We start from the raw sequence: 72089 nt of genomic DNA, 5'->3' as shown, positions 1-72089 counted from the left end.
CCAAAAACTCTCAAATTACGCTTTCGATCAAAAACTCTATCAAACCTCGTCTAAATGACCTGAAATTTTGCAAGCACGTTACATTCAATACTACGGAGCTAGACCAACTTCCGGAATCCCATTTCGACCCAATATCAAAATCTCACTATCGAATCGGAAACTTCAAAAATTTAACTTTCGATACTTCAAGGAATGTGACTCTCTATCCTCTTCATATTTTGGATTGGATGAAGGACACAAAAGAGGATATATAGGAATATACCAAGGTTTGAACTTCAAAAATTTTACGTTTTGGTTAAAATCTTTCATATATTTGCATTAACAGATTTGACACCAATTTTAGGTTGATATTCCCGAAGCTGAAATATATGGACTTTGGAAGCAGTGCATGCTGCTTGGAGAAAGCACAAGAGTAAATTGACAAAAGATCACTTTGACGCCTATGACACTGATGAAACTCGAATGCAATAAACTTCAGGTATGTGTACTTCTTTGTACTTCTTCTTCTTCTTGGAGATGATTCCTCCTTCTTCATGGCCACTGATGTTGTCTTTTTCCCTTCTTTATCTGATTCACTGTTGCTGTTTTTTTTTTCTTTTTTCACATTGTTGCTATTGCATATACACTTTGCTCGCAGCTGTTGCTACTTTTAATGACTAGCCAATGACAAATGCAGCTTGTTGGTTTGATAGTATAAAAGTAGCTTGTATCTTTAACTTTCCTCATGGTTCGTTTACGCAACTGGTAATAGTAGATTATCAGTTGTTTCACTCTCAACACATGTTTGGTTTAAATCACATTTCTAGAACTCATCATATTCTTTTTCCATTAAGATATTTTTCACTTGAGAAAAAAAGCAAAGCAAGTTCCTGGGATGCAGGCAAAGTGGGGTTTCTCGATAAACCAAAACTAGTGATCTAGGCTTCTCCAGAAATGAAAGGATTTTTTTAGCATTTTTTTACTTTATTCAAGGAATCCCTAAATCACGTAAAAAAGAACTCACTCCGGAGATAATTCCTTTTCCGATTGAAAGGTGATAGGGGGCGTACCTTAAGGAAGCAAGAAAGGAGGATTTTCTTTACTTTAACGCTAGAACCTTCCTTTCACGAGTGAACCCGGGCACGAGCCTCCCCATTGCATATTGGTACTTACCGAGTATAGAATAAATCTGCTTCTCTCTGTTCCTACGAACAGAATTGTTCCATTGTTACTAACAGAATAGAACACCCTTGTTCGGAAATAATCGACTAAACAAGAGTGGGCACTTAACACTCCAATTATTAGAAATAGACTAGTAAGAAACTCAAATGTAACCTAAAACTAAAATGGGACCCCTAGGAGGGGCAACTTCCACTCTTTTTGTCACTTTTTTCATTCTCGTTAACTTTACGAGCCGCATGTGGGGAGACCCGCACATACGATTTTTAGCGGGATCTGGTCGAAAAATTGGCCGGCGCCCATCCGACTAGAGAGATTGAGAAATTAATTGAGTACAAAACTTAACTTCAAGCTTTACCTTATTCTGATGGTTTTGATTTGGAGAATTCCTCCAAGTCCAAAATGCTTATGTATTAGAAATTGCTATTGAGGGAATACTGTTGATCGGCTCAAGTTAACTTAAATATTTTCAAAACTATAACTAACATGATATTTTAAGCTTGTGATTTTATTCTTCTTGTGTACTACTGATGAAGTAACTTCTCAAGATTTCTGTTGCTGTTAATGTGTCTGGTCCCTTATTTTCACTCTTTCCTTTGGCTTTTCCTTGTCCTGCATCCCTATCTTGAAATCATGTCTCTCCATTCTACCAAATCGAAGCAATGGTATTCTATTATGTCCTATAATTGGGAGCCAATGTCATTGCTTACGTCAAAAAAGTCATTAAGGATGATAGTTTCGTGTAATTGGAAGCGCAGGTCTAAGATAGAGCACAAACATAATGCCTATGCAACTAGTACTTCGCCCCTTGTAATGTTTAAACTTGAATTCCAATAAGATGCATGGAGTAAAATATTAAGAAATATGATTTGTGCTTACCCTGTCTTGTGACCATGAGCGAGCCAAATACAATCGTCCAGTCACTAGTGTTTCCTACTGGTAAATAAGCTAGGGATCTCTTTTTGTTGAGTATTTCATAAACCAGGTCAATGAAATTGAGCCTAAATGCATGGTGCAACGGATTCCATCCCCACTTTCCAGCTTCGTCGCAAACTGGCTTGTTCCACTGTAATAGTGATCTGCTGCAATCTGAACTCATCAAATGCGATGATATGAGGTTATGATTTCATATACATGCTTTATGATCTTTCATAGGTTCAGAGCAAAAGCTACAATATATATAGATATAAATTTTTATTGTGGCTTAACATTGTTTGTTCTTTTTCTTGATTTATCTATCTTAATCAAAGTTTGCGTTTTCATTGTATGAAGATCTGGAAAAAAAATAAAAGAACTGTGATTTCATTCACAAACTGTAAACATGCTCACTATCAAAATAACTTTCAAACATGCTCAAAGCTTACCTGGTCAAATGAATGTATGTTTTGATGATCTAGAAAGTCAAGAATTGTTAAATGAAGTAAGAAGATTACTATAAACCTAAAGAAGAAAACTCAAGAGAATACCATAAAGCTGATAACATGCTACATTAAGGCTTACGTCAGGAAATTTTCAATTTCAGATCCATTTCCTATCTCTTAAACATGAAGGACGTTTTCTCAAAATATGACTGGTCAGAGAAACTGTAACGACCCATTCAGTCGTTTCGAGCTCTAGAATATCGTGGCAGTTAGAAACCATGAGTAGCTTCACTATATGTATTATGACTTGCAAGTGTAGTCGATTTTAATTATCGAGAATTTCGGAGTTGATTTAATAGAATAATTCTTATTTCAGGAGTATTAAGTTGGAAGAGTTGATCAAGGTTTGTCTTTTGAGTGTAAGTTCGGGTTAAGTATCGGGTGGTCCAAGACTGATTTGGCACTTATTATTTGAAGTTTGCATTTTGAATGTTTTGAATTAGCTAAGTTTGACTTAGCGGGGACTTTGGTGTTACCGGACTCCTAGCGGTATTCCGAGCCCTTGGATAGGTTAATTTAGTTGATTGGAACTTGTGTGCGAAGTTTGGTCTAAGCGTGGTTCTGACGCGTTCGGAGAAGTTTGAATGTTTGAAAGATAAAGTTTGAATGTTGAAAGTTAAAAGAAAAATTTGATAGTTGATTCGTGATTTTGATGTTATTCGTGGCATTTCGATCCTTTGGGTGAGTTTGGATAAGATACGGGGACCTATGTGTATGATTGGACGGGGTCCCAAAGGCCTCGGTATGTTTCGGGATGGTTTCAGACCAATTCTCTTTGTTTTGCAGTTGCTGGTTTTTGGTGTGGCAGAGGAACGCATCATAATCGCATAGGATGTATCGCGATCGCAAAGGGTTGTTGGAGCTGGAAAAGAACTAATTCTTCACAATGTAGGAGGGCATCGCGGTCGCATTATGGTTGTTTGGTTGATCTTCGCGTTCGCGTGGTTAGGGTTTCAAACGTGATGTATTAGTGGGATGGCCTAGCTTACAGTGCTGCTCATCTCGATCGCATGCGGGAGTTCATGATCGGAGAAGGTATTTCTTCTGAGGCTGGAAGGTGTGGCCTTCACATCCATGGAGCAAAGCTCGCGCTCGCGTAGGCTGGTCAGGCTGAGTATCGCGATCGCGAGTGGGACCTCGCGTTCGTGAATGAGTTCTAAGGGAGGCTAGTTAGGCCTTCGCGATCGCGTGGGAGCATGTGTGATAATGATTAAGGACGACTATGCATAGTATAAGATTGCAAATCGAGGCCTAGCTCATTTTATCCCATTTCTCTCATTAGATCCGAATTTTGGGCGATTTTGGGGAGGCATTTTTATCAACTATCACGAGTTAAGTGATACCTACTCATTGTGAATTAAATACATAGATTATATATTGATTTGTACATGACAATTTATAGAAATTGTGAAATTTTGGAAGAACATCTAGAAATATTTTTTTTTTGAGTTTTGATCAGGAAAATGGACATGAAATTGGGAATAAATTATGTATTATAGCATGTGATGCCATGGGTAATATTTATCTTGGAGAAACTTCGGAATTCAGGTGTGTGGGCCTGGGGGTTGACCTTGTTGACTTTTCGTGTGCAGTTGGGAATCATTTCTACTTCATCAAATTAAGAGTCTTTGGGTATATTTTTATTGGTTTTATGTTCTTTGACTAATTTCATATCGTTTGGCATTGGTTTGAGGTGTTAGAGAGGCATTGGAGCAGGTTATCAGAATTTGGAGTGAGGTAAGTCTTATGTCTAACTTTGTAATAGGAAATTTACCCCGTAGGTCCTATATTTGTTATGTGCTATGTGCTATGGGAGCTATGCACGTATGAGGTGATGAGTGACCGTAGATATGCTAAAATTCTTTATTATGTCCGGGTAGACTTAGACTCACACGATGTTTTAATTGTATTATCTAAGATATTATTGCCTGCTTAAATGCCTTGATTATTATGATAGCCTGAGACCGTACTTGCATAGAGTATCGAACCTTGCTATTTTAGATACTTTACGAGCTACTTGATTAGTCATGGAAATTACTTTCACGGATTTCTCCCCCATTGTATGTATTTGTCCAAAACTTTTGTGAATTTCATAACTCACACGTATATTTGTGAGTGGGGCTAGTGACCCGTCAAAGTTTCATATTCTTATGGGATCAGGCTGAAAACCTCAACAGTACTCTTATGGAACCGGGTTGTTCGCCTTGACAGTATTATGTAACACACTCTTATGGGAAGAGACTGGACACCTCAACAGTACTCTTATGGGATCGGGTTGTTCCCCTCGGCAGTATTATGTAACACAATCTTATGGGATCGGTTCATTTGCCTCAGCAGTTCTATGAAATACTTTTATGGGATATGGTCTTTCACCTCGGCAGATTCATGTATAATATTCAATAAGGAGTCAGCATACTCATAAGTCTTTCTAACTTGAAATTTGACATTTTATTTGGTATTGATTATTATGTATTCCATTTGAGGTAGTATTGTCACGACCCAAAATCCCAACCCGGTCGTGATGGTGCCTCTCGTGAGGACAAGGCCAGCCAATCAACAAAATAGTACATCTCTTTATAATTACCTAGCAGGAATAAGTCTAAATCATGGGCAATATAATCTTAAATGCGAAATAAACATGATAGAACAAGGAAAACCATCCCAACTCAGCCCGAAATCGGGATGTCACAAGTCATGAGCTACTACAGAGTTTACTAATATTTTACAAAGTCTGGAATTATCATAAATAACAAAGATAAGGGAGAAAACGGGGCTGCGGACGTCAACAGCTACCTCGTTACTCCTAGTCACCGCCTGGCCTGGAAAGAATCAGCGCTCAAGAGCGAACTCAGCTCTGCCTGTATCTGCACACATGGTGCGGGGAGTAATGTGAGTACTCCGACCCAGTGAGTAATAAAAATAAATAACGACTGAAAACATGAAATCTCATAACGACACAATATAGCGCTATTCCAAGCAGTAAAATCAGTTATACAGTAAAACAGTGAGTATCAGATAATTCTTCTTTTAAAATAGTAAAGACAAATAATTTCCACAGTAAGGATAAATCAAAAACTTGCCCCTCGGGCTCAATATGTAAATCTCAGTATAGTATCAGCCCCTCGGGCTCACTCCCAACTCACCAGCACACAACATCAGCCCCTCGGGCTCACTCCCAACTCACCACACACAAGCAACGGCCTCTCGGGCCCACTCCCAACTCACCTGGGTACCATGCGCTCACTGGGGGTGTGTACAGACTCCGGAGGGGCTCCTACAGCCCAAGCGCAATATCAATAGGCCTGAAAGCCTTGACACATCACACATGAGGCCTGAAAGCCTCCTCATATAACACTCGAGTCCTGAAAGCCTCCTCACATCACTCAACATATCCTCACGTATGGCCCTCGACCTCAATCAGTCCAGAAAATAATCATAAGCCTCTTGGGCATCAGTAAAACAATAATGCTCAGCTCAACAACATTATAAATATCATTAAATCTCGAGTTGAGTATAAATGTAGTTGAGTTCACAAAATAATATAATTCAATTGGACTGAGTTCAAATAATATTTCAATTCGTGAGAAAACTAGTGATGTAAATTCACAAAAGATTTCAGATAATTGGCACAAAGCCCAAATATGGCAATAAGCCCAATTATAGTGAAAAATAATAAATCTTTATCAATTACGCGGTAAAAATATCAACTGGGATGGACCAAGTCACAATCCCCAATAGTAAATGACCCCGCGCTCGTCATACAACGCGTGTCTCATCTCAACATAGCAGTATGTTGTGCAATCCGGGGTTTCAAACCCTTAGTGCATCATTTAAAATCATTACTCACCTCGAACCGGTGAAATCTATAGCTTGCGATGCCTTTGCCCCTCAAATCGGCCTCCACGCGCGTCGAATCTAACCAAAATCAGAGCGAATACATCACAATATGCTAAGGGAACAATACCCAATCGAAAATACTCGAAAAACACTAAAAATCACGAAGTTGGCAAAACCCGAGCCCCGAGCTCACTTCTCGAAAAATTAAGAAACTGGATTCCTCGTCTCGCCACGAGTCCGTACATATAAAATTTACCAAAATCGGAGTTCAAATGACCCCTCAAATCTTCAAATCTTATTTTCAAATCCCTAGGTCCAAAATCCCCAATTTACACCTCAAAAACATGTAATCTAGTCGGATTATTCGATGATAATTCAATATTATGGAGTAGAAATAATCACAAGTGACTTACCTCAAGATTTCTCATGATTTCTTGCTCAAAAATCGCCCCAAACCGTGTTATTTCGCAAGAAAATAGGTAAAAAAACGAGCAGAAACGCAGCAGCTTTTAATAAGAAAATCTGGTCGCTAAAGACCCAAATCTGGTCGCTAAAGGTGCTACTCTGGTCGCTAAAAGCGCCACACCAGACGTGATGCACCAGCACTCTTTAATTTCACTAAAAAGGCTCTAACTCCTTCATACGAACTCGGAATTAGACGATTCTTGTTCCTATGAGTCATAAATAATAATATGAACACAACTTTTCAATCGAAACTCAATTTGGAGCTCATTTTCCCAGTGCGATATCCATTTCGCTCGTTAAACAATTACTCATGTTTCGCGTCAAAAACCCAATCGCGACTTGATGAAGTTAGACCAAAATTTCCAGATCAGTCCTATAATTCATTATCAAAATTTTGGAAGTCTCGAAATCAAATTTGGATCTTTAGAACTAAAAATGAACCTTTAGATCATTACATTTATGCTCAAAACGGCAAAAATCTTCCAAAATTTGTCCGAGCCTCATGGGATCCCAACAAAGTATACTAACAAGTCCCATAATATTACACAAACTTAGTTGTTTCTTTGAATCACCAAAAACAACGCAAAAATACTAAATTCACCTCGGATTCAAGCCTAATAACTTTGAAACTTCTAATTTTCACATCCGATGTCGAAACATGTTAAAACTAGTCCGAATAATCTTAAATTTTGCAGACAAGTCCAAAATGACATAAAGAAGCTACAGCAACTCTCGGAATTCCATTCCGAGCCTCGGATCAAAATCTTACCTATCAACCGGAATTCGCCAAAATACTAACTTTGCTGATTGAAGCTTAATTCTACACCGGTCATCACAAAAATATTTCGGATACACTCCTAAGTCCCAAATCACCTAACAAAGTTATTCGAACCATAAAATTCGCATTTTGAGCGCTCTAACACATAAGTCAATATCCGGTTGTCTTTTCCAACTTAAGCTTCCTTAAAAGAGACTAAGTGTCTCAAACCTTACCAAAATCATTCAGGAATGACTTCAAATTTTGTACAAAAGTCACATTCGACATTACGGACTTGCCCCAACTTTCAGAATCGCATTCCGACTCCGATATCAAAATTTCCACTTCCAGTCGAATTTTCTCAAAAACCTTCAATTTTCTATATTTAGCCAAACGACTCCAAAATGACCTACGGACCTCCGAATTCACTTCCGATCGCGTTCCCAAATCCAGAATTATCATACAGAGCCACTCTCAGTCTCGGAATTCCAAACGGACATCAGTAACACTGAAATGCATTTTAATCCAAACTGATGCAATTTCTTCTAAAATGATATCTTCCACAATAGGCGCCAAAACGCTCTCGGGTTATCCAAAACCCGATCAGGGCATACGCCCAATTCCGAAATCATCATACGAACCTACTGGAACCTTCGGATCCCAATTCCGAGGTTGTTTACTCAAAATTCCAATCCTAGTTCATTTCTTCAATTTTAAGCTTTCAAAATGAGAATTTTCATTTAGATTTGACTCCAAACTTCCTGAATTTTAATTATGACCATACACACAAGTCAATATACCTGAGATGAAGCTGTTCATGGCCTAAAACTGCTGAATAACACGCTGGAGCTCAAAACGACCGATCGGGTCATTACAAGTATCCGGTATTTAAGGACTTCGATTAACTCTTTTGTTAAGGATCGTGCTTCACGCATATATATCTGCTTCATTGCTTTTACTTGCTATGCCTCATGCCTATCTTATTTTAATGTAGTTTGATTATTGGACAACTAGTAAGTGTCGATGTCAGCCCCTCATCACTACTTCTTTGAGGATAGAATAAATACGTACGGGGTACGTGTTGATTTACGTACTCAAACTACACTTTTGTAATAATTATGTAGGTACTGAGACATGTACATTTGGTCGTCATCATAGTATATAGGAGCAACTACTAAGGAGACTTTTTGGTGAGTTGCATTCCATGTTACGATCCGCAGCACATGGAGTCCCGCCTTATTCATTTATTATATACTATCTATTTTCTATTCCAGACAAAACTTGTAATAGTATTGTACTTTTTAGTAAATGCTCATGAACTTATGACATCGGGTTTTGGGGATTAATAAGTGTGGATTTTGGCTACTTATTAGCAGCTTTTTGCTTTAGTTTTAGTTCGAAAGTATTGATTTATGTTCCCAAAACTAATGAAAGTGTACAAATTGCAGGAATGTTGGAAGTTTGGGCTCCCATGATGAAATTTGACTCAAAAAAGAGTGTTTCGACTCCAAGGCTAGAAGGGGTACATAACTTAAGAAGTGTAGTCTGAAGAAGGAAGTGTGGTCCGCACATATATGGCCGCAGGACAAGCGAAAGAGCCCAACAGAGTTTTAGCTAATGTGCGGAGCGCACATGAAATTGTGCGGCCGCATTCGTCTTTGTTCCATTCTGAAATTGGTTGGCATAAATAGAATAGTAGGGCTCATTTTACACTTTGCCTACTTTGAACAAAACATTATTGCTCTGCTTAATGTTTCTTGGAGATTTCAAATGTCCACACACATGGCAACCTCAATTAGTCACTCATTGCACTCACTATATCTGGTATGCTTCAATTTCACGTTAATTTTATTGTATTAGTTAAATTTGTAGATTTTTAGTTCTTTTTAAGCCATATATTGTTAGAGTTCAATTGTGTGTCCATGTGGGGTAGATATGAGTTGGGTAAACTTGATACATGCTCTACTTAGGTTAGATTAGTGAAATTTCATGTTTTTACAATGTTCCATGCCTACTTGTGCAAGAAATTTAATAATCTTAGTTTAAAAAATGTTATGCTCATAATTGTTTTAATTATATGGCCGCACTTGAATTATGCGGTCCGCAGATTAAGATTTTCGTAAACTTATGTGAGGAAGGAATATGCGACCGCAAGTCAATTTGTGTGGACCTCAGTTTGTGGCCGTAGATTAGGCTATTCTCTATCATCAGAGAGTCTTCATTTTTGAGACTTAAAAGTGTGGCTGAAAGTCCAATTGTGCGACCCGCAGATTTTGTATTGCAGCCATAGATTGGCCATTTCTCTGTCATCAGAGAGTTAACAAGTTTGGGACTCAGAAGTGCGGCCGAAAGAAAGAATGTGTGGACTGCACTTCCCTTCTTCGGCAACACAATAGAAATTTGTGGACTATGAGTTCCATCCGTGGCTGCACATAAAGAATGTGTGGAACGCAGATCCTTTATCCTGCAGACACGTTTTAGCTTCATAACCCCACTTTGTTCCGATTGTTTTTCCCTTAGTCCCTTATATGCTGAACAACAAATTACAACTAACAATCCTTCCACTTCGATACAGACAATTGTTCGATCTAAAGGCTGAGGTGACACTTCAAAGGGACGAGGTGAATTTTCTCGAGGTCGAGGTCGAGGTAAAAGTACATTGCCTCTTGGCCAGACCAAGACGATAAAAAAGAAAATAAGAGCCGGCAGAGGTAGAGGTGCAAACCTCTCCGAGTCTGGCTCCTATGTCCCATCCAGGGAGGTGTCAGAGGGAAACTTAGTCTCTGTTCAGCAGGAGTAGACGACCACATAGTTGAGGCTGCAAGGGAGATACCAGCTCAAGGACGAGCCGTCTCAATCTCACATCACTTTCGAGCGGTCGGAGAGTGCTAGCCTGGATTCTGAGCCATCATCTACACCTGTCCCTAAGACACTTGTTATACATGACATCCCCGATGATAGAAGAGGGGGAGAGGCTACAACTACAGGGCTTGAGATATCAAAAAAGAAAGAGGTTTCGGAGGATTGAATTGTTAGCTTGGCCGCCTTCATTAGTTTTCGTATGTGATGGCCAGTGAGGTCGCTGACTCTTAAGCGACAGTTTTGGTTCATTTGGAGAAATAAAACCCGGCAATTTTGAGGCAGTTCAAAGAACAAAAGGGTTGGATGTGGTTCACTGATAGAGTGGAGGATGCCAAAGTATACCTCATCCGTGAATTTTATGACAATGTTGCTTATATAAAGAAAGGGATGAAGGTGACCAAACCACGCAACCTCTAGGTGAGGTTTGATCAACATAGCTAAACTCATACTTGGGCTTCGAGGATGTTGAGCCAAATAAGTATATCTAGAGAAATGTGCCATTAAGGATCAAGTCCGACCTTGGTTGGCTGAGACCTTAGCATCAACGGGGCCACTACAAACATGCATCACTACTGGGGTTCCCATCCATCGGAGCACTCTGAGTTTTAAGGTGAACGGGTGGCAAATCTTTATCTACAACAGACTGGATCTGAGCCAGAATGTGACTCACCTTCCTATTCCTTAGGCAGTTCTTGTGGCTTCAATTATGGCCGGGTACCCAATCATTATGGGAGTCGTGATGTCGGCTAACATTTTAGTGATTGCACGGAAGGATAGCTTGGCCTACAACTATCCCAACACTATCACAGAGTACCTCACCAATGCAAAGGTATAGACAAGATATTTTTACACCAAGGTGAAGGCGAAAAAACCCTTCAATTGGTATTCACGATGGATGCGTGCAAGCCAAAGAAGAATCTCCAGTCTTCTACCACTATAGGTGAGTCTAAAGAGCCAATAGTGGTAGCTTATGAGACAACTTATTTTCCATCCACCTCTGCTGAGCCTTCATCTAGTGTCCCAGTTATTCCTCCGCCATCATCCAGAGTCCGTATCACAGCTCCTACCACAGCGCTAACGCTAGCACTCATGCCCACTACCCCACTATCTACGCTGCAAGTCTCCCAGACATTGGCTGGATGTAGACAACTACAGTAAAGCTATCTAACTTGTCCAGTACTATTGCAGCGCAATCCAATTCGGAGGTACCACAAGCTCCTTCTAACATTGATGAGATGCTTAAAAAGATCCCGGAGATCCAGAAGACTGTCATGGATACCTTGGTACAACATGAGTCAGTTATTCAGGAGATGATAAAGAAATCAGTGGATAAGCTCCAGAGGGAGGTGCCTAGACTTGCTACAGTTGGAGATCTTCCTTTTGATATGCTTCTTGACCCATACTTGTCCGTTCCGGATCCTTTAGCACCATCTGCACCGATAGTACTAGCTGCCCTATCTGAGGAGCCAGACCTTACTGCCGACACTGCTGAGGCAGTGCATGCGATATTCCCGAACCCAGCCACACATAGACTTGATGATGATGAGATTCAGTTGGCTGACCCTAAGGGAGAAGACATTGTTGGGGACACTGAGATGTCCAAGGATCCTTAGGGAGTTTTCTTAACTCTCTCTACTTTTAGTCTTATTTTGCTAAGCATTGAGGACAATGCTTACTTTTAATCGAGGAGGTGGAGTTTATTTGATACATTAGTGCATTGTGGATACATTTGGTTTGCAATAAATGATTCTTTCTCTTTCCTTATTTGTATTTATCTACTACATTTCGCGTTTTCGTACGTTTAAAGTTTCGTCGTAGGTTAATCGACGTAGACTCGGGAATGAGATTATTTTCGAGGTTATAAGCATATATACTATTTATAATAAAAGATAAGTAAATCCCATGGAGGTTAGAAAGTAAACAAATCAAAGAAAATGAGTTTCGCTGAAGGTTTCCAATTTGGAATAAAATGCGGTCCAAGCTATAATACCCAGTGTTTATGGACTAGTGCCGTACAAGGTACCACGTGACCATGATAGTAAGGTGTATAAAGTATGTTAAAAGTGAGTAGTATTTTATGTATATTGAGATAATTTTGAATTATATGGATAATTGGGTAATTATTAATTTTTTGTGGGAGATTAATTAAGTAATTAGAATCGTTGGATAAGCTTAATAAACCTCCCAATGTGGCAGCAAATGGGGTCTTAATTAAAGACCATTTAGTGATCCTTAGTTCATATAACTAGGTGGTACATTTAGAGAATTTTATGTCTAAGTCATCACATAAGGGGGCCCACACTAACTATGATAAAAGACCTCTGTAATTCACTTAAGAGATATTCTTGTACCTCTGCAATGTAATGAATGAAAGCTTCAGAAAAAAATTCATAAGAGATTATATTACTTAATAGAAACGGGATTTGCAATTCTAAGGGAGCCCGGTATAACCTTTCTCAAGAATATTTTACGGATTTTTCCTACTTCGATCTCTCCATTACGTGTTTTGTCGCGATTGAAGTGTGTTAGATGGATTGTCAAGAGAATTGGTTCAGGTATGTTAAGGCTATCCTTTCTTTCCTTTTGGCATGATCCATACGATACAAAATAACCGAGTAAATGCACAACTTTCATAAATATCTCTATTCATAGAAGCACTAGGGGTGACTATGTTCTTGATATCCCATGTGTATTATTATATCTTCTATTCATGTGTCTTAGAAGAATACGTAGTTGATAAAGTTTATCCGAAGGCATATTGATCTTATGACATTTCGAGAAATTTTATTAACCTACTTCTTATGCATTTCATTCACTCATACATGCACATTGAACGATGACCAAATGGCGTTATATACACGTATATAATATGTATATGTGATATGGGAAAAGGTTACAACATATATACGCACCACCACCTGATCAGTTGGTCTACGTTGATGATTTCGCCCTTAGAGGCCGAGATGATATGATATGATTCTCTTAGAGGCTTGATGATGTTATGTACACCTATACCTATGCATGATACAACGTTTATACATACATGCATGACATTATAAATGTTTCAGGATTCAAAAAGTTATTTAGGCTTATAGGCGGATTCCTTTACTCTATATTTCTTTTATATCTTTTATGTACTGATTTTCATGCCTTACATACTTAGTAATTTATTCGTTCTAACACCCATATTTCCCGGGGTCTGCGTTTCATGCCCGCAGGTGCAGGTAGATCAGCTGACGGTCCCCTATCTTAGGACCCTTGCTCAGCGAGACTTTATGAGCTCTACATGATACATAGCTATTATTAGTTTTAGCACGCTATATTGGTATGTAGATATGGGTATGACGGGGCCCGGTCCCATTCTTTATACAGTTGTACACTCTAATAGAGGTTTGTAGACAGTCATGTATAATTGGATAGTATGTGGGCTTGTCGTCTTTTAATTTTTGATATATAGTTTCCTATAGCAGCCTTGTCGGCTCGCCCTACCATATTCCGCATGTATATGTATATATGTCTTTTGGACATGTTTTCCCTATTTATGGTATTCACGTGATTTAGTAGTTTATTGACCAATGTTATTCATGACCTAACCTTAATTTATGCTTATATCTCGGAAGCATGCTTAGGGGTGTTTGACAGGTAGGATTCGGGCACTCATCATGGCCCATCGGTTTGGGTCGTGACATTATATATCTTCTCTCTCTCTTCTTATGTTTATTTATTCTATCTTCAGTAGTTATTGCTCATTAGCTTCTCTATTTTTTCATATTAGTTCTTGTTTTGTCAAGTAAGTAGCTTATTTTTATGCTTTAGTAGATAATACGCCTTTGGTTTTCTTAACGCCATGTTTCTTTCCCAATGTAGTTTTTGTGTGACCCGGGTTACTCGTCCCAATGATGGATGGTGTGACAACCTTCTTAAGGGAATGAGTCAGTTTTTTGTGTTTAGGTAATAACAGTAGTGGTAATGAATAAAAAGTCCTAATCAAGTCATTTTCAAAGATTTAATCATGCTTAATTTGGTGTCAACAAACTTAACTACGTGCTTATGATTAGAGACAAGGTTTTTGAAAGAAATAGCTCTAGTTAGTGACTTTGTGACTCTTGAGTTAACTTTGGTGGTCATCGAGTGGTTTATTGGACCATAATAATCTTTATACTTGAATGTGGTCATTGTAGGCTCTCAACTCTATTCTTCTTTACAATCTAGTTGCGTGATGGGTGAGATGAATTTTTGCTAGTCCAAGGCGAATTTTTGCCCCGAATGTGTTTCAAGGCGATATCCTGAGTTTTTCTTGGTTTGAGAGGTGATTGTAAGCTTTCCTTAGACCATTTGAGCTTTCTATTGCCAACTAATGTCGTTATTCATAGACAACCCCTTTGAGCCTCTAGCCTATCTCATTTGATAATCATGTTATACGTCTTTACCCGTTTTGTCATGACCCTCTCTTTGTGCTCGAAAGTTCCATAACCCTATTGTGAAACAAGTGGCTTAAAATATAAGTTTGGGGAGAGATGAGGAATTTGAAAAAGGTATTAAGGCACACAAAGAGAAAAGAAATGATCTATATTAAAAAAGAAGGCAAGAAAAGAAAAGAACAAAAAGAAAAATGCAAAACGTGAATAAGTAGAAAGGTTGATGGATTCAAAAGGAGGTAATGATTCCTAGCACGAGCAATCAAAAAGGGAGAAAAAGAATGAAATGAACAAGAAAGAGTGACGTTAAGTCTCTTTAATCCCCAATAAAAAGAAAAAGTCTCTAAGAATTGGTAATTGTGAGACGAGAAATGAAAAGGTGGAGTGCTTAAGAAAATGTGTAACCACTTATCCATATGGTATACTACTCTATCCCCAAAGCCTTCATTACATCCCGAAAGAAGTCCTACTTAATTGGAACCGAGTGAGCTAACATTAGTGGCGATCTACAAGAAGGACAAGCCTGTGGTACTTGAAGCAGTACTTGTGGTATTCTATTGTGAGAGACGAGTAAACCTTTCATAAATCTTAAGATTGAGTGCTAATTTCTTTAGTGAATTAAGCAAATGGAAAGTCGATGAGGAAGAGTTTGGAATCCACCATGACCTACATAATAGAACAAGATTCCTTGGTGAGTAAAGTCAACTCTTGAAGCTCAAATGTCACATTAGAACTATATGTGCGTGAATATTTGACTTGTCTCCATGTTGATAATACATGAGCGGATAATTATTGGTCCCAACTAATGTGTAAGTGGCTCCCCTTTCACTTGCTGAAATGACCCTTAACTCTAAAGAGGTGGGAACTAATTTATTTGCTTGAGGACAAGAAAAGACTTAAGTTTGGGGGAATTGATAATTGTGGATTTTGACTACTAATTAGCTCCTTTTTGCTTTTGTTTTAGTCCGAAAGTATTCATTTATGATCCCATAACTAATGAAAGTGTGCAGATTGGAAGAATGTTGGAAGTTTGGGATCCCATGATAAAAACTGACTAAAAAGCCGTGTTTCGACTCACAAGCCAAAAAGGGGTGCAGAACTTAAGAAGTGCGGTCCGCAGAAGGAAGTACGGACTGCAGAATTCCATATGCCGCGGCAGGACAAGCGAAAGAGCCCAGCAGGGTTTTAGCTGATGTGAAGACCACACATGATTTGTGCATCCGCAAAACAAGGTATGCACTAAAAAATGATTCAAAGTTCAGAGAGTGTGAAAGTGACCAAGACCTGAGCCTTGCCTGAAGTACGGACCGCACAAGAACTGTGCGACTGCAAAGATGTTTTGCAGCCGCAAACCAAAATTGTGCGGCTGCAGAATCCAAGACCTTTCCAGCCGAAGACATCTACATAACTCACATGGAATTGTACAGCCGCAAAACTGGTTGTCAAACCTCCTTTTTACCACCCGAGAGGGTATATAAGGAGAGTTTTCCAATAAAAGTGATATTATTAGAAATGGGATTAATTAATTTATCAGAGTCACCACTTGAAATGGTTTATTTGGTGTCCCAAGTCACCGGTTTATTTTAAAATCCCAAATCGAGGAAAATTTTATTTTTTAAGGGTATGCAAACCAGAAATTCTAGACAAGGAATTCTGTTAACTCGGGAGAAAGTGTTAAGCATTCCCGGGTTCCGTGGTTCTAGCATGGTCGCTCAACGATTTATACTTGAATTAAGTTGTTTAGCTACTCATTTTAGGACCTATGTGCATTTATCTTTTTTCCGCTTTTAAATCACTTGAATTATGCGTAATTAAAGAATTGAGTTACGTGTACGTATACTCTTTTCTTTTGGCGCATCAAATCATGTCACACGAACGTGTCCATGATTAATAACGTTTTTGTTGATTTATTAAGAATGTTTGGTTGAAGTTGTGCGAACGCATCCCTCAAGTCTTTATAGATTTAAATTTGCAATAATATTATACGAACGTATATATGATCGCAATACTAATCTAAATCGGGCCTAAAGCAAACTACGATGGTTAAAATTAATAAGAGGTTTGCGAGGGCCATGAAAAATTAAATAATGGCACACCTCGATCTTAAAGAGTTATTACTAATTATACGAGGGCTATGGGCTTAGGGGTTTTGTTTATCATGGCACACCTCAAATTCACAAATTTTAATTAAGTTCATGAGGGCCATATGTTGTGGGGTTTTAAAACATGGCACACCTTAAATGATTTTTTAGAAGAGACTTATTAAATTAAGGTCACCTAGGATATCCCTATTTGAAATTACTTAAGCTTAACAAAGGCAACATTGTTATGAAAAAGTTTTAAAATATATAAAAAGCTCTGGACAAAACGAAGGGCCAGCAGTGGCTCTCCACTTGGGCGAATCAGCTGTGAAGGCTGCATTTAGGCTCCTAAATTGGCCCGGAGGAGAAGAAAACTACACGTCTGAATTTCGAGCAAATTACCCACATTGGGCTTATCCAGGCGGGCCTTAGTTAATGACTGGGCTTATCTACCTTTTATTCTTTGAGTCCAATTCACATAACACTTGCTTTACGAAATTGTGACCCAAACTAATCCTAATTAGAGCTTCAGATTTCAAAACCCCAAAATACAACTTCAAGTTCTAAGAAAAAATATTGCATTATATACGATTTGTAAAAAATGTCATACGTTCATGCTAATGGCTCATGGAAAATAACTTGAAATTGAACCAGAATCTATTGGACTCAAGGCTTAGACCCAACGGTCCGGGCCCAGACCTCTCAAGACATATTTCAGTTGGGCCTATCTCTAGGTCTGGTCCAGTGATTTGCTATGTTGTGAAAAGAAATGTGGTAAAAGCTAAATTCATTCTTCAGTTAGTTACTTCAGATATCAATGTATGAAATTGAAACCCAACACTATTACAGTCCTTAATAGTGAAATCTTTTAAACATCAGTACATAAATGTCCTTTTAATATATCAATACTATATGAATAGCTAATCTTTTACAGTTTTATGTAACTAAACATCTTATGAAACTCGACCTCCTTGGATACGATTCATCCATCAAAATGTAGTCCAATGCCTGGACCTGAAAATCGAGCAGGCCTACCAACAGTAAAACTCTAGCCTTTAGCTTTTGAATCTGCAAATTTGACTAACTAGTGGCCAAATCTACATGTTTTAGCTTTAAGTCAGCCCAAACAAAGAGTAAGATAATGAATTTAGGTAAAGAGAAATGCCATCAGATAAAAGAAACAATGACTAAAACATTCATGTTCAGTATTAATAACTAAGAAACTTGACTATAAACTCCAATCTACTTTGTAAAATGAAACCACAGAATACTTATGCATTGACCGAGTTATTTATGCTAAGTTACTAAAGAAAACTCATATAGAAATAGTCAAACAAATGTCATCGCAAGTTTTACACATGATCTGCAAATCATGTCGTATATCATTTCAACAAAGAGTCTTTACATGAGAAAAATAGAACCAATTACCTTGAATAACACAACAACAAAAACTCGGCAAATAAAGGTTCAAACTTGCTGAAACCTTAAATGATAATGAAGCAGCAGCAGACAACAAAACAATAGCCAAATAGGACCCAAGTCTAGCTTTCAAAACCAGAAATTTCGAATAAGAAAAACCAAGAGAAAATCTTCTAATTCAAGTAATCTTTGAGCTTTTCAGAGAATATTAAAGAAGAAAATTTTTTCTAGAATTTCTTAGACCTAAGCTTTTCTTCAGAGAAGGGATGATTTTTTTGTGCAGTAAAATGATGCTGTTAATGTATATCCAAATCTGTCTTTTTTCAGAAAAATAGAGCCTATATGTAGGCTGCCTAAGGGGAGGACATATTTTAGCATATTTCTTATCCTAAGAAATAATAGTACATTCCTTTTTTAACATCCCTTGGTACAGCTATCCCATATTTCAACATATTTTTTAACAACTAGGACAGCTATACACTTTCTAGAAATATCTGATTTTCAGCCCAAGTTAAAATCCCTTTTTAACCCTTAGGTTTCTGCTTATTTCAGGTTCTAGCCTAACTTTTAAATTCAAATAAACCCCTTAATGTTCTGTTAATTTCCAAATCAGGCAAAACAAAACTAGAAAGCATTAGAAAGACCCAATTAATGCTGAAACCAAACATGCTTATTTCATTTTATCTTAAAAACTAACCAATTGACCAATTGCTTATTTAATTAGCCTTAAAGGATATTAAAACCATACTGAACTGAAAACCTAATTAATCTAATCTATGCTTTCATTAATTAGACAAACACATGGAAACATGGAAGAAGAAAAGAAATCAAACAAACAGTTTATAATCCTAATTTTTGCCCTACTATATCTAAAACAACCAGAATTAATTATCATTCTCAGCAAGCTTCGCATGAAATCAATTCATAATAATTCTAGATTAACAGGGAATCAACAAGCTAATTGAGTGATGCATCCATATATGAATGAAAAATGCTAATTACCCTACCAATTCGATTGACTCTAAACTAAACCAAATTAACAAACTAAATTTAACTTCGAACAAATAAACGGAATGATTCTGAGAACAATCTAATGTGCCCTAGGACAAAATTACTAATTAAACAATCCAAAGAACAATCAATTTTTACAGAGCTAGAAATCAAGCTATGAAGAAAAACTGACTCGACCTTTAAAAAAGAAAGAAGGGAAAAGAAAGAAGAAAAGAAAAGGGGAAAGCAAATGATAGAAACTTACCAATGACTGGAAGAGACAATCGTCAAAAAACCCTTGAATTCTGCCTTCGCTTTGACAAATAGGGGTCTTTTCTTTCAAGAGATCCAGCCTTGCATGGCTTTGACTAGATCTTCATGAAAGAAAGGACCTTTTGGAGCCTCAACTTTGAAGGAAAAGAGGAGCAAAGGAACTTTGGGATCAATTTGGGGAAAGCTAGGGTTTTCAAGTTTGATTCTTAGATCTGAAATTCCAACCAGTAAACGAAGATTTTGGAAGACCTGGATGGGAATCTAAGACGAGGAGGGGAATGGGAGTCTTTGGTATTAAAGTGGTGAGTTTTGGAGCAGTTAGGGTTTTCAGTCAGATTTCATTCGAAGATTCGAACCACTCGGGCTTGATACGAAGGAAAGGGAGTGAGTATTTGGAATGGGGAGGTGCAGGGGTGTTCATGGTATCAATTTTGGGCCGATTATACCACCTGAACTACCGTGAGGCGATTTTCGGTGGTGGTTCACGGTGGAGGCAGCGTGGGATTGTGAGGCGGCTAGGGTTTGGGGTGATATTCAGAGAGAGATTGGAGAGTGAGAGGGTTTGGTTTGGGGAGGGGAGGTAGTCTCTCTTCGGATAGTAATATAATAAAAGATCAATCAGTTCCGGGCCGTTGGATGGATAAAATCCAACGGCTGAGATCAAATCGGAATGAAACGAGGTCGTTTTGGGGTCAAATGGGGCTGGACTGGGTTAGCTGGTGTTTGGGCCTGGGTTTTTTGCTGTAATTTTTGGGCTCTTTTTTGGAGATCTAATTTCGAAAATCCCTTTTAATTCCTCTTCTTTTATCTTTCTTTTTACCTTTTTTTCTTCTTTTTTTTAAAAAATTAAAATCCTAGAAATTTAAAAAAAAATCCTAAATTATCCAAAAGTGTGAAATTAAACTAACTAGATAATTATTAAAATTATAAACAACACTTAATTCTAAATTAAAAGAGGAAAATTAATAAACTAAAAATTAAAAGACAAAAAATGTAAAGCTGGGCTATTTTTTTGTGATTTATGAATTTTTATAAAGAAAATAATTACTGATTAATTCTAAAAATAGAAAAACAAATTCTAAATGCAATGCATGACATTTTTGGCATTTTACATGATTTAAATAAATTAGACATGTACAGAAAAATGCAAATAATTCAGAAAATTCTACAGAAATTCCTAAAATGACTAATAATTAACAAAAATCTATTGTTTTCTTGGGATTTTATAGGAGTGTTTTGTATGGGGCAAAAATCACATGCTCACAGCTGCCCCTCTTTGCTCGAAAACAAGTAGGGTTTTCGGGCAAAGATAAAAATGATCAACTTTGAGGGATTTTTGCCCCTTTGAAACTCCATGAGAAACACCTTTTAAAAAGAGTCTGGCCGAACCTTGCTTTAGAGGTTGCCTACATATCCTTGGCTATAAAGGAATCATGTGAGTGTAGTTCTGGAAGTTTTTGTAGCTGAGACTACTGGAAAACTGTGATTTCACTGTCGTTGCTGCTTGTTGATCTCCTTATTACACAAAAAGGAAAAATAAAAAGCTAAACTAGCTAATTCTATTAACTACGAGTTACAAGATTCCTATCTATAAGTCTTCTGAAGCTTGATCTTGAGTCTTGGATGGTTCTTCCTGCAGACTCTGATATGAATCTTGACGCTCGTTAGCTGCACCGTTGGATCAAGTCGGGACATGCGAAGCTTGTGACTTCAATCAAATTTTAAGTAGTTCGCATCTTTTCTCCGCTTCAGCGATTTGAGTACAACTTCTTTTCTTATTTCTTCTTTTCTTTTATTTAGGTTGAGACTTCTTCTTTTGGTCGTCTCAAACCGTGTGCCTCATGGTGAAAACCTGTTAAGGCACCAAAGCAAACAAACAAACAAAAATTTTCTGCCCTAGTTTCCACTAAGAAAATTTTGTGAGTTATTGTAACAACATCTAAACTATAAGGATTGTGTATCCTTGGGAAAAAGAAATTAGGGAGTAGAGCCCTAAATTTGAAAGATTGCCAGGTTATACTGGAAAGATGATCGAGTTATGCCGTAGAAGAAAAATATCTTCGGATTACGTCGGGGAGGTCCACGAGTTATGCCGAGAAAGGTCATCGGGTTATGCCAGAAATGAAACGGTCCTCGGGTTATGCCGGGGAGGTCCAAAGGTTATGCTAGGAAAGTCATCAGGTTATGTCGAAAAAAAGAAAAGGTCCTCGGGTTATGCCGAAAAAGAAAAGGTCCTCGGGTTATGCCGGGGAAGTCCATGGGTTATGCCGGGAAGAAAAGGTTCTTGGGTTATGCCGGGGAGGTCATCGGGTTATGCCGGAAAAGTTCCTCGGGTTATGCCGTGGAGGTCCACGGGTTATACCAGAAAAGGAAAGTTCCTCGGGTTATGCCGAGGAGGTCATCAGGTTATGCCAGTAAAAGAAAATGTCCTCGGGTTGTGCCGGTAAAGTCATCGAGTTATGCCGGAAAAGAAAAGGTCCTCGGGTTATGCCGGGGAAGTCCACAGGTTATGCGGGGAAGAACAGGTCCTCGGGTTATGCCGATGAGGTCATCGGGTTATGCCGGAAAAAGAAAAGGTCCTAGGGTTATGCTGGAAAGGTCATCGGGTTATGCCGAAAAAAGAAAAAGGTCCTCGGGTTATGCCGGAAAAGTCATCGGGTTATGCCGGAAATAAACTAGGGAGTGGAACCCTGTAATGGAAAAGACTACCAGGTTATCCTTGGAGCGATTAGGGAATGCGACCCTATATTGAGAAAATGTAGCTAGAGATTGGAGGCCCTATGCTACCATGGTTTTGAATTTTCTTCTTCTTTCTTTTCGTTTTACTTTTAATACTTTACTCAAGATAATGTATGAAGAGTTGGAAAGGACTTCCCTTTTTTGGGTTAATATCTACTACAAGACCATTCTGGACTCTGCGCACCTTGCTTTTATTGCACCTGCTCCTTGCGAGGTTAACTTAGATTGCACGTGTTTTCAAATCAAAGAACAATTTGTCAGTTTAAAACAGTAGTTCATTTTGTGGCCATGATTGTTTTGATCACTTGATCCCGACCCAACCCTTTTGCTGAAATCTTTTACTGCTTGTTGGCTTTCTGGAAACTGATTTCTCTTCTAAAAACCGGGTAACTTATCTTTTCACACAATTTCACATGATGTTTCACCCGTGTGGGGCTTTGTCCTTTTCATATTATTCTGCCTTTATGGGCACTTGACTTTGGATTTCTTTCATTTTACATGATTTTGATTTCAGAGCATCGACCATCATGGCCAGTTGTGGTCGACTTGATGCACCCGCTGAGGTTGAGTGCTTTTCTTTGGATTTGGCTTTGTTACGCAGAACCCTGTAAAGAAATCTTGCCACCTTTTCTTTGTATTAGTCTCGGAAAAGAATCAGACCGAAAGGGATTCGAAGAAAAGTAAGAGAAGGAAATGAAAGTGAATTTAAAAAGAAGTGTCCCTTTCGGGAAGGATGAGAAGGACTTATCTGGAGTGCATGCAGATTTCAATAGACATGACATGCTTCTTGGACTAGATACCCGATCTGTGCAACCATCCATCTTCTCATAAACCCATGATGAACCGAGTTTTAAAACCGGGAAACCTTGCCACGACTCCTTCAGTGCCCATGGTTGTAAGTGATTCTCTTTTTCTGATCAATGGCGCCCTTTGCGAGTTGTAAGGGATTCTCTCTTGGACTGTAGTGCACTTTTTATGAGTTTTCACTAACAAGACTCTTTCATTTCAATTTCTCTGCTCACAATCGCCTTACGGTGCCCGTGGGTTTTTACCAATAAGACTCTCTAATTTCATTTCTCTCATCTAGTTGCATTGGATCCGAGCAACCGCATTTTCCAATTTTTAACACCTTTTACTGATTGATCGGAAGCACTTGAACAAGGTTTGGGTAAAAAGCGCTTGGATCGAATTACAACTTTGGAACCGCTCAGGCGAAATCATTGCCGATCCATCATAACATCTGCCTCAGTTTCACTTTGGGGGAAATTGGATTTTTGTTTCGGTGTGACTGAACCCCAGAGAGAGGCTCACTACAACAATTATGGTCTAACGCCGCACTAGTTTTAGACAACGCCTGAAAAGTGTGCCCAAAAATATATGTGGGCACACTTTTAAGAGGTGGCCTTTGTATGGAGCTTTTGGATACGGAAAATTTGGCTACGGTTGTAAAATGTGCTCTTTAATTTATTAGTCCACACTTATTAAACGTTGCTAAATTATAAAATAATTGGCAATATTTACTTGAGTATGTGGTACTCTTTTTAAGCATGCTCTTATTATAATTGGAAAAGCAACACTTTATAAATGTGCTCTAAAAGTCCAACAAAATATTTGGCTAAAATATAATATTCCCTCCGATATACTCTAGGTGAAATATTATTTTTTTCAATTTCAAAAGGGCAAAAGACTCTCCTCGCTATACTTTAGCAACACTCTCCTCGCTAAAATCTCTTTGGATTAGGGTTTCTGACTTCAATTGTTGATACTGACGAATCTTCCGGATTAGGTACTGTTAATATCTGCACCTTCTCACCCTACTTTGGGGTAGTGTTTTTGTTTTCGAACTATCATCTCAAAGGAAGAATTCCCATTTCCCCTTTCTCTTAGGTACTGTTTTGCACCTTGTTGCCCTCCTCTTTCCAGATTGAAGAAACTTATAAAGCTAGAGAAATGGGAATTCTTGCAATCTCAGGTTGGTGCTCTTATATGTCAATATTTTACCATCTTGTGGTCTCTAATTGTTGTAGTTGTCTGTCTAATTTGATACTTATTCCAGAAAAGAATAAACTATAAATTAATTATTCCTATTCTAGTCTCCATGGTTAGTAATTTATTTTAAAATCCTAGCAGATTTGTGAACCTAATTCTACAAATCGGCTTTGTTATCTTTGAATTCATTCACCGATGGGACTTCTAAGTTTTGGTTAGACCAAAATCCAATATTTTCCTGGTCATCTGCTTGTTAGATAGAATTTGTTTAGTTTGTGCTAAAGAAATATGCCATTTTCCATGGGGGGGGAATACTGTAGTTTTCTGCTAGATACATATTCCATTCCTTATCGAGGGTATAAGGGCATCCGAAAAGCTTATTAAAATTTTAAGCTATCTCACTTATTGCCTTTATTTTTTTAATTGTATGCTTGGATCCTTTCAATTAGAGTTAGAGCAAGGTCATATGTTCTTATTCCAATGGAAGCAACATGGTTGGTGGTGGGCAAGGTGGAGGATTGTTTTTTTGAGGAATCAAATGTGACGAGTTAGGACCTGCCTCATGGAATTAGTATGCGGTCAAAATTGACCTGTGAGCTCTTTTATATGTGCATAACGAATTAAAGTTGCATCTTTTGGATCAATTTATTGTAAAGTACTTGATTTTATCCTAAAGTGAGAATCATACCGCTTGACCATAACATCCAGTCAATGCAGTTGGATTTAACACAGTTGAAGGTTTGGAACTTACTATAGCATCCAGTAATTTTCTTTCCTCCAAAGTAATTGCTGGAGCGCCTGAAATCTGTTGTTGTTGTCCATTTTTTGTCACTGCCTTGACTTATTTTGCCATAGTTTCAACGTGCTGCTACTGTCCAGGAGGTGAGTATGTTTCTAATTGCTCATCATCCCCTACCTTAGTGCTTGACGTTTGCTTTTGCCCATGCTATTTTGTATCGGGGAAATTGATCAATAGCTCATGATCATCTCCATATTCTCCACAAGATTCTAAATATTGTAAGGCTAGTTCAAAAAAAGAAGTGTTTAATGTAACCAATGGTTGTTTAACCATATTAGTGTTCAGCATCATTTCCTTCTAGGCCTCCTTAATAATTTGCTCAACATGAGTGTTAGAAAAATGTAGTGTAGGAGTAGTAGAGTTGTGTGCTTGCTTGCCCTAGTGTTGTTAAAAGCGACCGCTTCCTCGCTTAAAGCGAGAAGCGATGCGAAGCGATGCATCTGGCGCTTCTCTGATCTGAAGCGTATTAGGTACACAAAATTGATCGCTTTCCCTGAAAAAGCGAGAAGCGATGAAGCGAACAAAAGCGACAGAAGTGAGCGCTTCTCTTTATAGATGCACTAGCAACGTTAATTAATTAAAAAATCTCTCTTTTTTTAACTTCAAGATCATCAAGTCTGGTCCCAAGTATGTGATTTCTTCCTCCTCCCCCTCCTCCTCCTCCTCTTCTTCTTCTTCTTCTTCTTCTTCTCTTCTTCTTCTTCTTCTTCTTCTTCTTCTTCTTCTTTCACGGTTTCAGTGCCCAAACAGTAGTGAATTTTTTTTCCTCTTCAATTCTTCCTTTTCTCATTCTCCTCTTCTTCTTCTTCTTGTTCATTTTCTTACACTATTTCAGTGATAAATTGCAGCGAAATGCTGCCCGTTTTTCGTTTCAGTTATACTGCCATTTTTTGGCATACTTACTGCCATTTTTTTATATCATTTATTCATAGTTGTCTATGTAGTATTTAGTTTTTAAAAAAAATTCCGCTTCACTTCAAAAAACCGAGCGCTTCGCTTCTCGCTTTAAGCGAAAAGGGGCTTGTTGCTTTTCCTTGCTTCACGCTCTTCACAACACTGGCTTGCCCAGATACTCCTCCATCATATTTTTCTTTGAGGCAATTGATTGGATACCCAAATCCTTAGCTAAATTGCCACTATCCTGAGTTTCTTTGTTGTTGTTAAGGCATGGTACTAACTCCTTGGATAAATGAGGTGTAGGCATAGGAACAATGTCCTTTGAAGTACCTAAACACCTACAATGTCCTTTGAAGTACCTAAACAAAGATCAGCAGTCTTGGCAATTTGCTGCTCTTTTACACTGCTCGGAGATCTGGTTTGCCAATATTTTAAACATATGTCACCCTGCACCAATTGCAATATATTCCTAGAATCCTTCTCACTTGCTCATGTACACTAAGCAAAACATCAAAAGAGTTAGAACACTTTAAGATATCAACAGAAACTCATGTGTAATTAATTAGACAAAGATATATTGTGAAGAGTTCAAGGAAGAAAATTAAGTTGTAAAATTTGACAGTCAAATACTTGAATATTTTTGTAGCTATGATATAACTATAAGTTGTATTGCAATATATTCCTAGAATCCTTCTCACCTTGCTCATGTACACTAAGAAAAACATCAAAAGAGTTAGAACACTTTAAGATATCAACAGAAACTCATGTGTAATTAATTAGACAAAGATATATTGTGAAGAGTTCAAGGAAGAAAATTAAGTTGTAAAATTTGACAGTGAAATACTTGAATATTTTTGTAGCTATGATATAACTATAAGTTGTATATATTCTTCTAGTAGCTGCTCGCAATAGATTCTTTCTTCTTTGACTACAAGTATATATGGCTTCAGGGTACTCATAAATTTCATATTTTTCTTGTTCTGCACCTTCCCACCAATCTTATTTTTTTTCTTGGGTATGCACAAATTTCATATTTTTCTTGTTTCTTCATATAGAAAGGTTATAAGTTGATTCTTTTTAGTAGTATCATGAATGATTTTTCTGATGTTCCCTCTTTTAGTAATTAATGGTCTTTCTGTTCCTCTTCATGTCAAATTTTTAAAAGTACAAATACCCAATTTGCAATAGTAATTCATGTTGCAAGCTAAGATCTAGTCTTCTTAGATTCTTTAGATGTTCTTCAATTTAGGTATGTGTAGATACCTTTTTTTGTTGCAAATTGACATGGTCAACAATATATCTTTTTTATTGCTTTAATTTCCTTTGATTTGTTTTGTGGATCCTAATTTTACTTTTTTTATCCAAGAAGATAAGTCACGCTCAGGAAGATTTGCGGTGGACTTAAAGTTGTATTTGGCTTAGCTTAAGTGTCATGACTAGGTAAGAAAGTCCTATTATTTTACAACACATGATTTTACAGATTTATTCTTGACATTTAGGATTTAGTTTTACCATATAATTAATGCTTAAATGATTATATATTTGAAGATCTAATAAATTTTATTTTTAGGAATTCAAATGTTCCATCCAAGGAATGGATGGATTTACCAAGGTATAGCAAAGAGTATATCGAGGGTGTTCAATCTTTATTAGATTTTGCTTACTCTTATGGAGATCCTCAAGGCGAAGAAATTAAATGCCCATGTGCAAAGTGTAGTAATATTCGTTGGACTCGAAGGAATGTAGTGTATGAACATCTAATATGTTATGGGTTTCGTCAAGGTTATACAAGATGGATTAATCATGGGAAATGGAAAATTTCGATTAATGTTAATTGTGACATGGATGATAATGTTTACTCTTACGATGATATTGATGGGTTGTTGAATAATCAATTTAGAAATGTTGCACATGCTGGAGGAGTGTATAAAGGCCCAAATGAAGATGCCAATAAATTTTATAACTTAGTTGATGAGGCAAACCAATAACTATATCCGGGTTGTAAATGATTCTCTAGATTATCTTTTACAATCCGTCTTTATTTGTTGAAGTATGTACATGGATGGAGCATTGCGTCTTTCACTTCTCTTTAAGTGCTATTAAAAGAGGCGATGCCTGACCTGAATATTCCTATATCTTACAATAAAGCCAAATCTTTGGTAAAGGATCTCGTTCTTGATTATGAAAAAATTGATGCATGCCCCAGTGATTGCACGCTTTTTAGGAATGACCATAAGGATGATGAATATTGTCATGTTTGTGGATCATCTCGATATATTAAATATCCTGAAGTAGATAGCGAGCTTGAGGCTTCCAAAAAATGTTATCGTGTTCCAGCAAAAATTTTGAGACACTTTCTATTAATTCCTAGACTTAAAAGGCTATTTATGTGCTCAAAGATAGCAGATACATTGAGGTGGCATGACGAGGAGAGTTCTAAAGATGGAAAGTTAAGGCATCCTGCTGATGGGCAAGCATGGAAAGATTTAATAGCTTGCATTCAGAATTTGCAAGGGATTCTCGCAATTTGAGTCTTGGCTTAGAAAGTGATGGGTTCAATCCATTTCGGACCATGAGCATATCTCATAGCACATGGCCAGTTATTTTAATGGTACATAATTTGCCTCCTTGGATGTGCATGAAGCTAGAGTATTGTACGCTTTCTTTGCTTATACCTGGGCCACGATCACCTGCAAATGACATTGACGTTTATTTATGACTATTAATAGAAGAGTTAAATGTTTTGTGGGAGTCCGGGGTAGAAACATATGATGCTTCAAGAGATCAAACCTTTCAAATGCGAGCAGCTCTTTTATGGAGAATCAATGACTTTAATGCATATGCTATGTTATCCGGTTGAAGTACAAAGGGAAAGTTGGCTTACCCTTGTTGTAATTATGGCACTAATTCTCGTTATCTTAAACATAGTCAAAAAATATGTTATATGGATCATCATATTTTTCTGCCTATGGATCATCCTTGGAGATTTAATAAAAGGTCTTTCAATGGAAAAACTGAATTTAGGCCTCCTCCGTCTTTGTTAAAGGGAACTGATGTGCTTAATAGCTTACGGAATTTTAACAATATATTTGGGAAGAAGCGAAAGAGAACAAATGATGGCCCTTGGAAAAAAAAAAGTCAATTTTTTTTTGAATTACCTTATTGGCAGCACAACTCGTTACGTCATAACCTTGACGTAATGTATATAGAGAAAAATATAGTGGATAATATAATTGGAACTATTTTGGAAATTCCTGGTAAGACAAAGGATCATGCAAATGATCGTTATGATCTGAAAGAGATGGGCATTAGGAAGAACCTTAAACCAAAGGATAAAAAGGATGAAAAAAGAATAAAGTTTGCAAAAGCATGATTCTCAATGACCAATGGTGAGAAATTAGTTTTGTGTGGTGTTTTAAAGACAACAAAGCTACCTGATGGTAGTGCTTCCAACATATCCAGGTGTATGCAGCTAGATGAAAGAAAATTATCTAGTTATAAAACCCATGATGCCCACTTCATGTTACATTACTTGTTGCCAATACCAGTTAAAAGCAAACTTCCTGATCATGTTGCTATCCCTTTGATTCGTCTAAGTTCATTTTTTCTCCGTTTATGTCAAATATTTATCATAATGGAATAGCTAGATTGCTTGAAATTAGAGATTAGAGAAACAATGAATCAATTGAAAAGAATTTTTCCTCCAACTTTTTTTGATATAATGATTCATTTGCCTACTCATTTGGCAAATGAGGTAAGGTTGGGAGGTCCAGTTCAAAATCGATGGATGTATCCTCTTGAAAGGTATATGTGTACATTAAAATCATATGTTCGCAACAGAAATTATCCAGAAGGATCTATTGTTGAGGCATATTTGGTTGAAGAGTGTTTGACTTTATGCTCTAGGTACTTACATGGAGGTGTAAAGACTCGATTTAATCGACGACCCCGAACAATGATGAATATGATTCAATTAATGCACAATCTTCTAGTTTGTTCCCTATTACAGGTTGTCCTTTAGGAGCAAAAAAGAGTGATCCAATTGTTTTAGATGACATGTCACTAAATCAGGCACATGTATACTTATTGAACAATTGGGATGAAGTTCAAGAATATATAAGGTAATTTAATCACTTATAGCATTTATTTATGTAGATTGTTATTAAATTACTTTATTTACCATTTTACTTACAAATAAAAATAATTGTTGTGTAGAGAATATGAGGTTGAAGTTAGTAATCAGAGACGAGGATCTAAATGGAGCAAGGCCAAGAAGTATAGTCAAAACTTCTCTCAATGGTTTGAAACTCGTTCTTTGAAAGAGGATGTGCCCGATCTTATAAAGCAATTACCCTTCGGACCAAATTCAATTGCTAAAAGATATTCTGGGTATCTCATTAATGGATATAGATTCCATGCGAGGCAGCATGATGCGAGACGTAAAACACAAAATAGTGGTGTTACATTAGTCGCCCAAACTACAAGTTTTGCAAGCTCAAAAGATAAAAATTCAGTTGACGCAAATTTAACTTATTATGGTAGAATAGTTGATATAGTTGAGTTAGACTATTGTGGCCATTTTAGGGTTGTCTTATTTAAGTGAGACTGGTATGAGGTTGATGAAGATATTTATGGCCTTACTTATGTCTACTTCAATAAGAAATGTTATCAGAACGAGCCTTTTGTCCTAGCATCTCAAGTACACCAATTCTTCTATGTGCAAGATCCATATGACAAGATAGATATTATGTCATGAAGACTATCCCGAGAGACTTGTTCAACATAAGTGATGAACTTGAATCTAATGCCCCACAGTGTTATGAAAATGAGTCATCTGAATATTTGGCTGGCCCATCTATACCGGAGGATAATGGTGAAGTCGCCTTAGTAAGGAGTGATGTTCCAGCAAGTATTCTTGATGTACCTCCAGAAGGATTTCTAGCACAACAACATGAAATTGAATCGGATGAAGAGTTTGATTTTGAAGACACATCATGAGTTTTTTTTCTAATTCAAATAGAAAATAGCTTTGCCATTTTTTTTATTAATAACTAGAAACACATTAAAGACTGTTGCTTTAGTTTTAAATTGATGTTGTCTATTTCGTCAAGTTCAATATTGAATATTTCTTTCTTATCGATTTCTTTGATGTGCACATATATTTTATTGCTCATGTATTTTTAATGTGTCCCTTTTGATATCACTAGAAATTACTTGATTGGTTATTCAATGTGTCACTTCTAAGAAACCATATTGTAATATATGTGGATCGAGAATTTGTCCTCCAGTTTTGAATATAGAAGTGAACGTGAGTAAGTAGAAATTATGCTTCGGAATTTGTATTGTACTATTACCTGGAGTATTGGAGCAAGTTTTAATGTATATACATATTTATTTTTTATTATTATCAGGTGGTGCACATGCAACTAAAGAAGATATTGGACTAACAAATTTTAAGGAACCAAGAGATATTGAACAGGTATCTTTGCAACTTTGTTTATTTATATATGCTATGGAATTGTTTATCTTTATATATCCTCTGGAACCAAGAGAATTGTTGGGTATGGGCTCTTAGTTGTCTTGTTAGAGTTCATTTCTTTGAGGGAATTCTGATGATTGTTTAAACTTGCACCTCCCTTAAGATTAAGGATGTGGGTTCCTATGGAAGTGCAGGATAATATAATGAGAGAACACTGTTGGGTGGATTGGAAATAACAGATGAAATAAGAGTTGAATATCTCGGTTGATATGCATTGATCTGTTTTCAATGGTCCACTTATTTCCTGATACCTCTCAGCAGTTATATCTCTGGACTTTCAATCCCCATGCCTCGGGTGCATATTCTGTCCAGTTCCCATATTTATTGTTGAAGTAATCATTGTAACTTATTGTGAACACCAACTTGTAATTCTTAAAGTAGGAAAAAAAACAAACATAACTGTTCTGCAGCATCATAAACCATGCTTCAGTTTAGTATAGGTTTCTTGTTTATCCCAGATTATGCATGACGATGACAAAATGCACAATTCCATCCTCCATATTCTGTAATTGTTGGAAACAGTGTTGTTAAAAGCAACTGGTTCCTCGCTTAAAGCGAGAAGCGTTGCGAAGTGAGGCATCTGGCGCTTCTCTGATCTGAAGCGTATCATGTACACAAAAGCGATCGCTTTCCCTGAAAAAGCGAGAAGTGAGGAAGCGAACAAAGCGACAGAAGTGAGCACTTCTCGTTATAGCTGGGTTGCCAACGCTAATTAATTAAAAAAGCTCTTTTTTAACTTCAAGATCATCAAGTTTGGTCCCAGGTATGTGATTTCTTCCTCCTCCCCTCCTCCTTTTCTTTTTCTTTTTCTTTTTCTTTTTCTTTTTCTTTTTCTTTCACTGTTTCAGTGTCCAAATTGCAACGAAATGCAGGTGAATTTTTTTTCCCCTTCAGTTCTTTTTTTTCTCATTCTCCTCTTCTTCTTCTTCATTTTTTTACACTGTTTCAGTGATAAATTGCATCGAAATGCTGCCCATTTTTCGTTTCAATTATATTGCCATTTTTGGCATACTTACTACCATTTTTTCATATCATTTATTCTTAGTCGGGGGATGTATTAGGGCATACTGGCCAGGAAACTTTGTATAAATTAGTTTGCCTCTTGAGAAGCAGTTCGGGTTGCCCTTAACCATTCAAACTTTTAAATTTAGGAAGCATGTGTGGTGTACCTCTAATGGCAATGATGACATGAGAAGTTTCTTTAGGTGTAACAGGTGAAAGAAATTATGAGAAATTTATATGCACCGGAAAACAAACACATAAAAAGTATCTTCTGGTGGTAAAAATTGGGAATTGTATGGTTATACAAAGACATAGGTAGGAGGCAGGAACTGGTGCTGCTGCAGATATTGGTTCTTAGGGTCTTTTCTAATACTGAGATCAATTATAGATTCTGATCCTATGTTCAAAAATTTGTTGATCCTCCACAAAGAGTCGATAAAACAAATGTAGACTAGGGGTTGTTATGTGTCTTATTTCTTAAATATTTACTTTCTCACATACTGTTATATATTCTTACTAATTGTTAGGCTAAAGTAATTTAATTTTTTTTGTATGTAGGATGAATCAAGCTGCAGCTCTTAGGAAAAAAGTTGTGAATCCAAACAAATCTCAAAGTCCAATGAAGAATATAGGTTTCGATTTCCAATACCGATGAAGTGCTGAACTAGCCAAAAAATTTCAGATTAAGAGAGAAAAGCTTGCAAGTGATCGTAACGATAAAGCTACTAAAGAGCATGAATTATTGGAGTTAAAAGGAAGAATTTTATGTCTGCAACATTAGAAGGGAAAAGTAGACAGAAGTTAACTCAATCCGATGTATCAGTTCAAAAGTTGGGAAGGAATAGATTACCGGTGTACGAATCAATCCAATCGTCTTCAAGAGAATATCTGAACACTTCACATAGTATTGCAAGTAAAGGATAAATTAAACAAAGGTCAATTCAATTGGAGGAGCCCATTCAAAAGCAAGGAACGAGTAAATTTTCTGTGCCCACATCCATAATCCAATAATTTGCAAAGGTAGATCCTAACACTTTATATATGCTTAAAAGAACACAAGGTGAAGGATATAAACAACATGATATTCAGAAGCTATAAAAATTGCAAAGTGGTAAAGACAAACTCAGTCCTACGTCGACGACTGTTAATCAATTTCTAAAATAATATGGGATACAAGTCGGTGGTGAAAAACATCCTGATAATCACCCAAAAAATGAAGTCAGATTTATGTCCTCTCCTATTATTGATGAGCATGAAATAGAATTGGATAATTTTGTTGCACAAGATGAAGTTGGTGACGATGAATTTATTGGAGATGAGGAGATGAACATCAATGGTGTTGCAGGTGGTATGTCTTAAACCTTATAATTATTCTACATATTTTGATTTTTTTCTTCTTATGTCTTGCTTGTTATATCAATCTAGGGACATCAGAGAAGAAAAGAGTTCGAGGGCAAATAAAATGTAAGAATATTCATGCAAGAAGTTTTGAAGAAAGAGAGGAGGTGACATTTGATAAAGGACAAGCAGTTCGACCAACTGACAAGAGAGTGTCTGATTTGGCCAACTTTTTAGGAAAAATTGCAAGGAATCCAAGATTTATCCCCTTGGTGCATACCAGTTGGCATGCTGTGTCAAAGGATATTAAGCAACGAATGTGGGAATATGTCAATGTAAGAATAATTAATTTTTCAATTATATATTTTTTGTATTTTTCCTACTAAGAATATATATATATGTATATGTGTATGTGTATGTGTGTGTGTGTGTGTGTGTGTGCAACTCACCTCTAGTAAAACACACATACATATATATACATACATATATATATACATACATACATACATATATATATATATATATATATATATATATATATATATATATATATATATATATGTTTGTGTGTTGTTTTGCAGTCCAAGTTCTTAATTCCAGCTGAAGGAGAGAAGTGGGTAATGACTAGTCTTCGTGATGCTTGAAAGCGACACAAGAGAAATATTAAGAAGAAATATTTTGATAAAAATACTACTATTGACGAAATGCTACAAAATCATCCCAATGAGATACCCTAAGTTTAATTCCGTCAATTGATTGGGTATTGGGATGAAGAAGATGTCCAAGTAATATTAAACCGTGCATTTCTATGTTTTCTACCTATTGTTGCAGTATGTTACAAATTGCATTTCTACGTTTCTGCATTTTCTACCTATTGTTAGCCACCTACTATAGTTTTAGTAGAGCAGTCAATATCAAAACAAGTTTGAGAAATTAATTACAGTCTTCATACGATGTAGAGTTAGTACACTCATAGAGGTTGATACTTTGAGCATTTTGTATGCAACTTGCAAGCCTTAACATATTGTCTAACACCATATAGTATGCACTGAGCTGTATAGATTAATGCACCAGTAGCAATTAAGGATGGGGGGAAATTAAGAATTTGATGGCCACCTGGGATTCTGCCTTCAACTGCTGCTACTAATATTAGTGAAAAAATAGAAGCAATAAAGGCCACATTCAAATTATATTGTTAGCAACATGTATATTGTTTCCTTTTTGGTTTATTAATTAATATGCTTCTTTTATTGTTAGGCTATGTGCCAATTAAATTCTGAAAATAGGAAAAACAAAAGTGGAGGCATCGAATGGGACCTATTAATTTTGCAAGAGTGCGTGTGGAATTGGTAATATTTAGTCGACACTTTGTAATCTGACTTTCATTTCTTTTTGTACTTTGTTGGAACACAATGATGTTTTTTTATATTTTCTTTGATGTAATTTGTAGCACGCAACCAAAGAGAACAACGAGGAACCATCAAAGTCTGAAATGTTTATTACAACTTGTACAAAGAAAGGGAAGGAAGTTCATTCAAATACTCAAGTTGCAATAGTAAATCATGCTGCAAGTTAAGTCTTGTTATTTTATTTTCTCTCTTTAACTGAATGTGTTTCTTTAATATGATTTTATTTGTACAAGATGTTAGATATTTGTCAACCTTTCTCAAATAATATGATTATACCGGCACAAGATTTTTAATATGATGTTGCCTGCACAGAATTCTCCATTCTGTATCTGTGAGTCATAAATGTTGAATGAAAATAAATATTCAGAAGTAGATGATATTATTTGTTTCAGAAGTAGTCATTTGGAGTAGATACTTGTCCACTCTAGTAGAAGCTCGAACCACCATTGTCCAGTCTTCCCCAGTTGATATCCTTGCTATTCCATTGTCCTTAGATTTAACATCCTTTGATCCAGTAACTTATCCAGCAGTTTCCCCGTTACTACTGAAATTTTCAGATTGCAAAGCAATCTCACGATCCTCCTTGTCACTTTTAGGTTCAACGGCTTATTGTGAATCTTCCTTTTGCACAACCTGCTCGCTTCCATCCTTCAAAAGAGTTGTTTGTGCACCAACAGTATATTGATCATCAATTGGATGAGTACATCTTTAGCTTCCACACCTGTTGATTTATCAGTTGTTTTACCCAATCTAACAATAGGTCGATCACCATCTGTCGCACCAGCTTTTGCCTTCTCACGTGCAAACTGTTGTACATTAGTTTGCCTCTATCCTTTTTGTCCAGAACCTGGACCTGTAGCAACACCCTGCTCGTTAACCTCCACTTGTCGCTGCACCTCGACTTTAGATTTATCAAAATTTTGCACAGCCTCCGACTTCTTCTGATTATTCCTCATAAGCACAATATTTTCCATAGCGACTAGACATGAGTTACTCTTCCAGCAACAGCTACATCCTATGAAAATCTAGCAAAAGCTATTTCAACAGGAACTATAGCAGTACTAGCGACAGCTGCTACATGTGATGTCTTAAACGGATTTTAAGCATACTCATGATCCCCCTGATGTGATTTTGAAGCCGGTGTAGCAGCTGTAGGATTAAACAAGAAATTTTGATAGGTGGTATATCTGGTTCAAGGTTTAAACAGGATTAAACAAGATTACACAGGTTTAAACAGGATTAACCAGATAAATAAGAAATTTTATATGTGCTATATCTGGTTCAACTTATTCTTAATTTTTGGACTTGTCTCTAATTTCTCTGTAGCCAGTGGTAGTCGCGGTTCTGATTTATTATGTGCAAATAGCTGAAAGAAGTTGGGAAGTTGGGTGCTGGTTCATAGGCTGAAGAAATTAAGTACCTTATACGAAAGACTGACAAACCCAGCTAACAACTGAACTTTTCCTACCACCTTTGCGTTTGATGAAACCTCTTCATTCATATTAAGCTGTCAAATACCTAAGTGGTCTTATAGCACATTATCCGAAGCAAAGGAAACATTTTGCAGGCTATCGCTATTTGGTACATGTTCACAAATTTCCTTCTTGGATAAGAGTTAACTGCTTCTGAACTTAACACCTATTTTCCGATTAAAAAACTACAAAAGCGCTTAGGTCTGCTCCTTTGAGCAATTCCTTCGTTCATTGAGAATGAATACAGTTAGATTGTGCTAGATGTTGCCAATGAATTCCAGCTAGGAAGTAACACGAAAACTACAAAATGAAACTTCATATTAAAATGGTTATGATCATTGTCACTGAAAAATCTATTGACATTCTTGGCTAAATTTTGAGGTATGTTAAACTTTTATTTAATCTGACTTGACTTGTTAAAAATTATTTTAGTGCTCTATCTATCTTGACTTGTAAGTGATGTGTAATAATAATTATTTGATAGTATGAACTTCAGAATTGCCAAATTCTGGAGAAACAACAGATGATGCATTTAGGGCTGTATTTGGAAAGGAGCAGCCTGGTCAGGTTAGATGCTATGGTAGATCGGTGATGACAAGCTCTCTGAAAAAAGATGAAGAAATCACCAAGCTTAAACAAAATCATGCCAACGAAATAACTTCTCTGAAGGAAGAAATGAACGAAATGATGAGGAAAGAAATGTGATGTTCTTTTAGTCAATTGGTGAAAAACAACCCTGGATTAGATTTTCATGATATACAAGGGTGTGTTGGATCTAATATTCCTTCACCGGTTGATGCAAGTAGTGCACGAACTATGAGAGGCAAAAATTTACAACATTCTTCTGGCTCAACTCATGCCCCGAGTATTGAAAAGGTATTTATATTTTACAATTCCAAAAACTACCTCAATCTTAAGTAACTTACAAAATCATGCTTTCTATAAGTGTGTGATAGGAAACTGAATCTATTGTCATGACTAAGATTCTAGGGGTCATAATGTTTGAAAGTAGACTATAGAAAAAATATTTGCAGAGTTGGTTATTGGTATCTCAATAGGTCTTTGCTAGTGAACTTCTTGAACCAACATTGCTTTATTACTATAGATAGTACACAAAGTGTGTTTCTTTTGTTGAAATTTATTTCAAGTATATGCATTTGAATTATTTTTATTCTATTACTTATCATTTAAATTAATGCTTCATATATATATATATATATGTGTGTGTGTGTGTGTGTGTGTGTGTGTGTGTGTGTGTGTGTGTGAATGAACTTGATGCAAACAAATATAGTTTTTAACCCCAAAATTGTGGCTAATATATGTATTTGAAAAATAATTTTGTAGTGTAGACAAAATCACCACGCTTCGAAACTGTGCCATATGGATTGTCAATCTGGCATTGTTAATGATAAATGTTGCTCTAGAAGTCACACTTTGTAAGCGTAGCCTATAACGTGACAAAGATCACGCTTTATAAGTGTAGCCTTATTTCACAAAAGCGTGGCTATATGAGAAAATATAAGTGCGGTGTTTGTACCGTATCGGCCACACTTTTAAAGCGTTGCTTCTAAGGCAACACCTACAAAGCGTGGCCAATAGTCAAAGGTTACGGTACTTTGGGCCACCCCCAAAAAGCATTGCCTAAAGTAGTAAAGTGTTGCCTTTGCTGAAATGCTACACTTCTTGGCATCTTAGGCCATACTTCTTAGGGGTGGTTGTAGGCCTAAAATGTTGTAGTGGCTGCCTACGTATCCTTTCAGAATCAAGTGGAACGTAGTTCAGGGAAACATTTTGTTTTGTTGTTTTTGTTTTCTTTTTGTTGTTTTCTTTTTGTTGTTTTTCTTTCATTTTCTTTTGATGATTTTTTTTACTTTTACAATGTTTCCAAGTTCCAAAGAGAATAATGAAAGAAAGGTAACCGACTCAAAGGGTTAGCAAAGGTTTGGAGAATTTGGGGTAGCGAGAATGAATGCCTTCGTCATCCCAATCAGATAATGTTGTTGCTGCAGAAAGACCAGACATAATACTTTTTGACGGCGTCTGCATTTAGAGCTGTTTTGGGGTCATTTCCTTCAATGTCTCCTAGGTATAATGCCCCTTTTGGTAACAATTTTCTGATAATGTATGGTCTCTTCCAATTAGGAGCGAACATTCCTTTTGCTTCCTGATGATGGGGAAGAATACGCCTTAAAATGAGTTGCTTCACATAAAAGTTTCTAGGCCGCATTTTCTTGTTGTAGGCATGGTCCATTCTTTGTTGATACAACTGCACGTAGTAGACTGCGGCCATTCGCTTTTCATCGATCAGGGTTAACTGTTCTAGATGAGTTTTGACCCATATACTATCCTCAATTTCAGCTTCAACAATGAACCGAAGAGAAGGGATTTCATCTTTGGCAGGTATTATGGCTTCAGTACCATAAATCAAAAGGTATGGGGTTGCTCCAACTAATGTGCGCACAGTAGTGCGATATCCCAATAATGCAAACGAAAACATTTCTTGCCATTTCCTGGAACTTTGGATCATCTTTCTCAGAATCTTCTTGATGTTTTTGTTTGCTGCTTCAATGGTACCATTAGCTTTGGGCCGACAAGGTGTATAGTGCTGATACGTTATCCTGAATTATTCGCATATCTCCCTCATCAAATGACTATTCAAGTTTGCAGCATTATCCGTAATGATAGTTGTAGGAATACCAAAATGGCATATGAGATTGGAGTGCACGAAGTCTACCACAGCTTTCTTGGTGACAGATTTGAGAGTAATTGTTTCATCCCACTTTGTAAAGTAGTCGATAGCGACCAATATGAATCTATGCCCATTTGAAGCTTTTGGCTCGATCGGCCAAATGACGTCCATACCCCAGGCAACAAATGGCCAAGGTGCTGATATGGGATGTAATTCTGTAGGGGGTGCATGAATCAGATCACCGCGCACCTGACAATGATGACATTTTCGGACAAAATTGAAGCAATCTTTTTCCATAGTCATCAAGTAACAGCCTGCTCGAAGGATTTTCTTTGCTAGGACGTATCTATTCATGTGGGGTCCACAAACCCCTGTGTGCACTTCATGCATGATTCGTCCTGCCTCTTCGGCATCCATACATCTTAGCAAGTTGAGATGTGGAGTCCTTTTGTACAAGACCTCTCCGCTCAAGAAGAAACCGCTAATAAGCCTTCTAATTGTTCTCATTTGGTCTCCATTGGCTTGCTCGGGATATTCTTTAGTTTTAACAAATCTCTTGATGTCATGATACCATAGCTGAACATTCGGTTCCACCTCAACCGTATTGCAGTAACCATTCCATTCTCGAATTTTGATTTCCAACGGGTCGATGTGGAGATTGCTTGGATACAGCAACATCGAGGCCAAAGTAGCGAGAGCATCGACTAACTCATTGTGAAAATGAGGAATGTACCTGATCTCGATTGAATTGAACTGTTTACTAAGATCCTCCACATGTTGCATGTAGGGAATAAGCTTGACATCCCGAGTTTCCCATTCACCCTGAGCTTGTCAGATAATCAAGTTTGAATCCCCCACGATCAAAATTTCTTCAACATCTTGGTCGATTGCTATATTCATACCCATAATGTAGGCTTCATACTCATTAGTGTTGTTTGTGCAGAAAAATCGAAGTTGGGCTATGGCTAGATAGTGCTGACCCGTGGGTGAGATCAACATTGCCCTAATTCCAACGCCTTTTTGTGTTCACAGTGCCATCTAAGAACATTTTCCATGCATCGGTGTCTTCAGATGTTACCTCAACTGAATTTACCTCTTTATTCGGGAATTAGGTATTCATCAATTGGTATTCATCATCAATAGGGTTTTTAGCTACGTGATCTGCTAAAGCCTGGGCTTTCATTACTATATGGGTGACATAGACTATGTCAAATTCAATGAGCAGTATCTGCCATTTTGCTAACCTCCCTGTGGGCATTGACTTATGGAATACGTACTTTAAAGGATCCAACCTAGTGATGAGGTAAGTGGTATAGGCCAACAGGTAATGCCTAAGCTTCTGAGCGACCCAATTTAGAGCGCAACAAGTCCTTTCCAAAAGGGTATATTCGGCTTCATAACTTGTGAACTTTTTGCTCAAATAGTAGATTGCCTACACTCTTCTCTCAGTCACGTCATGTTTCCCAAGGACACATCTAAAATAATTCTCCAAGACTGTCAAATACAGAAACGAAGGTCTCCCAGGTTCAGGTGGGACCAAGACTGGCAGGTTCGACATATATTCTTTGATTTTGTCAAAGGATTCTTGACACTCATCCGTCCGTTTAATTGATGTGTCTTTATTTAAAGCTTGAAGATGGGTTCACATGTAGAAGTCAACTGGGCAATGAATCGGCTAATGTAGTTCAGCCTTCCCAGCAAGCTCATGAACTTTTTCTTAGTCATTAGAGGAGGCAAATTCCGAATAGACTTTATCTTCGTTGGGTATAGCTCGATGCCCCTCCGACTGACTATAAATCCCAAAAGTTTGCTAGATGGAACCCCAAATGAGCATTTAGCCGGATTTAACTTCAAATCATACTTACGCAGCCGCTCAAAGAACATTCTTATGTCCCGAACAAGGTTTTCATGTGTTCTAGATTTAATGATCACGGCATTCACATACACTTCAATTTCATGGTGCATCATGTCATGAAAGATGGCAGTCATGGCCCTCATCTAAGTTGCACTGGCATTCTTCAAACCAAAAGGCATGACCCTGTAACAGTAGGTGCCCCAGGGTGTGGTGAAAGCTGTCTTTTCCGCATCCTCTTCATCCATCAACACCTGAAGATATCCTGCATAACAATCCACGAAAGACTGTATCTCATGTTTGGCAGAGTTATTAACAAGGATGTGGATATTTATCAAAGGGAAGTTGTCCTTGGGACTTGCTTTGTTTAGGTCTCTTTAGTCAACACACACTCGGGTATTCCCGTCTTTCTTTGGTACGGGAACTACATTGGCCAGTCATGTAGTGTATCAGACCAGTCGGATCACTCCCGCCTTCAACTGTCTTGTGACCTCTTCTTTGATCTTGTCACTGATATCAGTTTTAAACTTCCTTTGTTGTTGCTAGATATGGGGACAATCGAGGTAAATCAGCAGCTTATAGACCACCAGATTGACACTTAGTCCTGGCATGTCATCGTAAGACCAAGCAAACACATCTTTAAATTCGAACAAAAGTTGGATCAATGCATCCCTGGTTCTTTCATCTATGTGAATGCTTATAATGGTTTCTTGGACCTCTTTAGAACTACTCAAATTAACCGGCTCGGTTTCATTTATGTTCGGCTTAGGTTTATTCTCAAATTGTTCCAATTCTCAGTTTATTTCCCCAAAAGCCTTTTCTTCATCGTATCCTGATTCTTGGTTCATTATTTCACAATTAGACAGCGTGTTTGGATTTGGGCATGAAGTCCGCAAGCATGTCATGTTATTTAAAGCCGCATTATTAGAACTGAAATAAGAAATAAGAAAAAATTACAAAAATCAGAAAGAATAAAGAGAGATGAACGATGAAATATTGATTTCATTTCATTGAATTTTGAAGATAAAATGGTTTACATTGGAAATTAAAGACAATGAACTAAAAGAAACATCCGAGTTACACCCTGAAATAACTCTGATGTAGAAAAGGTGGCAAGACTGGACTACCGGGATTCCCGCCTGACTTGGAACAGAGTAGCCTTCCAATTTTGCAACTTGGCATTGGGTCCCATGTACAGCACCTCAGTAGTGCTCGAGCCTTCTCCCGGCTGAACCATGTGGTTCATACAACATCTGCCTCTTAGCCTCACAAATTTATTTAATTTCCTCGGCCGTGAAGGCCTCATATTCTTCTTCTTCATTGTACTTGGGCCTGACGAAGGTTTCGAACAAATGTGGGATCGGCTGAGGCAAGACCCAACCGTTGTTCTTTCGCTCATTTGGCCATGTTTCATCAACTAGCGTGGCTTGGAAACCCATACCAAAGAACTTCTTGCTAGCAGACAAAGTGATAGGTTATGTGATTCCTTGCAATGATGTCCCGAGACCCTTCCCGGGTTTATAACTATGTCTGATCAGTTCCTTGACAACCATAATTGACGCATTTGAGAGAAAGGATTGAGGACAAGGGCTTCCTTCTTAACATTGGTCTGCGACCACAACCTCGAAAGCTTGATAGACTATATGTTCGACTACCATCCTTTCCAGTTGCTCGACATCGGTTTCAATTGGGACATAAGCTTCATTTAGGGTTTTATCAACACCTTCTGATGCTCGGTTGAATTTATTAATAGAGACAACAAAGAGACCTGAGCAGGAGATATTTGGAGATGGTCAATTATCTCATAGTCCGCAATTTTCATTTTCCTAAAGAACTCTTCTGCTTCTTCGGCACTAACTGGCTTCTTGAGTGGGAAACACTTTTTTGTGGTATTATTCACTTCCTCCAAATTGAGGTATTTCTCAGCAGGGTTGGCTTCATTTACTTCCCATGCAATTTCTTTCCCTTTGTATGTCACAATTGCTCTGTTGTACTTCCAAGGGACTGCAGTGGGATCTTTTATAGGCCTTTATGGTGTGTGACTAATGATAACGGGCACACTCAAACTGGGTGCAATTACTGGTCCTCGCACCATGTAGGTCCCTTTGGGTACATACATCTTGGGTTCCTTGTTCAACTCGAGTTTCTTAGGAGGACTCTATGCCAATTGCTCTTTCCTGTGAGCTCGGGGAACATAAAGAATGACGTCTTTAGGGGGTACTGCCCCTGTTTTGTTTCACACAATCTTTTCTTCACTTCGAGGAGCAGAGTTACTCTTCTAATCCCCCTTATCTTGATTTGTGGCAACCCGTTGGCTTCTTTTCACATCGACTATGGCAATGATGGCTTTTAGAGCTGGGTCAAACTCGTTATCTTCACAAATCATTCCAATGACTGGCCCGTGGTTGTGAGCCGACAATGGGTTGTTGGTCACATTGGGAACCTCTTCATCTTTCAGCACTACCCTCTTTTGCTCTATCAAGTTTTCAATTGCCCTTTTGAGAGTCCAACAATCTTCAGTGTCATGCCCTTCCACCCTTGAATGATAGGCACATTGTGTACCGGGTCGGTAGGAAGGTGACTCTGGGTTTTGTCTATTCGGGGTACAGGTTGTAGCAAACCCATTTGGACTAGTTTAGGGAAAAGGCTAGAGTAGGATTCACCAATAGGCATGAAATTTGTTCTTCTAGGGGGTTCCTGAGCACGTGCATTATAGGGGAAATTATTTTGTGGAGGTTGGTGATTATACTAAGCGTGGTGAGTAGGTTGATTTATAGGAAATGGAGCTCGATTTTGGTGGAATTTGTGGCCTAGTGTATGGTTGGGTATTCATTACTGCATACGGCTGAGGAGCCATAGCACAGGCCGCGTCTTGATGGGGATAATAATGTTGTGGGGTGCTTGTAAAGAAGTAATTTCTGGGTGGACGGGGTTTTCTTACACTTGACGTTGCCATTGCCACTTCTTCCTTCTTCTTTCGGTTCGCTACACCTCCAAACCCGCCTTGAATTGCTTGGGAGGTAGACCTTATAGCATATTGACTCAATATGCGCCCTGTTTTTAGACCATTCTCGACCATTTCACCAATTTTGATGGCCTCGGCAAATGGTTTCCCCAATGCAGACATCATATTCTGTAAATAATCAGCATCTCGGGCTAGAAGAAAAAAACTAACCATTTTGTTTCATCCATTGGGGGCTTGACTCTTGCCACTTGTTCGCGCCATTTGATAGCATACTCTCGGAAGCTTTCCGAGGACTTCTTCTTGAGATTCGACAACGAATTCCTGTCTGGGGCTATGTCGATGTTATACTAAAATAGCCTGACAAAATCCCGAGCCAGGTCATCCCAAATATGCCAACGAGATATATCCTGATCTGTGTACCATTCAGAAGTAATGCCGACCAGGCTTTTTCCAAAATAAGCCATGAGAAGCTCCTCGTTTCCACTTGCTCCCCGCAATTGGTTGCAGTACCTCTTGAGGTGGGCTATGGGATCCCCATGTCCGTAATACTTTTTAAACTTCGAGGTTTTGAAACCCAGGGGTAAATGCACGTGTGGGAACATACACAGATCAGCGTAGGGTATGCTCTTTTGCCCGCTCAACCCTGTATATTTTTTAGACTCTGCTCCATGCTCCTCATTTTTTGGGTAATCTCCTCTTTTTCAAGGTTCTTTGTGGTTTTCTCCCGTCCCACGGTAAACTCGTACCAGGGTGGCTGGGGGTAAGCATTGGTAGTGAACTGGGTAGGTTCCGGTGGGAAGGATGGTACTTGGAAGGTGAAAGATGATGAATCAAAACTAGGCCTGGGCAAAGTGGGTTGTACCGTGGCCGAACAAGGTGGCATAGTTAATATGTTGGAGGCCGCACCTAAAATCAACACCTGGGGGCGAACCTCAGAAGGTGTTCCAACAAAGTTGGCTGAGATGGTAGGATATCCAAGTGGCGTATTCGGATAACTTATTAGGACGTTAGAAGTCCCACATGCCCTGGGAAGTAACTCAGGGAATCCAGGTATCGCACTTGGTGGCTCTCTGCCATTGTAGCAGACGTCCCACATTTCCATCATGCGGAGACGCAGAATTCTGTGCTGAGGAATTTTGGATGGCCGAGATCGGGCTATCCTCCAAGATAGGAACTGTTGGCAGATGGCTTTCCGATGACATTTCTACACTTCCTTTTGATCTTGTAAAGTACGGATGTGAAGCCAGACTACCACAAAACCAACCACCTTAATATGGAACCGAAACTCAACAGTAGACAACAAACCGAATAGTTTGAATCAAATAACACATAGGTATTCGCACATTCGGGTGTGATGCACCTATACAGTTAAATGTGTTTCTACATGTTTCGGTTGCGTGTTTCATCCAAGATTTTGTTTATCTCTCCACTTTTCCTTTCTTTCCACTTTGGCTTTTTAATGTTTCTCCTCTTATTCCTGTCTTGCTCTCTTTTCTTTCCTCTCTTTTCTTGTTTTTCTCGCTTTTCTTTTGGTTTTTCTTTTGCTATCTTTCTTTTTTATTAGTTTCTCTTTCATTTGAGTTATTTACAAAATCATGACTGAATCCGATGAGGATTGCCTACGTATCATGACACCGGGTGAATCATATCATCACGTAGTTCAAGAAATAAATGCGAAAAATAAAGAAACAATTTTTGTGGTTTTACAAATTTTCATTAATACAACTTCTACTTTACTGAATTACAAAAGGACTCAAAACATACTTTTTCTTGGAATTTAAAACTTCATACAGACTCGAAACATACTTTAAAAATAAATATCAGACTCAAAAAAGAAAATATAATCAAGAGTACATCAGTGCCTCCAACCCTATCCTAGGAACACCAACTCGTCTTGCTGCGGGCCTACGTGCCATGTCATTTTAGAGACGATAGAGATCCTCCATTATCTGGCGGACAAAGACCATTACTGTGGTGAAGAACATGGACCTGGTTATGTCCTGACACTCGCTGCTTTTCATCAAGATGTATTCGGCGATTCTTCTGACCCTTTCCCTTATGATGCCCTTTTCTTGCAACAAACGCCCAATCTACTGGGATCTAGCCTCTAAGACCTGGGTGGCGATATGATTCTGTTCTTGCAAATTCTGTAGGTCTCCCTCTAGCTGTGCCATCAAAGCGTAGCAATGTTCTCTCTCGGCTATGAAGCTCTTGGCTTGTTTAGCCATTTTACTTTCGAGGTTGTTAATCTCTTTTTCCCAACTTGAGACCCCTCTTTCATATCTTTCTTTCATCTGTTGAACAAAAGCTGCCCGTCCTTCTGCATTTTTGGCCAACTTTGTTCGTACTTTTGCTAGGTCAGACTTAGTTTTCTGCATATCATCCTCACAGTCACGTACCTTTTGTGTAAGGTTGTAGATGAGCCTTTCATCTTTTCTGCTTCTGCCCGGGTTCTCAGCTACTATTCTAAGTTGTCGAACCTGGGCTCTAAGGGCTTCATTTTCTTGGACCAGCCTTTTTCTTTCACCCTCGGCCTCCCGTTCCTGTAGATCATTATTAAAGGTGACATTTCTCAACTCTTCTCACAAAGCGTGGATGTTGGCTTGATATTTCTTTTCATTTTCTCCCCAGGCCAACCTTTCCTAAATTTTGTCATCAAAAGCTTGAACATGGGGCCTTTTGGCAGGCCTCTCGGGCTCGGGCTCATTTTTCACATAAAACCTTCTTTCAAACCAAGCAGCATAATTGGGATCAACTTCTCCCCTAGCCGTGTTTGGTACCTAGGTGTCTCTTTTTAGATACCGACAACCATTCCAATCCCGTTGAACTAAAGCCTCGAGTAGCATTGTTTCTGGGTGTAATTCAATGACTTGGGTACTTAGATCTGCATCTTCGGGTATAACAAAATATCTTCCCTATTGTCTCAAAACTCTTCGTGGTGCATATGGTTGGATACTCCTGAATCCCATCATCATCAAGTAGCCTTTTGAAGTTGTCATGTTATGACTTCTGTTACCGGAAGTCATCCCATGGTCCATTCAATTTGATTTGCTCTCAGATTTTTTAAATAGGAGACCCAAGCTTCAAATCCTTCTGGCGGTTTGTAGTCTTCCACCCTTTCCTCATAATTTATGATGAAATTGTTCCCGTCCGAAGCATATACATGGAGAAGGTGTTCAATCATCCACATTTGAAGAAGATATTGCAACCCTCGAAGAATTGAGCCCTAGATTAGCACAAGGTTAACTCCTAGTAAACGTCTGCCAGCACTAACGGGACAAGCATGTGATCTTTTTTGGTGACGAGGATCTATGCGATTCATGCCATACAAGTGTCTATTGTGCCTCCACATTTGGAAAGACCATGACTCCTAAAAATGCCACGATGAAGGCAAACCGACGATGAATTTGCCATGTGCTCTTGTCTTATTTGTTATTTAACCCATTTTTAAGTGTTTCAAACCCGGCTGAGTGCCCGAACCTAAAGTACAAGAAGTAGATAGAACAACATCCTTTGCTCACGTGGGCCTTATTCATTTGTTTACTAATATTCAGAAGATCAAATAACTTGTGCACAGAGGGAGCCCTTAGGAATATGAGTTGATGCTTTCTTAACTCTTGATCAAAATCAAGCATTGGTGGAGGGATTATTGTTTGGCTAGGCCAGCTGGGTCATTAGCTTTCTAGAGAAGTTTCTTCTTATCACTCAGAGGGAGGACTATCAGAGGCAGCTTGAGTGTCTCCAGCGGGGTTCTATGACCTTCACTCAGTACGAGACCAGATTTATTGCCTTGGCCCGTCATGCTCTTGTTATACTTCCCATTGAGAGAGAGAGTGTGAGGAGGTCCATTGAGGGACTCGCTCAGCCTATTCGATTGTAGATGGCTAAGGAGACAGGGAACGAGATTTCTTTTCAGGATGCGGCCAATGTGGCTAGAAGAATTGAGATAGTTCTAGATTAGGGGAGTTGTCAGTGGTCTGACAAGAGGCCTCATCATTCTGGCAGGTTGAATAGTGCCTCGTTTGGAGGAAGGGATTCTTTTGGTAGGGGCCATCCTCCCAGTCCGTTTCATTTAGCACTTTAGGCTTCTCATAGTGCTCTAGGGGACTGTGGCTCTTATATGTAGTATTCAGATCAGCTACCTTACAGTGCATCACCAGCTCCCATTAGTGCACCTCCGTTCCAGAGTTTTCAAGGTGGTTACTCAGGCCGTTAGGGTCAGCAGTCCTAGCAGCCGAGGGCTTGTTATACTTGTGGCAATACAAGGCATATAGCTAGATTTTGCTCTCGAGCATCGAGCAGTTCTTTTTATCAGGGTTCCTATGCCATGGTTCATGCACCAGGTGTTCCACTACTCACTCGGCCAGCTAAAGGTAGGGGTCAGGCAGCTAGTGGTGTAGGTTGAGGTGTTAGAGGTGGAAGTCAGGCCGCTAGAGGTGGAGGCCAGCCAGCAGGAGGTCATCTCAGGGATGTAGTTTAGAGTGGTGGGGCCCAACTTTGATGTTATGCTTTTCTAGCTAGGCCTGCGCCGAGGCATCCGATGCCGTTATCACAGGTACAGTTTCAATATGCATTATAGATGCTTTAGTTTTATTTGATCCAAGGTCTACATACTCATATGTGTCATCTTATTTTGCTATGTATTTGGTTGTGCACCATGATTCTTTGAGTGCTCCTGTATATATGTCCACGTCGGTTGGTGATTTTATTATTGTAAATCGTACCTATCGCTTGTGTGCGGTTATTATTGGGGGTCTTGAGACTCGTGTAGATCTCTTACTTCTAGATATGGTTGATTTTGATGTACTATTGGGGATGGATTGGCTTTCACCTTATCACGCTATATTCGATTGTCATTCCAAGACTTTGACCTTAGCCTTGTTGTGTTTGCCTCGATTGGAGTGGTGAGGGACTCCCAGTCATTCTATCAGTAGGGTTGTTTCTTATATAAAGTCTCGGTGTATGGTTGAAAAAGGGTAGTTGGCTTATTTGGTGTATGTTCGTGATTCTAATGCTTAGGTTCCTTCTATGGATTCTATGCCACTTGTTCGGGAGTTTATAGAGGTTTTTCTTGCAGACCTACCGAGGATGTCACCCGATAGAGATATCGACTTTTGCATTGATTTTACTCCGCGTACTCAGCCCATTTCTATTCTTCCATATTGTATAGCCCCGTCAGAGTTGAAAGAATTGAAGGAGCAGCTGCAAGACTTGGTTGATAAGGGCTTTATTAGACCTAGTGTCTCACCATGGGGTACGCCAATGTTTTTAGTTAAGAAGAATGATCGGTCGGAGAGGATGTGTATAGATTATCGGTAGTTGAACAAGGCCAACATCAAGAACACGTATCCATCGTTGAGGATTGATGATTTGTTTGATCAGCTTTAGGGTGCCAAAGTGTTTTCGAAGATTTATTTGAGATATGGCTACCATCAATTGAGGATTAGGGAATCAGATGTCCCTAAGACAGCTTTTCGCACTCGAAACGGGCATTATGAATTATTAGTAATGTCATTTGGGTTGACGAATGCCCCAGTAGCTTTTATGGATTTGATGAACCGGGTGTTCAAGCCTTATCTGGATTCCTTTGTGATTGTCTACATTGATGATATTTTAATCTACTTCCGCAGCCGAGAGTAGCATGAGCATCATCTTCGACTTATTCTTCAGACTTTGAGAGATAGTCAATTGTATGTTATGTTTTCGAAGTGTGAGTTTTGGTTGAGTTCAGTTGCCTTCTTGGGTCACGTCGTATTAGCAAAGGGTATTCAGGTGGATCCGAAAAAGATAGAGGTAGTTAAGGACTGGCCTAGACCCACATCAGCCATAGAGATTTGGAGTTTCTAAGGTTGGCCAGTTATTACTGTCGATTTGTGGAGGGGTTTTCATTTATAGCATCCCAGATGACCAGGTTGACCTAGAAGGGTGACTAGTTTAGGTGGTCAGACGACTGTGAGGCGAGCTTTCAGAAGCTTAAGACATCATTGACTATGGCAGCGGTGCTGTTTTTACCCACAGGTTCAAGGCCATATACCATATATTGTGACGCATCTCGTATTAAAGTTGGTGCAGTGTTGATGCAGAATGGCAAGATTATTGCATATGCTTTGTGATAGTTGAAGATTCACTAGAAGAATTATCTAGATCATGATTTGGTGCTAGCCGCAATTGTTCACACGCTAAAGATTTGAAGGCATTATTTATATGGCGTGTCATGTGAGGTGTTCACAGATCACAAGAGTTTGTAGTATCTGTTGAAGCAGAAGGAGCTAAATTTAAGGCAGAGAAGGTGGTTGGAGATATTGAAAGACTATGATATCACCGTCTTGTATCATCCTGGGAAGGGCAATGTAGAGGTTGACGCTTTGAGTAGAAAGTCAGCTAGTATGAGCAGTCTTGCGTATATTCCGGCCAGTGAGAGACCGTTTGCTTTGGATGTTTAGGCTTTAGCCAATCAGTTTGAGAGGTTGGATGTTTCGGAGCCCAGCCGTGTTTTAGCTTCCATAGTTGCTCGGTCTTCATTATTTGAGTGTATCAGGGATCGGCAGTATGATGATACTCATTTGCTTGTCCTTAGGGACACAGTGCGACACGGTGGTGCCAAGCAGGTTATAGTAGGATAAGATGGAGTTTTGAGGATGCAAGGTCGAGTTTGTCTGCCTAATTTGGATTGAATTTGAGAGTTTATTCTAGAGAAGGCCCATAGTTCCCGGTATTCTATTCATCCGGTCGCTACTAAGATGTATCAGGACTTGCGGCAGCATTATTGGTGTAGGAGGATGAAGAAGGACATTGTTGCCTATGTAGCTCGGTCTTTGAATTGTCAGCTGGTAAAGTACGAGCATCAGAGACCAAGTGGTTTGCTTCAGAAGATTGAGATTCCTGAGTGAAAGTGGGAGCGTATCACTATGGACTTTGTTGTTGGACTACCACGGACTTAGAGGAAGTTTGATACGGTATGGGTTATTGTTGATAGGTTGACTAAGTTAGCGCATTTCATTCCTGTAGCATTCTCCTACTCTTCAAATAGGTTATCCAAGATCTATATACGAGAGATTGTTCGTCTTCATGGTGTGCCCGTGTCTATTATTTCTGACCGAGGTACGTAGTTTACCTTGCATTTCTGGAAGGTAGTTCAGCGTGAGTTTGGTGCTCGGGTCGAGTTAAGCACAGTATTTCATCCTCAGACGGATGGACAGTCCAAGTGTACTATTCAGATTTTGGAGTATATGCTCTAACTATGTGTTATTGACATTACAGGTTCGTGGGATCAGTTCTTGCCAATAGCGGATTTCGTCTACAACAACAACTATCAGTTAAGCATCCAGATGGCTCCCTATGAGGCATTATATGGTAGACAGTGTTGATCTGGTTTGAGCTGGGAGAGGCTCAGTTGTTGGGTACAGATCTAGTACAGGATACCTTGGATAAGGATAAGATCATTCAGGATAGGCTTCGTACAGCTCAGTCCAGGCAAAAGAGTTATGTTGACTGTAAGGTTTGCGATATGGCATTCACGATCGGGGAGCGAGTATTGCTTTGGGTGTCGCCCATGAAGGGCGTGATGAGATTTGGGAAGAAGGGCAAGCTAAGCCCTAGATTCATCGGTCATTTTGAGTTTCTTGACCCAGTGGGAGAGGTGGCTTATAGACATGGGTTGCCGCTGGTTTATCAGATGTGCATCCAGTGTTTCATTTTTCCATGCTTTGAAAGTATCACGACAATCAATCCCACGTGTTAGACTTTAGCACTGTCCAGTTGGACAAGGACTTGACCTATGAGGAGGAGCTGGTAGCTATTCTAGACTAGCAAGTTTGTCAGTTGAGATCGAAGAGTTTCCCTTCAGTTCGTGTGCAGTAGAGATGTCAGCATGTTGAGGCAGCAACCTCGGAGTCCGAGTTCAATATGCGGAGTCGATATACCCATCTTTCCACCGACTCGTGTACTTTTCTATGTCCGTTCGAGGATGAACGGTTGTTTTAGATGTGAAGAATGTGATGACCAAAAGGTCATCTCTTGTTTTAGAAGTCAAATCTATGTCCCGAGGCCTTAAAACCCACCTTTTGTCTCCCCTCGATTTGCGTGCGTAGTCCGGGCACATTTTCGGAAAGCATTTATGTCAAATTTAAGAAAAATAATGAATTTGGCCTTTAAAATATATTAAAGTTGACTTCGGTAAATGTTTTTGGTAAATGGACCCGAACTCGTGATTTGACGGTCCCGTAGGGTCCGTAGTAAAATAAGGGACTTGGGCGTATGCCCGGAATCAATTTCTGAGGCCTCTATCCCGAAAAAAGAATTTTTAAAGAAAATTGTTTTCTGGAAAGTATAAATACTTTTGGAAATGAAATGGTGTGTGTTTTGATGGTATCGGGCCCGTGTTTTGGTTTTGAAGTCCGGTATATATTTAAAATAATAATTAAGTCGAATATGTGAAATTTTGTAAGAATCGGAGTTGATTTGTTATAAATCGGACCTTTAGTTGAGAAAATAGAAATTTCAATGTTCTTGAAGAATTTCGTGAATTTGAGGTTAAATTCGTGGTTGATTGATGTTATTTTGATGATTTGATCGCACGAGCAAGTCTGTATGATGTTTTTAGACTTGCATGCATGCTTGGTTTGGAGTCTCGAGGGCTCGAGTGAGTTTTGGATAGGCTACGGGGTGATTTGGACTTAGGAAAATGTAGCTGTGCATCTGGTATTTTTGCACAGGCCTCAGATCTCGCAATTGTGAGATCAGGGTTCACAATTGCGAATTGATCAAGCATGGGAAACGTGACCAATATGTCACAAATGCGAACCAGGCCTGGGCAGGCCCTTCTCGCAAATGTAAACTCTGGGCTTGAAATTGTGAAGGCCCTTACATCGCAAATGCGAAGATATATGATTTATAAATGGTTCACAATAATAGCAATTGTGATAATTGCACCTGTTAAGTGGGATTTTAGACGGGATTTTTCATCATTTTACAACTTTCTCAAACCCTAAACATCCTTAGGTGACTTTTCTAAGGCTCAAACTTCTCCAAATCATAAGTAAGTGATTTCTAACTCATCTTTTTCAATGTAATTTATCTTTATACATAATTTCACTTCAAAATCTAGGGGTTTTCATAGGAAATTGGGTGTTTGGGTAGAAATTAGGATTTTCAAATTTTGGGGATTTGGACCTCGATTTGAGGTCTGGTTTCAAAACTAATTGTATATTGGAGTTCGTGGGTAAATAGGTGATAGGGTTTTGTTTCAAACTTTGATTTGTGACCAAGCAGGCCCGGGGTCGATTTTTGACTTTTTAGAAAAAACATTGGAAAATCTATTTTCATGCATTAGTATTGGTTTATTTAGCATTTATAAATGTTATTAAGTAACTAATGACTGGATACAAGCGAATTGGAAGTGGAACCGAGAGGTAAAGTGGTAATTGAGGCTTGATTTTTTTCCATGGAATTGAGGTAAGTATTTGGCCTAACTTTAGTTTGAGGGAATATGAGTTTTGGCCTTATCTGCTATGTGTTAGTATCGAGTACGACACGTATAAGTATGGTGACGAGTATCTATACGTTGGTGTCAAGCATGTCCGTGAATCTTATACCATGATTGTTGTGACTCTATTATGCACTGTCCATGCTTAAAGTGATAATTATCAACGTTGAACAAGGCTTATGATAATTTTCTTGGTAATTTACCATTGTGGAGTATTGACTCAGGTTGAGATTTATTTTGTAAAGTAACTGTTGAAACGAGATTGGGTATAGGTGATTCCCTTGTCGGGATGTTATTGTTTATGTTGTTTATTCCCTTACCGGGACGTATTGTTTCTATTGTTTGGGTGAGGAAGAGTGTAAAACACAAAGGGTGATGTCGTGCATGATATTGTTAGTGAGTGTTAATGCATGAAGTGTGATGTCATGCCAATATTGTGAGTATTAATGCACGAAGGGTGATGTCGTGCCATGATTTGAGAGTTAATGCACGAAGGGTGATGTCGTGTCGATCTTTTGAGAGTTAATGCACGAAAGGTGATGTCGTGCCATGATTATGAGAGGTAATGCACGAAGGGTGATGTTGTGCACGTGTTACTGTTTTCCTTATTCCTGCTAATTTAACTATGGTGTCCTTTATGCTTTTCTATTAGTTTATTTTTAGAACTTGATATTCCTCGCAGCATGTCCCTTTCCCATCTTATTCTGTTGATTCCTGTAATTATGGTTCTGGTTGCATATGATTCAACTGCACATGTTTATATAGTTGTCGTGTCCTAGCCTCGTCACTACTTCGCCGAGGTTAGGCTCTACACTTACCAGTACAAGGGGTCGGTTGTATTGATACTGCTCTCTGCACTCTTTTGTGCATATTTCGGTGCCGGACCTACGGAGTAGCTGAGGTAGCTGCCTTCAATCCAGGGAGACCACGGTAGATCTGTTGGCATCCACAGAGCCTGAAGTCCCATTCCCTATTTTAGCTTTCTGTTGTCTCTTTTCATTTCAAGAACAATTTTATTTCTTTCGGACTTGTATTTGTAGTAAAAATCTGAGTCGTTCGTTAAATTGCGACACCAGATTCGTGGGTAGAATTGTATCGGAATATTTGAGTTTGTTATAACATTTTCGCACTTTATATCTACTTAGCTTTAGTTACTATTTATATTTGTTTGGGTTAATTGTTAATATGTTAAACTCTTAATATTGGCATGCCTAGCTTTCATTAGTAGACGCCATCACGACTCCCGGGAGTGGGAAATCCGAGTCATGACAATATTTCCACAATAAATAGCCCAGGGCTCAACCACAATGTATACAAAAATCTTAACAATAACAAAATACAAGTGAATAGTTCAACAAGAAAGGTATCTCAACAATTAACAACTTCACATCATTGTGATAACGACTTTCTTAACTTCAACACCAATAACTAACAATAAGATATTTCACTAAATAACAACTTCAATTATAAAAAATTCAATAATTTAAAGATGTAACAAAACACAAGGAAGGCAATAACTTCAACTAAAGCATCTAAGAGAAAATTAGCAAGTAAGAGGTGAATCAAGTGTTAACAATATCAAATAAAGCATGTAAGGGTAGATTAGCACATGAAAGGGTGGATTAACTAAATCGACCCGGCCGACAATTTTGAGTATTGTAATCTCGTTCCCCCATTTATTGCTTACTTTATGTTCGTTTGTTGCTATGTGACTTGCCGGGGTGGTTGGTTTGGTTTCGGAGATGTTTCAAAATGAATTGAGACACTTTGTCCCATGTTTGGAAGCCTAAGTTGGAAGAGTTGGCCGGATGTTGGCTTGTGTCTAAATGATTCCGAATTGGAGCTTTAATGGCTCCAATAACTTTGTATAGTGATTTTGGACTTAGGAGAGTGTCTGGATATTTATTTGGAGGTCCGTATGTGATTTTGGATTAGATTGGAGAAAATTGGAAAGGTTTACGTTTGGAGAATTGAGAAGTTTGACCAAGAGTTGACTTTATGGTTAATAGGATCAAATTTTTGTTAAGGATGTTGGAAAAGGTCTGTTGTGTCATTTCTGACTTATGTGCAAAATTTAAGGTAAATCGGAGTTGATTTGGTGTATTTTGTCATTAGTTTTAGAAGTTGGAAGTTTAATACTTTATTAGGCTTGTTTTGGGGTGCAATTTGTGTTTTAGATGTTGTTTTTTGTGATTTTAGGATTCGACCAAGTTCGTGTGACGTTTTAGGATGTGTTGGTATGCTTGAATGGGGTCCCGGGGGCCTTGGGTGAGTTTTAGGTTGATTGCGGATTGAGTTTGGCCTTATAGAGCTCTCGATTTTCTGGTGTCAGGTTTCCTTATAAGTGTTTGCGAGAGAGGTCTCGCATCCAAAAGTGTATCTAGGTAGCAGTTGAATCTTGTTCTTTGCTTACGCGAAGAAGGCCATGCATTCGTGAAGGTATATGGTGTTTGTGCATCACGATTGCGAGAGGTAACTTCCGTTCGCGTAGAAAGACGACGCAGGAGGGGCACCAGGTCTGTAAGCCTTCACGTTCATGGGTGTTGGTTCGCGTTCGCATAGGCTTGTGTCCTTTATGAGGATTTTGTGCTTCGCAAAAGCAAGGCACTTTCCGCATTCGCGAAGCAGGACATATGGGCAGCATATATTTAGTTTCAAAATTGAGGGTTTGGCTATTTTTCATATTTTGAGCTAGAGACCTTGGGTTTGGGAGATTCTTGAAGAGATTTTCAAGGAGTTGATTGGGGTAAGTGATTTTAAGTCGGATTTGGTTATTATGCAAGAATCTATCACGTTTTTACCATTTAATTAGTGTTTTGGGTTGGAAAAATTGGGGATATTTGTAGAAACTTCATAAATTATAACTTGAGGATTTGAAAGACAATTTGAGGTCAGAATTGAATGATTTTTGGTATGGTTGTACTCATTATTGAATGGGTGTTCATATTTTATAAATTTTGTTGGATACGGAGACTTGGTCCTAGGGTTGACTTTTTATCTTTGGTTAAAGAAATTAGCTTTATCATATGGAATCGATTCCAATGGCTTGTATTGATTGTATTAAGTTGTTTGTGGCTAGATTTGAGTCGTTCGGAGACCGGTTCGCGAGGCAAGGGCTTGTTGGGTAAGGATATGCGCGATATGAGGTAAGTAATACTTCTAAAACTTGGGTTTGAGGGTATGAATCCTTGATATTGGTATTGAGGTTATGCACATGCTAAGTGACGGACGTGTAGGCGTGCGTCACGTTAATTATGACTCGGTTGATTCCGTGGTACAATTTAGTTATCAAATCTTGGTGTTAATTAGGTAATCTCTATTTATTAGAGTAATTGAGCTGCAATCCATGATAGAAATGATGTTTAGGCTATATATTTATTATGTTGGGACCCACTGAGGTCATTTATGTTGTTGAATTATTTGCTTAAATTGCAATTATGCACTTTGTCACATTTTTCATTTGTATATCATATCTTAGTCTTTGTTGTCATCTATTTTTACATCATGTATCATTGTTTGGGTTGATTGGCATGAGATCTGTGAGCCAGATATATTAGAGAGATTGATAACTGAGTTGGGGACTGAGAGCCATGTTATAAGTGAGATTGTGGATCAGGATGCATGTCGAAGTAGTCCTTCTTGGCTTTATATATTATTATTATTATTATTATTATTATTATTATTATAGATCAGGTTGTATGCCACATAATGCCATATTGCTTTATCTATTATTATAGGATAGGGTTGCATGCCATAGTAGACCATATAGGCTTTATATTAGTGCTTGGGCAGGATCCGACCCTCTGGAGAGCGCAGGCACTGTATAGTGATGAGCGATTGAGATTGATGATCGAGTGGGAGTGTGAGAAAGTGAGATTGAGTAATATAAGAGTGTGAGTACATGTGTTTATCATTGTTATCCATTACTTTTGACATGCACATTTGACATGTAGACATAGAGATGTAACATTCCTTATATCAGTCACACTCGGAATATTTTATTAGTGTTGAGCTTAAACTGTTAAACTTGAAAGCATATCTACATTTCTGTACTATGTACGAATAGATTATGGGATTTCTTTGAGTTATTACTGTCATTTCCTGGTTATATCTGTATTGTTGTTATCTAGTCTTAGACTGTACCTTTTAGAGCTTGTCACTACTTTTAGCCCAAGCACTAATACTTATTGAGTACATTGGGTTGGTTGTACTCATACTACACTTTGCACTTCGTGTGTAGATACAAGTACTTCAAGCCATTACGGTAGCTAGAATTGGAGTGTTACCTGCTCGGATAATTTTAAAGTAGTTGCTTTGGGATCCGCAGACCTCGACTCTCCTTGTTTTTAGTTTATTTAGCATTGTTCTATCTTTCTAGACAGTTATATTAGAAGCTTTGACCGGATTTTGTATATGAGTTGCAGCTATTCCTTTCGGTTATTTATAAGATTATCACTATTAAGCTTAATATATCACGCTTTTAAATTTAAAATGCGTTGTTATTTTGTGATTGTCGTCTTGCCTAGTAATGTGATAGGCTCCATCACGACATGTTGAAATTTGGATCTTAACATTAACAATGAAAGATATAACAAGATAAGACAATTCAATTAAAAGCATGATAAGAGTCTATATAGCCTAAACCGGTCAAATACCAAATATCGCTCATGTACCCACTCATCACCTTGCATACATTGCTTTCACATAAAACAGTTAGCACAAAAAATCAATTCCTAACAGCTAGTTCCCCCACACAAAGTTAGGTAAGATACTTACCTCAATTAGGCAAACTCAACCCTCAAAAATAGCTTTATCCCTAAACCTCACCTCCTAACGGCTCAAATCTAACCAAAACTAACTTAATATCATTAAACAATGCAAGGGAAAACAATTATGGTAGATAAAGCTATGATCATTACACTTTTCCCAAAAAGTCAATATGGGGCCCGCCCGCTCAAAACCCGAGTCCAAGGTTAGATTTCGACTACCCATAACCCTACGAGTCCATATATGTGATTAGTTTCAAAATCTGAGTCCAAATCGACTCTAAAAACTCAAATTTTTATTTTTGAATAACTTGACAAAGTTTTCCAATTTTTCCTCTTTGATTCACACCTATGAGTGACGAGAAACATAAGAGACTAGAGCAATTTTGGAGGCTCATTCCTCCAGAGTTCAGTGTGGCTGAGTCAGAAGATACTCAAGATTTCGTAGACATATGCAAGTGGATCCTTCACACATCGGGTATTCTGGACTAGAGGAGTCTTATTTACTACTTTTCACCTATCAGGGGCAGCCTTAAGATGGTGGGAAGCCTATGAGTTGAGCAGGCCAGTCGGCGCTGTACCACTTACGTGGCATGAGTTCTCAGTTCACTTCTCAGAGAATTTTGTTCCACTAGCCCGCATGGAGGATTTGCGTAGGTAGTTTGAGTAGCTACACCAGGAGGGTATCTTAGTGACCCAAAGATGAGATTTTCAGAGTTGGCTCATCACGTGATCTGGTTGGTTCCCACGGAGAGGGGGGGGGATTAGGAGGTTTATTGATGGCCTCAACCATGGACTACGCTTCGAAATGACTCGAGAGATTGCATTAGGTGCTAGGTTCGACGATGTGGTTGATATTGCTAGGCGGCTAGAGCATGTCCGTAGTCAGGAGTGTGAGGAGAAGGAGTCCAAGAGGCCTCATGATTCGGGTGGTTTCAGCGGTGTTTCTTTTGTAGTTTAGTCCCACCACAGTAGGGGTCGTTCTTATAGGCCTACTAGGATGGATTGTCCGATTCATTGTGGGGCATCAGTTAGCAATGGTTCATACAACAAATATTTGTTAGTCATCTCTCAGTTTAGGGTTCATCTGTACCAGGTCTTTTTAGTACCTATTCTAGTTCTTGAGGTCTGATTTAATCTCCACCACCATTGACGGATCAGAGTTGCTACGAGTGTAAAGAGTTTGGACATGTGTGGATGTATTGTCTCTGTCTTTTGGGAGGTCCAGGTTATGACTTCCACACCAGTTACTTAACCACCCGCTCAGCCAGCTCGGGGTGGGGCTAAGACAGCTAGATATCGCTCTAGAGGGGGAGGCAGATCAGGTGACGGTTAGGCTCGATGCTCTGCTTTACCTGCCAAGACAGAGGTCATTACTTCTTACGTAGTGATCACTTGTACTTTCTCAGTATGATACAACGATGCTTCTATATTTTTTGACCTTGGTTCCACTTATTCATATGAAACATCATATTTTGCTCGTTATTTGGATATCCCCTATGAGTCTTTAGTTTTGTCTGTTCATGTATCTATGCCCGTGGGCGATTCTATTATTGTAGACCGTATGTATTAGTCGTGTGTGGTGACCATTGGAGGATTGGAGGCGAGAGTTGATCTCTTATTTCTTAGAATGGTTGATTTTGTGATGATTCTAGTCATGGATTGGTGGTCCCCATGTCAAGCTATTCTTGATTGTCACGCTAAGAACATGACGTTAGTGATGCCGGGTTTACATAAGATCAAGTGGAGAGGTTATCTAGACTATGTTTCCAGTATTGTGATTTTATATCTGAAAGCCTAACAGATGGTTGGGAAGGGGTATTTGTCATATTTGGCCTTTGTGAGGGATGTTGATGCTGATAATCTTACAATTGATTCTGTCACGGTAGTGCGGGTCTTTTCGGATGTGTTTTATACAGACGTGATAGGCATGCCACCCGATAGGGACATTGATTTTGGTATTGACTTGATGTCAGTCACTTAAGGCATCTTTATTTCTCTGTAGCATATGGCACCAGTAGAGTTAAAGGAATTGAAATAGCAGCATCAAGAGCTTCTTGATAAGGGGTTCATTATGCCTAGTGTGTTGCCTTGGGGTGCACCGGTTCTGTTTGTGAAGAAGAAGGATGGTACTATGCAGATGTGCATCGACTATAGGTAGTTAAATAAATTAACAATTCGGAACAAGTCCTTTTCCATGTATTGATGAGTTCTTTAACCAGCTTGAGGGGGCTAGAGTGTTCGCTAAGATAGGTTTTAGGTCTAGGTATCACCAGTTGAAGATTCATGACTCGAATATTTTAAAGACGGCATTCAGGACACGTTATTGTCACTATGAGTTCCTTGTGATGTCTTTTGGGATGATCAATGCCTCAGTAGCATTCATGATTCTGATGAACAGTGTATTCCAACCATATTTTGATTCATTTGTCATAGTATTTATTGATAATATCCTGGTGTACTCATGTAGCTAGGAGGAGCATGCACAATATCTGATGATTGTATTATACACGTAGAGGGAGGAAGCTTTATGAAAATTTCTCCAAGTGTGAGTTTTGGATCATTTTGGTGGCGTTCTTGGGGAACGTGGTATCCAGTGAATAGATCAAGGTGTATCCGAAGAAGATTGAGGTGGTTCAGAGTTGGCCCAGACCGTCTTCAACTACTGAGATTCGGAGTTTTCTTGGCTTGGTTGGATATTATCGCTGCTTTGTGGAGGGTTTCTTGTCCATTGCAGCGCCATTGACGAGGTTGACCTTGAAGGGTGGCCCATTCAGGTAGTCTGATAGTGTGAGGAGCGCTTTCAGAAGCAAAAGACTACCTTGACCACAACTCCAATTGTATTTTTGCCTTCAGCATAGGGTTCTTATACAATGTATTGTAATGATTCTTGGATTGGTATTGTGTGTGTCTTGATGCAGGAGTGTAGAGTGATTGCTTAAGTTCCACGCCATTTGAAGCCTCATGAGAAGAACTACCCTGTTCATGATTTAGAGTTGGCAGCCAACGTTCATGCATTGAAGATTTGGAGGCATTATCTGTATGGCGTGTCTTGTGAGGTATTTACAGATCATCAGAGTCTTCAGCACTTGTTCAAGCAAAAGGATCTAAATTTGAGGTAGCGGAGATTGTTGGAGCTGTTAAAAGACTATGATATTACCATTTTGTATCATTTCAGGAAGGCCAATATAGTGATCGATGCCTTGAGTAGAAAGGCAGTGAGCATGGGTAGCCTTGCATACATTCCTATTGGTGAGAGACCGCATGTATCAGATGTTTAGGTCTTGGCGAATCAGTTCGTGAGGTTAGATTTTTTGGAGCCTAATCGAATTTTAGCTTGTTTCTCATTCTACTTTGTCTAAACCCCATTTGCTTGTCCTTAAGGATATGTTTCATCACAGTGATGCCATGGAGGTTTCTTTTGGAGATAATAGGGTGTTGCAGATGTAGGGTCATATTTGTGTATTTCATGTAGATGTGTTACGTGAATGATTCTTGAGGAGTCCTATAGTTTGCGGTATTCCATTCATCCGGGTGCCGCAAAGATGTATCAGGATTTGAGGCAACACTATTGGTGGGGAATAATGAAGGTAGATATAGTGGAGTTTGTAGCTTGGTGCTTGAGTTGTCAGCAAGGGAAGTACAAGCATCACTGGCTGGGTGGTTTGCTTCAGAGGCTTGAGATTCCGGAGTGGAAATGGGAGCGTATCACCATAGATTTCATAGTTGGGCTTCCATGGACTTTGAAGAAATTTGATGCTATCTAAAAGATTATGGTTCAGTTGACTAAGTCCGCGCATTTCATTCCAGTTGGGACTACCGATTCTTCGGAGCGGTTGGATAAGATCTATATTTGCGAGATTGTTTGCCTTCATGGTGTGCCAGTGTCCATTATTTCAGATCGGGGAACGTAGTTAACATCGCAATTTTGGAGAACAGTACAATGAGTTTTAGGGAAACAGACCCTTAGATGGACGTACAGTCAGAGCACACCATTAGGATATTGGATGATATGCTACGCGTTTATGTCATGGATTTTGGGGGTTCTTGGGATCAATTTCTACCGCTTGTAGAGTTTGCTTACAACAACAGCTACTAATTGAGTATTCAATTGGCTCCGTATGTGGCCTTGTATGGGAAGTAGTGTCGGTCTCCGGTGGGTTGGTTTGAGCCGGGTGAGGCTAGGCTATTGCATACTAACTTGGTTCAGGATGCTTAGGAAAAGGTTAAGTTGATTCGGGATAAGCTTCGCATGGCACAGTCTAGACATAAGAGTTACCCCGATCAGAAAGTTCATGGTGTTGCCTATATGATGAAAGAGAAGGTATTTCTCAGAGTGTCACCCATGAAGGGTGTTATGACGTTCGGAAAGAAGGGAAAGTTGAGCCCTCAGTAAGACCTTTTAAGGTGCTTGAGAGGATTGAAGAGGTGGCTTAAAAGCTTGCATTGCCACCTAGTCCATCGAGTGTTCATCCAATGATTCATGTTTCCATACTCCGGAAGCATATCGGTGTTCCGTCTCATATTTTGGACTTTAGCACGGTTCAGTTAGATAAGAATCTGACTTATGATGTGGATCTAGTGGCCATTTTGGATCGGCAAGTTCGAAAGTTGAGGTCAAACAATATAGCTTCAGTGAAGGTTTAGTGGAGAGGTCGGTTACATCTCGCATTTTTGTACGTTAAAAGTTTCGTCTTAAGATAATTGACGTGGACTTGGGGATGAGATTATCTTGAGGTTAACGTATTTATGCTATTTATGACAAGCGATATGTAAGTGTCATGAAGGATAAAGGGTACACGAATTAAAGAAAATGAGTTTCGTTGAAGGTTTCCAATTTGGGATAAAATACGGGTCGAGCGATACTAGCCGATATTTATGGACTAGTACCATACAAGGTACCACCTAGCCGTGATAGTATGATGTATAAAGTATATTTAAAATGAGTTATATTTTTAGGTAATTTGAGATAATTCTTAATTATGTGGGTAATTGATTAATTACCGGGTAACGGGACATTACCTAATTAATTAATAAAATTAGTGGATAAGATTAATCCCTTGCCCCCCCCCCACCCCCAAACGTGGTAGAAGGCCACAAATTATGGGAATGACTCTTGGTCATTCCATGACTAGGTGGCTATCCAAGGATAATTAGAATTTCACGAGTAAGACGTAATTACAAGTCTTGTCCATTTCATTTGGACAAAAGAACCAAATGTCCATAATCCAAAAGTAAGAATTATTTATATCATTTTCCTAGCTCAAGACTTCAAGGATAGAAGCTAAAATTCAATCCGATTTTACGGTTCTAAATCCAATTCACGAAGGTTTACAATGAGAATTGTTAGAATCATAGCAACGTAAAATTTTGCAGTTCTAAGAGAGTACGGTGTAATTTTCAAGAATATTATACGGATTTTTCCCTACTCCAGGTATGTTAAAGCCATCCCTTCTTTCTTTTTGGCATGATCCAAGTTATATAGAAGAAACGAGCAAACCCACAATTTTCATAAACGACTCTATTCATAAAAATACTAGGGGTGTCTATATTCTTTATTCCCCATGTGAAATTACTATACCTTTTGTTCATAGGTCTCAGAAAAATAGGTATTTGATAAAGTTTATCCGAAAGGTATATTAATTTTTATGGCATTCCGAGAAAATATTATTAACGTATTTTTTATGCATTTCATGCATTGCACTCATTTATACTGACCCATGACTAGATGGTGTTATATACGTGTATATATGTAAATATATGTGTACGGGATATTGGAAAAGGTTACGACGTTATACGCACCACCACCTGATTAGTTGGTATATGTTGACGATGTTGCCCATAGTGGCCGAGATTATATGATGGGATGCCCTCAGTGGCTTGATGATGTTATGTACATATATACCTATGCATGACACGACATTTATATGCACGTGCATGACAATATAAATGTTTCAGAATTTACGAGTTATTATCCTTGATCAGCGAGAGTTGGCGTGCTCCACTTGATCTGGAGTTGCTTTCAATTTTGGTACGATACACTTTTATACATATATGGGTATGACATGGCTCAGTCCCCTCTTTGTATAGTTGTATTACTATTAGAGGTTTGTAGACAGTTATGTATAGTTGGATGCTATGTGGCCTTGCCGGCTTTCAGTTTTGGGTATATAGTTGTCTATCGCAGCCTCGTCGGCTCGCCTACTTTAACCTTCACGTATACGTATGTGTCTTTTTGATAGGTTTCCTTCATGTATGTTATTCGCATAATTCAGCAGATGTTAATCAAGTTTATAGATTAGACGCATGCTTAGAGGTGTTCAGTAGGTAGGACTCAGGCACCCATCACGGGCCTTTGGTTTGGGTCGTGACAAAAGTGGTATCAGAGCAGTTATGTCTTAGGGTTGTCTACAGACCGTGTCTAGTAGATTATTGTTTATGGGTGTATTGTGCACCACACCTATAGATAGAAGGCTACAGGACATATAGGATATTATCCCCTCTTCTTATCTTAGATCGTGCAATATAAGAATTCATGTTCCTAACGATATGTTATATTTTCAGAGATGCCTCTAAAGACTACAGCTGCCCAGAAGGTAAAGTCTGTGGCTAGTGAGACTACTAGTCGAGCTCCATGAGTTACCAGGGATCGGGGAGAGTCTCATAGTGAGATTTCATCTCAGACTTCACATACCTCGTCCTTTCCAGAAGAGTTCGAGGGGCACCAGCTCCAACGCATTCCCCTGTATGTCCAGCTCCTCAACCAGATGCACCGGATCAGGAGATGAGAGATGTTATTCAGCTATTAACCTGATTAGTAGCCGCATAGGCTCGGTGTGAAGAAGTAGGTATTGGTCATGTAGATAGGTCTATCAGTGTGAGGGTTCTTGACTTTATTAATTTAGACCCTCTAGTATTTACTAGGGCAAATCCAAATGAGGACCCTCAGGTATTTATTGATAGGACGCAAAGGACGTTAAGGGTAATGAAGGCCATTGCAACTGAGTCAGTTGAGCTAGCTTCCTATAGGCTCCGAGATGTTGTAGTTAATTGGTATGAGTCTTGGGAATTGTCCAGAGGTGAAGGTAGCCCTCCAGCAGTATGGCAGGAATTTACATAAGCTTTTCTTCGTCATTATCTGCCACCAGAGCTTTCACAGGCCAGAGTTGATAGGTTCTTGACCCTTCGGCAGGGTAACATGAGTATTCAGGAGTACAATCTTCAGTTTGATTCATTGGCTAGGTATGCTCCCAATATTGTATCTAAGATGGAGGATCGGGTTCAGCGGTTCGTGATGGGATTAAAGCCGCACTTGCTTAACGTTGTCTGTTGATCTCACTTCAGCCGGACATGGATATTTCTCATATTCAGGCGTATGCCCAGGGTGTAGAGAAGCATAAGCAGAAACAGAGGGCCCATCGTGAGCATGATAGGGCCCAGAATAAGAGAGTGAGGTCTTCAGGTCTTTCTGGTGAGTTCCGAGGTAGTCAAGGACAACAGTACCCGAGGTATCCAGCCCAGCAATTGACTAGCACACCCTCTTTGTTTGGCAGTAAGAGATTTGATCATTCAACATATTAAGAGTCTGATCAGAATTTCAAGGCCTCATATTCTCAGTATAGGGGTGAGTCAAGTCAGATGAGGCCGCCTTTTCCACGATGTGCTCAGTGTGGTAAGCAACATGACGGGAAATGTCGTATAGGATTGGGTGTTTGTTATACTTGTGGTTATCCGTGCCATATTATAAGGTATTATCTGACGAGAGGTGATATAAGCATAGCTTAGCCAGCGGGATCTATAGCTGGTTCGTCATCATCAGTATGCCACCTCGGCAAGGGCCATAAGCACCAATGGGTCGTGGTAGAGGCAGAGGTAGAGAATCTAGTTCGAGCAGTATCTAGAACCGCATTTAGGCATTGGCAGGATGATAGGATCAGGAGTCATCGCCTGATGTTGTTACAGGTATATTATCAGCCTCCTTGTATGATGGATATGCACTGATTGACCTAGGTTCCACCTTATCATACATTACTCAGTTGGTTGCTTGTAAGTTTAGAATAACACCTGAATTGGTTAAACCTTTTGAGGTGTTTATACCTGTTGGGGACTCAATGATAGCTAAGCGAGTATATAGGGGTTGTATAATAATATTTCATGGTCGATCTATAGTATCATACCTAATCGAATTAGATATTGTAGAATTTGATGTTATAATGTGTATGGATTGGTTGGCTTCTTGTCATGCCAACGTTGATTGTAGAGCAAAGATAGTCCGATTTCAATCTCTAGGGGAGCCTGTTTTGGAGTGAAAAGGTAAGACGACGTCGAGAAATAGATGTATTTCCTATCTCAAGGCAAGGAAGATGATCAGTAAGGGTTGTATTTATCACTTAGTTCGGGTTCAGGATATGGGAGTAAAGTCACCAACCATTTAGTCCGTCCCTGTGGTTAATGAGTTTCCCGATATTTTTCCTGATGAGCTTCCGGGTCTTCCGCCAGAGCGAGAAATTGAGTTTGCTATTGAACTACTACCAGATACTCATCCAATATCTATTCCTCCCAATAGAATGGCCCCCGCAGAGCTAAAAGAGTTAAAGGAACAACTAAAGGACTTGCTTGAAAAAGGTTTTATCAGACCTAGTACATCACCGTGGGGGCACTTGTGTTATTTGTGAGAAAGAAAAATGGTTCCTTACGAATGTGTATTGATTATAGACAGTTGAATAAGGTGACGATTAAGAATAATACCCGCTCCCGAGGATTGATGATTTATTTGATCAGTAGCAAGGTGCCAGGTGTTTTTCAAAGATAGACTTGAAGCATGCATACCATTAAGTAAGGGTTAATGATGAAGATATTTCGAAGACAGCATTCAGGACCAGATACGAGAACTTTGAGTTTCATGTTATGTTGTTCGGTTTGACCAATGCCCTAACAATATTTATGGATTTGATGAATTGTGTGTTCAGGCCCTTTTTAGATCTGTTCTTAATTTTATTTATCGACAATATATTGGTGTATTCTCATTCAGAAGCTGAACATCCAGATCATTTGCGTACTATGCTCAAAACATTAAAAAATGGGAAGTTGTATGCAAAATTCTCTAAATGTGAATTCTGGTTAAAACTATGTAGCTTTCCTTATGCATATCATTTCGGGTGAAGGCATCTGGAGGATATGCAAAAGATTGAGGCAGTAAAGGCTTGGCCTAGACCACAACACTGATAGAGGTTCGTAGCATTCTCGGTTTGGCAGGCTATTATTGGAGATTTGTAGATGGATTTTCTTTCCTTTTAGCACCTTTGACAAAGTTGACTTAGAAGGGAGCAAAGTTTCAATGGGCTGATGCTTGCGAACAGAGTTCCCGGGCATTGAACAACAGATTAACTTCAGCACTAGTTCTAATGCTCCTAGAAAGGACCGATGGTTATGTTGTCTATTGTGACGATTCAGGTATTGGATTGGGTGGTGTCCTGATGCAACATAGAAAAGTAATTACATATGCTTCAAGGTAGTTAAGGAAGCATGAGCAGAATTATCCGACCCACGACCTTGAGTTAGATGCGGTTGTCCATGCACTTAAGATATGGCGACATTATTAATATGGTGTTCATGTTGATGTAGTTAAAGATCATAAAAGCCTGCAATATATCTTCAAGCAAAAAAAGTTGAATTTGTGACAGAGATGATGGCTTGAGTTATTGAAAGATTATGATGTTAACATTCTCTACCATCCATGGAAAGACAATGTTGTAGCAGACTCCTTAAGTCTCTAGTCTATGGGTAGCTTAGTACGTGTAAAGGCCGAAAAAGGTAATTAACTAAAGAGATTCATCAACTGGCTTGTTTGGGGGTTCGGTTAGTATACTCTAGCAATGGTGGAGTTGTACTCCAGAATACTGCAAAATCATCTCTCATAGCTGAAGAAAAGGAGAGGCAGTACGGTGAGCCAGAATTGGTCAAGTTGAGAGAGCGAGTTCCACAGCAGAAGGAGGAATTGTTTGAACTTAAGGGAGATGGAGTTCTTAGATAGAGGGCTCGTTTGTTCGTTCTAGATGTAGTAGGGCTACGACATAGGATTATGGCAGAGGCACATTATTCGTGGTACTCCATTCACCCTAGGTCAACGAAGATGTATCATGACATTAAGGATGTGTACTGGTGGAACGATATAAAGAAGAACATTGCTGAGTTTCTCGCTCAGTGTCCTAGTTGCCAGCAGGTGAAGATAGAGCACCAGAAGCCTGGAGGACTAATGCAGACTATAGAGATCCCGACATGGGAATGGGAGGCGATAAACATGGACTTTGTCACGGGTTTACCTTGTTCTCATCGTAAGTTCGATTACATATGGATAATAGTCGATATGCTCATGAAATCAGCTCATTTCCTATCAATTAGATCTACATATACAGCAGAAGATTATGCAAAGTTATATTATCAAAGAAATAGTGCGACTACACGGAGTAACAATATCTATTATATCTGACCGTGGGGCCCAATTTATAGAATATTTTGGGAGTTCATTTCAGAGAGGTCTAGGAACTCAGGTGAATCTTAATACAGCTTTTCATCCACAAATGGATGGACAAGCCGAGTGCTCAATTCATGGGGATTTTAAAAGAAGTTGGGATGAACACCTACCTCTTATCGAGTTTGCATATAATAACAGTTGCCTCTCCAGTATCCAGATGGCTGCGTATGAGGCTATGTATGGGCGCAGGTGCAGATCTCCTATATGGTGGTTTGATGTTGGAGAATCTGGGTTAGATGGGCCAGACCTGGTTCAGCAAGCCATAGAAAAAGTAAAGCTAATTCGGGATCGACTGTTGATAGCCCAAATTCGTCAGAAGTCATATTCTGACATGCGACGCTGAGATTTAGAGTTCGGGGTTAATAACTGGGTATTCTTAAAGGTGTCACCTATGAATTGTGTGATGAGGTTTGGCAATAAAGGCAAACTTAGCACACTGTATATTGGGCCTTATAGGATCATTTGGAGAGTGGGCCAAGTAGCTTATGAGTTAAAATTGCCATCGAAATTGGAGTCTCTCCACCTGGTTTTTCACATATCTATGATACGGAACTGCATTAGCGATCCTACCCTAGTGGTGCCCACAAATGATGTACAGATTATAGAGGACTTGTCATACGAGGAAATTCCGGTTGTCGTCCTAGACAGACAAATCCGCAATCTACGGAATAAGGAGGTAGCCTCTATGAAAGTACTTTGGAGGAACAACAATGTGGAAGAAATGACTTGGGAGGCCGAGGAAAACATGAAGTCTAGATGTCCCTACTTATTTCCTCCTCCAGAGAAAGGTCCGACTGAGACATCATAACCTCAAGGTACATGTACGGATTCTTGTGTTAGTTATTATCGTTGGTCGTGTGAGGCCATTGTCGTTATTGATGAGTTTTGTCCTATGTGGCGTTGAATTATTAAAATTCTACAGGGAGAGATGGTAGTAGTATCATTACAAAGGCGACTATACCAAGGTTATATAGATCCCAGAGAATTAAACATTTGAGGATGAATGTGTTTAAGAGAGGAAGGATGTTACATCTCGTGTTTTCGTACGTTAAAAGTTTCGGTTTCAATTAATTGACATGGACTCGGGGATGAGATTATCTTGAGGTTAACATATTTATGCTATTTATAACAAGCGATACGTAAGTGTCATGAAGTATAACGGGTACACGAATTAAAGAAAACGAGTTTTGTTGAAGGTTTCCAATTTGGGATAAAATATGGGTCGAGCGATACTACCCGATATTTATGGACTAATACCATCTTTCTTTGGACTAATACCCTATATTTGGGATAAAATATGGGTCGTGCCATCTTTCTTTTTGGCACAATCCAAGTTATATAGAAGAAACAAGCAAACGCACAGATTTCATAAATGACTCTATTCAAAGAAATACTTGGGGTGTCTATATTCTCGATTCCCCATTGTATACGATGAATCCGAGGGCCCAATTTCCTTGTCGTAGTGTCGTCTTGCGATCATGGCCCTCAAAGCTCGTAGCCAAGGACGAGACTCACCCTCGGGAGTCGTCATTTATCGGTCTAGAGGACATCGCATTCCGACAGCCATAGCGGGCTACAACAGGCAAGAGGGGAGTGCCCAAGGCACATGGCTTAATCTGACAAAGCTGACCTACCTAGGGCCTATTTCAAGATGTCACGTCCAGCCATCCTATCTCCATGCCTTCACAGTTAACACATTTTGTACTATTCTGGATTTCTCTCCTATATAAAGAGGATCCCTATCACTTTGTAAGCCCCCGGCTGATATTGCTCCAACTATTGTCCACCAGAATAATAATATCTCTCTCTCTCTCTCTCTTTCTCTCTAACTTGCTCGTTCTTACTGGCTCGAGGCCACTCTTAGCATTTATAACTTCCATATTTTTTCTTCATTTATTGCTTGTTATTGGCCTTAAATAGCCTTGTTTAATCATATCTTAGCTGGTATCCAATTCCCGAATACCCCCGATAGCTCGATATCGACCTCGAGGTCCCCAATCGACCATTCCGAAGCTAGGGCAGCAGGCCCCTCGGTTTGATCACTGCCCCGTTTTAGCTTGCATTTTATCGTCAAACTTCATATTCTTAGCATCATCTACTCTAACAACTAGCATAAAAATAGATCACGTATTTTTAGAATCCCATTTACAAATTTAATTGTTGTTACCATTTTTACGGTAAACAGTTTGGCGCCCACCGTAGGGCTAAAAATAATAATGATTATTTTCTTGCTGGTTCCATTGCAAAAATGCAAGTTATCTTTCACACTTTTTCTTGTCCAAGAAATCTTGATTTCAGGTCAAAATGTTTGGCTCGGTAAACAGGGTCAAGAATGACAACCTCGAAAACAATAGAGAAAAGGACACGACCGTCCTAGAGGCCAATACACCACCGGATTCAACCCGGACGAAAGGGAAGGTCCCCTAACATAACATCCACATGATCATTGGGGGAACCACCGCTCCCCAAGGACCCATGTTCAAACAAATGAGAACGTCCGCTACGGAAGAAGGACCGACCCGAAAATGCGTACCCTAAGATACCCTCATATTCAGCGAGGAGGACCTCGAGGCTATGACGGGACCACACAACGACGTGCTAGTGATCTCATTTCTCTTAAACAACACCAGAAAAAAAAATGCTTGTGGATCCAGGCAGATCGGCCAGCATAATCAGGTCAGAAGTAGTAGAACAACTGGGGCTGCTCAATCAAGTCGTTCCCGCCCCTCAAATCCTACACGGCTTCAACATGATCGGCGAAGTAACGAAAGGAGAGATCACCCATCCGATCAACACATCTGGAACAATCTAGAACATCGTGTTCCAGGTCATCGATGGTGACATGAGATACGACGCCTTACTCGACAGGCCTTAGAAACATAACATGAGGGTAGTGCCCTCAACCTTGCACCAGGTGATAAGGTTTCCCACGAG

At 38.9% G+C, this 72089-nt stretch overlaps 1 protein-coding gene and 1 long non-coding RNA gene across 10 annotated transcripts; one reads left to right on the top strand and one right to left on the bottom strand.

The window, feature by feature from the left end:
* Nucleotides 1-24046: 24046 nt before the first annotated feature.
* On the top strand, nucleotides 24047-34355 carry LOC107782336 (uncharacterized). Of its 9 annotated transcripts, none has more exons than XR_012703623.1 (6): nucleotides 24047-24206; nucleotides 24308-24392; nucleotides 30115-30226; nucleotides 30321-30380; nucleotides 31517-33994; nucleotides 34072-34355. It is a non-coding gene; the product is annotated as an uncharacterized LOC107782336 (long non-coding RNA). The 9 variants fall into 9 exon arrangements; XR_001647208.2 differs by lacking the exons at nucleotides 30115-30226; nucleotides 30321-30380 and adding an exon at nucleotides 27475-27545 and having other exon boundaries at nucleotides 24049-24206; nucleotides 31517-31584; nucleotides 31779-33994; XR_012703624.1 differs by lacking the exon at nucleotides 30321-30380 and having other exon boundaries at nucleotides 24048-24206.
* A 4497-nt stretch (nucleotides 34356-38852) lies between these two features.
* LOC142174492 (uncharacterized) lies at nucleotides 38853-39392 on the bottom strand. The gene has a single exon (XM_075240295.1). The coding sequence runs from the start codon at nucleotides 39390-39392 to the stop codon at nucleotides 38853-38855; it is 540 nt and encodes a 179-aa protein (XP_075096396.1).
* Nucleotides 39393-72089: the final 32697 nt, after the last annotated feature.

The sequence above is a fragment of the Nicotiana tabacum genome, chromosome 20 (genome assembly GCF_000715075.1).
Source record: "Nicotiana tabacum cultivar K326 chromosome 20, ASM71507v2, whole genome shotgun sequence".
Classification (NCBI taxonomy): Eukaryota; Viridiplantae; Streptophyta; class Magnoliopsida; order Solanales; family Solanaceae; genus Nicotiana; species Nicotiana tabacum.
Note: the sequence above shows the minus strand (reverse complement) of the source record. Positions and strands in the feature narration are given on the sequence as shown.

Excerpts from the sequence above, each read along its gene's own strand:
- LOC142174492 (XM_075240295.1), bottom strand. The coding sequence starts at position 39,392 with ATGATCCAAAGTTCCAGGAAATGGCAAGAAATGTTTTCGTTTGCATTA.